Source organism: Ochotona curzoniae, unplaced genomic scaffold (assembly GCF_017591425.1).
Source record: "Ochotona curzoniae isolate NIBS_2020 unplaced genomic scaffold, NIBS_Ocur_1.0 contig_3819, whole genome shotgun sequence".
Lineage (NCBI taxonomy): Eukaryota > Metazoa > Chordata > Mammalia > Lagomorpha > Ochotonidae > Ochotona > Ochotona curzoniae.
Genome location: NW_024466004.1, coordinates 13,327,050 through 13,399,138, shown reverse-complemented (window position 1 = coordinate 13,399,138; position 72,089 = coordinate 13,327,050). Strand labels below are relative to the sequence as shown.

The 72,089-nt window shown below is 37.1% G+C and overlaps 3 protein-coding genes across 3 annotated transcripts in view; all 3 read left to right on the top strand.

Annotated features, from left to right (window-relative positions):
- DEFB113 (defensin beta 113) overlaps nucleotides 1–4,393 on the top strand; it is a 6,411-nt gene extending 2,018 nt beyond the window's left edge. Inside the window, exons 2-3 of the mRNA XM_040983122.1 lie at nucleotides 3,461–3,538; nucleotides 4,212–4,393. Of these exons, the coding sequence (XP_040839056.1) occupies nucleotides 3,461–3,538; nucleotides 4,212–4,393 (260 nt within the window). The remainder of the gene's footprint in view (nucleotides 1–3,460; nucleotides 3,539–4,211) is intronic.
- Nucleotides 4,394–19,077: 14,684 nt separating this feature from the next.
- DEFB114 (defensin beta 114) lies at nucleotides 19,078–23,394 on the top strand. The gene is made up of 2 exons (XM_040983121.1): nucleotides 19,078–19,135; nucleotides 23,249–23,394. The coding sequence occupies exons 1-2, from the start codon at nucleotides 19,078–19,080 to the stop codon at nucleotides 23,392–23,394; spliced, it is 204 nt and encodes a 67-aa protein (XP_040839055.1).
- A 19,421-nt stretch (nucleotides 23,395–42,815) lies between these two features.
- LOC121158302 (beta-defensin 110-like) lies at nucleotides 42,816–51,897 on the top strand. Its single transcript, XM_040983001.1, has 2 exons — nucleotides 42,816–42,870; nucleotides 51,764–51,897. Exons 1-2 carry the CDS (start codon nucleotides 42,816–42,818, stop codon nucleotides 51,895–51,897), a joined length of 189 nt encoding a protein of 62 aa, XP_040838935.1.
- Nucleotides 51,898–72,089: the final 20,192 nt, after the last annotated feature.

Sequence of the window (72,089 nt, the reverse complement as noted above, 5' to 3'; positions counted from 1 at the left end):
ACTTACTAGTAACACTGTAGATGGCACAAGATTTAAACTTGTTTTCATTTACAATAACCCAGCAGTTTATAGTATTCCAACAAGATTTTATAGAACTTTATACACTTTAAGGCAGAGGCAAGCAATCTACTAATTTATAGGCTAACACGCCATGTACTGGCAATTGAAGAACACAGGAATCTTAAGTAGACAAGCTGAGAAATCACAAATAACTTGGCAAATCATGAGCAAGACATGAAATCTGCCTTAGGGCAGTGAGAGTATCCTACCTCAGTGAAGTCTGGCAAAAACTGAAGAGGGAGATGGCAAGCATGCCCTATCAGGAGCCTGGTAAACTAACCTTTCCCTTGACAATCTTTTCTGAGCTTCTAGATTAGTGTGTCACATAAGTTGATTTGGGGCTCTTGAGAGACCCTGATGGTCACCCTAAGAGAGGAAAAAAGCCAAAGCTAGCTGGGACAGAGAAGACAGTGTCCAGATGGAAACTTAGTTTTCCCTTTCACAGCAAGAAGTACCAAGGGCTCTTGGGTGCTGTTCTGAGATGTCACTGAAGTCCATGGATGGCCTTGAACCTGTGCAGGTCCCCGGGCTGCTTCTGTCCCATGTGGAAGATCCAATAGGAAATGACTAATCTGAAGTACTTGGCCTTCAGGGGCAGTCATATCTCCAATGACCTCTTTGGTAGTTGGGACATGGTCCTGAGTGTTCTTTCTTATGATCCTTGGCAAAGTGTCAGTTACTTCTGCAATGAAGAGCACTTGGGAGTCCTCTGGGTGTCTCACTGGAATCAGGAGCACACACCTCTCTTATCCTGCTTTGCTATGGGATCCCCTCCTGGTCTCTGAGGTAAAACACCATGGTGACCCTTTTAAGCAAGTTTCAGGGAACTTTCAGGTCCCATTTATAAGTTTCTAAAGCTCTTTCCTAATGTCCAGGGCAGTTAAGAATCTGTTATCTAAACATCACCTATTCTTCCCTACATAGAGTCTAATGGAATATACTTAAAGTCATTCCTCAATCATTTTAAGAAGCTGGAGGATTTCTCTGTGGCCCTAATCTCAAAGATTTCTTGAAATCAAAATTAAAAAATTTAGCTTAGCTATAAGACAGTTAAAATAGACTACATAGTTTGCCACATAAACATGTAAATGCATACCAGGTAATTTATATTATAAAACCAAACAACTTTTGTAATAGCTTTTGAAAAACAAGTTTAAAGTGTTAAAAAATTTTTAAAGTTACCAGTTATTCAAATTACATCTTGTTCTTAGTAACCTGAATTAAAGATGCTTTCAGTTGAAACTTGTCCACACCTTCCACATACTTTAACCTGGAAATATCTTGTAAAACAAGCACATAGGTTTGTTTTATGCTTTGGAGTAATTTAACAGGGGGTTAGGACAACTTTATTCTAGAGTATATATATATATAACTGTTACAATACATTAAGTTACAGAACAAGTTGCATTTTTGTCCTTTTTTTCTCTTTTTCTCCTTTTTTCTTTTTTAACATTAAATCACTTATCTCTTACTCCATCCCTCTCAGCTAAGAGGTGGGAGAGAAAGCTAGAGAAATGTAGGCCCTTAGGGTGGCTGGGTGTGGTCAAATCAAAAGAAACTGGGAGAGCAAGTTAGGCCAAGGGTTAAAACAGAAAAAAACTTCAAACAGGAAATCTTTGTCTGCTACCCAGTGAGGAGGGTAAATGGAGACATTCAGAGGGGCATGTAAGGGAGAGAAAAGGCAAGATGGCAGACAGAGGAATAGGGTGGGAGCTGAGACTGCAGATGGAGCAGGATAAGATGGGGGTTTGTTAGAAAGATGACAGAAGAGATGGGGAAAGCACGTGGCACCAGAGCCTTGGAAGAGGGTGCTGGGGTTTCCTACTTCATGGCTAGAAAACTATAGAAAACACAGACAGAAAGTTGAGAGAGAAGAGGGAATGAGACCACCCCCTCTGTTTTTCCAAATGCATGAAGTAATCAGCTAGATTCCAGAGGATGTCTAGATCCATAGTGCCATTAACGGGCCACTTGGAGTGGTTAGCTAGGGAAGACTGGGGCCAAACTGTATTGCAGAGGCATATTAGTTTATATTTTAGGTAATGAGCCAATTCAAGGGTTTCTAAATTTGCTAGAAGACAGCCCAATGGGGTGTTGGGAGGAACTGGTGATGAAAAAATAGCTCCCATGGTTAAAACTCAGGACTAATTACCACAGTGGAACCGGTGGTCCGGGATAATTACCCAGTGGTCGGACCCAGTGGTCAGGAGAAAATGACTCTCGTAGAAGGTCATCACCCTCTATGTAAGGGACAAGCCAGGTCCCAAAACACCGCCTGTATCCAAAGTCATTAACAGCCCAACACCTGATTCGGAGGTACAGGGGGCCCCTGCAGCCCAGTGATCGGGGAATTTCCAGCCAAGCAACTAAGAGACACAGCACTTGGCCAGGGTTTGCAAGTTTACAGAACCAGTCTCCTAAAAAACTCCCCAAAGTGGAAAATCAGACCTAGTTGGAGGAGCGCAAATGTGCCAAGCCACACCAAAAACTCCAAGGGCTGAGCGAGGGAACCCTACCTACAACAGTGTATGCATGGAACAACTTAGCATTCAGAAAGATGGGGATTACCTGGTGTGCTCCATGTGGAGATGGAGTACTAGGAACACATGTCGGGCTATGTCATTGCTGGATGGAGGCAGATGATAGCACAGTCAGGTCAGATGAATTCAGGAATGGTCACATGGAGGTGGAGAATTCTGGATCTAGCAGGTGAAGGCGAAGTCAGGAACAGGCTGTTGGAGATGAATTCATGAACCAGAAGGAGGATGGAGAGGGATTCTGATTCTCCATGGCGCAAAATGAAGACAGTTAACACAGATCACAGTCTTTATGGTTCGGGTCCTGTTAGTGGCTCAAGACCCGAAGGCCATGCAGCCAAGTGACAGAGGAAACTAACCAGCCACAGCACCAAATGTTACTTATTTAAACCAGTTCGAATTCTAGTTCATAGGATATTACAATATTATTACGCGCAGCTATTTCCTGCAACCTGGTTCTTTACCGTGAGCTGAAAACATCAGACGCAATAAGGTATCTTAGGAGGTTTATTCCAGCGGGGCAGGAATGGGGTAGGGGTGGTGGAAGGAAAAGGGGGAAGGGGAAAAGTGGAAGGGAGGCCAGAAGGAGAAGAGAGAGAGCGATTGTGCTTTCAATTAGATAGTAACTAAGAATACTTGCAGTCCATTTGTTCCTGAAAATGAGTTCATGTATAACTCATGGAAACCACAATGTGACTAGTCCTTCTATTACACTTTTGTCTGTTTCACAATACTAAGAGGAATATGTGCTCAATCTGGAAAGGCAACATTCTGCAGAATTATAATCACCCTGAAAAGGCTATAAAAACTAGAGTTCATTTTTTATTGAAGACATTTAGAGCTTTGTTCCAACTCTGTTCCAGTATTTCCACCAACAATGAAGATACTTTACATTTTTATGATCTTCATCTTCACCTTCACTGTATCTTGTGGTCCTGCAGGTAATACTTAGTGGCATGGGAAAGGTGTTAAGGGCAAAATGTTTTTGTAGCTATTTTATTCTAAAAAAAAAATTTAGTTATTTTTAAGGAGATTTTATAGGAAAATACTCATGAGATGAATCTCTCTGTCTCATGGAAGAAGTGAAAAGAACCGACAGTTGATAAAACAGTCGGGCTAGTCCCCTCAAGATGTAGCATTTAAAATATTCATTGGTTAATTATGTTGTGAGTCAAGAGTTCCCTATCACTTTCTCTTTAAAAATACAATGTGGTGAGCTGATAGCTGTTGTCAAAAATTCAATTGAGAGTTGTTGTCAAGATCAAGCCTTTACAAAACTAGCAGTGGGAGAATTACAAGGAAACAAATTGGAGGGGAACATTTATTTAGGACACAAAGCATTTACACTGATTCTTTTATATAATATTTATTCTTGAGAAAACATGTAAATGATATATTTCAGGATGTTTTACTTCTTGAAGCAATTAAAATTTTAAAATGCTATGACAAATGAAATACTGTAAACAAATATTATCTGTATTAGATCAAATATTATCTGTATAGATACTTAAGGTATTAGCCTGGGTGCAATTGCATGAATTAGATTATGTCAGTAAAAGTTTTATCAATCATCAGCATATGGTTGGATTTATGATCACAATTTGTTTTCCTCAGGCCAACATAAAGAAACAGACGAAGCTTTATACAGAAAGCGAGAATGTTACCTTGTTCGTGGTATGTGCAAGAAAGTGTGTAACAACTGGGAATACGTATTTAATTATTGTGAATCTACGCCCTGCTGTGTGGTACGGGAATATATAAAGCCTCCACAATTCAATAAAACCAGTACAAATTAAGAAGATGCAAATTAAATTCCAGTACTTAGTAACACTTATCAGTATGCTTGTCCTATTTGGGATTGTAACATTCCTAAATCTTCTGTCATACATACAAGTTACTTTTTCACAAATAAATATATGTGCAATTTCAGAAGACAGTATTGAGAATCGTAATCACCCTGAAAAGGCTGTAAAAAACCAATGTCCATCTTTTTTTACTAAAGGCGCTTCAATAAAAATGATTTTTTACTCTGTACCAATTTGCTTGTAAATGAGTGCCTCTGTCTTATACATCTATATTACCAATAGTAAGTTCACTATTGAGTTAGAGTGAGGGAAATAAAGAAGAATGCATGGTAGTCTCATTAAGATGGCAGCAGTGTTTCTGCAGTGATGTGAGAGAGGACTACCACCCTTTATATTTGTCTTCATTTGGGATCTATTTATTCACCTTGTGGAGAGGTTGTTTTGGCTATGAATAGTCTGTCACAGCTAAGGCTATATTTCCATAGTTTTACATAATTGTTTAGGTTTTGGACATATGTGAACATAAAGTATAAAGTATACAGATATCCACATATATATGTAGAAATAGGTGTCTTAATCATAAAAAGACAATGTTCTAAAATAATTACATTAAACAATAAGCAAAACTGAAGAAGTGAAAGACATTAAAAATCTCACCTACATAAAAGTACAACAAGAAAATAGAAAGAAAACACTCTAAAACTCAGGCATGGTACTTAATTTTTAAAATGATGTATTTATTTATTTGAAAGGCAGAGTTATAGAGAGAGGAAAGAAAGAAAGAGAAAATTTTTCACACACTGGTTTGCTTCCCAAGTGGCCATAATTGCCAGAGCTGGACCAGGCTGAAATCTGAGCCAGGAAATTCATCCAGGATTCCTAAGTGGGTAATGGGAGCCCAGGTGCTGGAGTAGTCTTTGAGTGCTTTTCTCCAGGCCATCACCAGGGAGCTGGACCACAAGAGACAATGTGGGGGCAAATGGAGGGAAGGGGAAGGGGAATGGGGAGAGGAGAGGAGTGAAGAATATTTATATCTACAAGTATGAAAATAATAACAATAAAATAAGAAATAACAAAAGGATGTGGAAGCAGCTAGGTTATGAATAAATGCCCACAAGGAATGCCAATAGTGGCTTTACTCATTAAACCACAATACTGGAACTAAGAATGAGTATTTTTAAATGATGGGTTCATGATTTTTCTATTTTCTGTTTTTATAATACAATATTTTGTGCAAACAAAATAAAGATAATGTGAAAAACATGTAAGAATACATCTTTTTCTTAATGCAATATTGGAAATGCCCAAAGATACAAAAAAGTCTTTTAATTTTGCATCCAGAGCAATCGTACCTTAACACAGGCTGAGAATCCAAGGATCTATTCTCACCAATTTTACTTAAATTCTATCATTGTATAATTTAATATTCAATGTTTCTTTCCTTTTCTTTCTCTTCAGTGTACTTGTGTTTCCAAACTCACATTCTACGCCAACTTTTATCATAATCATGAATTAATCTTAACATGAACATTTCTACACATTATGAAGCCTCAGTAAAAGTTTTACTCGTAATATTTAAATGTAGCCACCAAGTATGTTTCTTCCTTACATTGTATTATACTGTTCTAAACAATATAAAATTGTAGAGTAGAATTATGGCTTATGAGAAATTAAAGAAATTCAGTGAATTGAAGGTCTATGAGGCATTTTTACTTGGATATTTAACGTGATCACTAAAAGGAAAATATATTAAATTTAGATTTACAGAGTAACATCTGTGTATGTTAAGATTTGATATTGTTGATATATATTGTGCGAAGTACAGGAAATAAAAATATGCACAATGCGGAGGCATTATCTAAAGCAATAAGACAAACATACCCAAAGAAATCACAAAGACAAAGAATAAAATGTCTAAAATCCTAAGGAGTCACAATTAATGTACATGAAGAAAAAAATGAACCCCACAAACAAGTTGAGAACATGATAATCAGTGGAATTTAACTGTAGATTAAAATTTCCTGAATTAGCTGTCACACATACTAGGAAATAGATAACCCATGCTACTGTTTTTGTTTGGTTTTTTGTTTGTTCCATACAATCCATGAACATTATAAAATATGTTTGTGCTTTGTAATTCAACACAATTCAAACTAAGTTTTTAAAAGAGAATCAAAAAATTAAAAAGCCCATGGAAAATTGAAGTTTTTTGTGTAAGTTATATTTTTCAGAATTTTGCATTTCATTAAATTTTTGAAGACCCTTTGTAATTCTAGAATAATGAAATACATACCCTAAGCAATCATCACTTTCAGAAAAACAATTGTTTGTGTTACCTTCAAGGTGGGTGCCAGGTATGCCTTTTATTGAGTCATGGGGTCCAGTATAACCTGGTTGCCTTGCCTAGTTCCCATGCCAGCCAGTGTGATGGGTGCCCCTGAGCCTCGAAGCAGGGGTACACAAGTACTGTGGGGCCTATGTCCATTGGCCCACCTGCAAGGTGGGTGCTGTGTCTGTGAGCCCCAGGTTTTGGTGCTTCAGTGGGGTCTGGGTCGCCTTGCCAAGTCATTGGTCCACCTGTAAAAAATGGTCCTCCTCAGTGGACAAGATGGAGTAGTGAGCAGAAGGCCCAGATCAACATGAAGAATCTAGCAGCCCACTTAGCCCTGCAACTTAAATCTGATATGATAGCAGAGGTAGGAGTACAGAATAAATTGGACAACTATTGTAGCCAAATGATGACAGCAAATATCAGTGAATGGAGAATCCGAGGTCGACAATATCAGCCAATGAAAATTGAAAGGATTCTTCATCATTGGATTGGTTAGATCAACATTTTAAAACTATTGAAACCAGCAGGGCAAAATCCCTGAAGCGTACATCACATTGGGACCCTAGGTTGATATCAGGTGGCTATTCCTCATCCCTGGATATTAGGGCAGTTGGGAGGTTGGGTATGACATCTCCCTTTATATCCCTACCCCACCCAAGAAACAAGAAGGAGAAACAGAAAATTTGGAAAAAAATAATCACACCCATTTTTCAGTAACCCTTGATTCATCCAACTCTTATCAACTATATTAACAATTTTTAAAAAGTCCAACAAATAGGATGAAAAGAAGATAACCAGGGGAATTTAACTGAAGATCCTTATTTCCCAGTTACTGTCACACATACCAGGAAATACATAACCCATCCTATTATTTGTGTAATGTTTTTTGTTCCACACAACCTTGAACATTATATATATACATGTATTTTTTTTTAATTCAAACTATATTGGGCCCAGAGTGATGGCCTAGGAGCTGAAATCTTCGCCTTGCACACACCAGTATTTCATATGGGTACCGGTTCTAATCATGGTGGCCCAACTTCCCATCCAGCTCCCTGCTTGTGGCCTTAGGACTCTGCACCTGTGTGGGAGACCTGGAAGAGGATCCAGGATCCTGGCTTTGGATCAGCTCAGCTCCGACCATTGCAGTACTTGGGGACTGAGTCATCGGACAGAAGATTTTTCTCTCTGTCTCTCCTTTTCTCTGTATGTCTGACGTTGCAATAAAAGCAAAAACAAACAAACAGAAGAAAAAAAAAAAAACCTCAAAGTTTTTAGTAAAAATATATAACTTTAAAAAGTTGATGGGAAACTGAGTTTTTTTCTTACAGAAATTATATTTTCAGAATGTTTGTATTTCAGGAAATTCTTGAAGACCTGTTGTAACTCAATATTGCAATAAAATTTTCCAAATCAACTGTTTAAGATCTCTGCAAGTTAATCAGACTTAGACATAAATCCAGGTGTTTTATCTTAAATAAAAGTAGAAGTTTTACATAAGATTTATGTTTATGTTTTGTCATTGAGTGTCCTCAATCGTACATGTATAGTGTAATTTCAATTTAGGGGAAACATCTATAACAAAATTTTAAAATATCTTATTGATAAAAAGATACAAACTACTTTTTGAGCTTTAAGTATATGTAAGTTACCATTTATAATTTTGAGGACAATACTGTCAAACAGAAAATAACAATTTCTTTCTCCTAACTATATCTTTAATGGTTTTGAGCTCTAGCAATGGCCATTTCAGTCTCAACATGTGTGGACTTAATGTTATTTCAAATTCTGCTTACTAATGGAAATCATACAATTAAGGTTCTTTGATTGTTATGCTTCTCTCATTTTACTTAACATGTTTTCACAAATAATGGCATCTTATTCCTTATTACTATTAGAGCTTAGCATCTACCCAGTGTATATTTATTATATTTCATTCACTTATTATCTGTTTTGTGTTATTTCTACAGTTTAGCTGTTATGAATAATGCTGCAATAAACCTGTCTTTCCAATAACAAGTGAAGCAATTTTTCTTTGTTGTAACTTTTGCTTTTCTATTTCCTTTGATTGTATAATTTTCATTGTTTCTATTTCTATAACATGAACACATTTCACATGTATCTCAATGCACATTTGGGAGCTCAGTGAGACCTCTATCACACCCTCCCTTCCTCCTGTATTCCCCAACCAATTCCCTCTTTCCTCATATCTTTGTTTTCAATAATAGCATACTTTCACTGCACTTTCCAATCACAGTTTGAACATTCTATTAAAGATATCAACAAGTAGAAAATACCAATAAAAAATAATTAAAAATCTCCTACTATTCCTCAGTACTAAAATCAAAGCTATACGGAATAATCAAATCTCAGAATGTCAGTCTCTCAATCTCTCTCCTATAGATTACATTGTTTTATACTCTGTGTGTTACCACATACAATAGAAAAACACATAATTTTTTTTTTTTCTTTTTGGAACTGGCTTAAAGTTTACTAAAAATAACGGGGCCCAGTTGGGTCCATTCAGTAGCAAAAGACAAGATTTATTATTGTTATTGTTATTATAATTACATTTTAATGGATGAGTAATACATGCTATATATATTATACTTATGTGTATATGTTTTATATATGTCATGTACATATATTATATTTCCTCATCCAGTCCTCAGGTGATGAGTACCTCAACTGATTCCGCAATGTAGCTCTAGCAAATTGAGGTGTTATAAACATTGAGATAACTAACCAATATGCTGATTTTTTTGTTTGTTTGTTTGCATGTGTGGGGGCGGGTGAGCAAATTACCAAGAGTGGAATGGTTGGGTGATTTGGTGAATCTATTATCAGATTTCTTAGTGATCTCTATATTCCATAATAATTTACTATCTCATCAACAGCAGGTTAGGGTACCTTAGTTCCTTCATCCTCACCAGCATTGATTGTATTTTATCTCTCTGTGCTAGCCATCTGAACAGGGGTGAGGTTAAAATTCAATATCATTATTATTTGAATTTTCATGATGGCTAGTGAAGATAAGTTTTTGGGTTTTTTTTTTTTTTTTGTATACCTGTAGGCCTGTTGAATTTCTTCCCTTGAAACATATCTGTTCATATCCTGTGCCCATTTCTTAAATGGATTTCTGTTTCACCATTGTTGACTCACTTGGGCTTTTTATAAATGTGATAATTACTGTCTATCAGTTGCACAGTCTGAAGTATTTTTTTCTCATTCTGTTGGCAACCTCTTCACTTTGCTGGTATTTTCCTTTGCAATTCAAAAGCTTAACATAGTCCCATTTATTTATTTTCCCTTTAATTGCTTGTGTTTGTGTGTTGTTGTTGCTCATTTTGTTTTATTTTCCCAAGAAGTCTTTGCCCACGATTATGTCTTGCAGTGCTTTTCAAATGTTTTCTTCTGATAAGGAGGAAAACATAGATTAGGACATAGATTCAGATCTTTCATTCCATTTTGACTTGATTTTATACAAGGTGTAAGGTTACATATTCATGTAGGTTTACACACTATTTTCTAAGCACCATTTCTTGAAAAGACTATCCATTTACCCTGAACTGATTTCACTCTTCTTGTCAAAAATTAGCAGACTATAGGAGTATGTGATCATTTAATGGGGTTCTTTTTTTAACAATTTTTTTCTGATTTTTATATTATTTTATGAAAAAATTCTATAGGCTCTGAAATTTCCCTTACTCCTTCTCCAAATTTCCTAACACTTCTTACTGATACTCTTAGGGTATTACAATGATGTATTCCTTCATACAGAGTGATAACTCCATCATTCTGCTATTTAAGTGTATCCTGATACGGTGGGTATTTTACTGGCAAAGACTGCAGCATCCTACCATAAAGATAAACTCAACAACTTTGCTGGAACTTCGTCTTTGACTTGGAAGAAATGTGTACTGCATCCCATCCTCACATATGGTTATGATAGACTCTAGTAAACAGTTACTATACATCCCATTAAATTGAAAGCCCTTAAACAAAATCAACCAGAAAGATGGAAGCTTACAATGCCAAGATGTTAAATAACATGCTACTGAATGACTAATAAAGAATATGGTGTTGCTGCCTGAACTGTGGGTCAGTGAAGAATTGAATATGAGAAAAAAACACACTGTCTTGAAGAAATGAAAATAAAAACAAAAACATCAAAATCAATGAGATATAGTTTCTACTGATCTTTGTTGGTGAGATGTGTTTCCTATAGGCAACAGTCAGATGGGTTTTGTTTTTTGACCCAGTCCATTAATCTAATGATGTTTGATTGATGAGTTTAAGCCATTTACCATCTGGGTTATTATGGATAGCTGGAAATATTGTTTTATCATTTTAGCTATGGGCTGTTCATTGTTTGGTTTAATTTTCTGTGCTTATTTTACTGGGATGTTCTCCTCTTTTCTCTTTGTTTTCACTGGGTGTAACTCATTTTTACCCACAGGTCTACAGTTGATTTTACTGATTGTGATTGGCATCCATTCCTTCATTTGTACTTGCTTGTGTTACTCCCTCCAGTGAGTTTCAGTTCTGGGTTCTTTCATTAGGATTCCACAATGGTCTGTGTAGCCCCAGCTCCCAGATCACCACTCTCCAGCTCCTGTGAGGCCATGCTCTAGCTGTACTCTAAAACATTTTTACACTTCAGTACAAATTGTTCCCAGGATTCGGAATACATCAGGTGTCCTAAATAACTCAGTTGTTCATGTTGTTGATATTTCCAGATCCCACTGGCCTTAGTTCCTAGGGCCACCTGGACCTATTTAGGTGGGACTTGTAGGATGCCAATGTCAGTGCAACTTTCCCTGTTGGACAAATAAAATGCAATGAGGCCCTGCTGGTCAGAACCCTGCCAGGGACCTGGCCAGAGCCCCCGCCGAAAGGCAGGGGCAGGGTCCTCGGTTTCTCTTTGCCTGGGAGCAACTATAACCCCTCATGGGTGAGTAGCAGCCATGAGAGAGGGCTGGGAGCTGGGGTAGAATCCTAGCTCCTCCCTGCCACCAGCCAAAAGTCGGTGGCAGGATAGGTCGGGTGGGTTCCAGTCTCAGGGCAAGGGGCAGGCTTAACTCCTCCCCAAGGTGGCACTTGGGGGGGATGCCACTACAGTGAGCTCTGGGGTTTTTATGATATGAAATAGCTGCTTAATGACACCCATAAATAAGGCCAGCTTTAGTATAGGTGAGACACGAATTTCTGGTGATTCCCAGGAACAGGTACATGAAACCTCAATGCAAGTGTGGGACTGAGGCCTGAAGGTCTGGACTGAGCAAACCTTAGCTCATAAGCATGATTGGAAAACAGGGTGGAGCTCAGGATGTGCTCAGCTAGGTTTTGGCACCAACTGGTCTATATGAACCACAGATTTGAGGCATGGTGTCTAAAGCAGGGGTCATGACAGATGGATGGGGCTGCGGTCGGGCCAGGATACAGTTATCATCTCCCTTGACACAAATGTGGACTGGAATAAGACGTACCGGGCCGGGCCAGACTGGAACACCTTCTGGTGCTCTGAAGGACCAGGGTAGATGTGGGACAGACTAGGCTAGGTCTCAACCCCAACTGAGCCATATACGAGCAATATGGGGGTGTGGACAAGCTGTGGCTGGGCTGAAATATCCTACAGCAAGGACCAGAATGGGATGAAGGCCAGGTAGAAAGTGCCACTGTTCCTGTTAGGACAGGAGACGAACTGGCATATGGACCCACTGGTATGCACAAAACCTGGTACTTGGAAGGATTCTGATGGAGGAGCCTGGGCAACTCCTCTGGCAGGACCCAGACCCTGCAGGTTAGCACAAGAAACATGGAAGGTAACAGCCAAGAGGTCATGGAAAGCGTCCCACTGGCATGCATTTGGCATGGTTCGGGGGCAGACTGGGCTGAATCTGTTCATGTCACCCACTGGTAAATCGAACTCCAGAACAGAGTGTGAGTCAAACTGGCTCGGTTGCAACAAAAGCAGTACATAACACGGAATGCCAAGGTGGGGTTGCCTGAACCAGATGTGACCGCAGCACCCAACCAGCACACGCGAGAACAAGGAAGGGAGAGGGCAGATTTGGTAGAGGAATAAGGAGTGGGTCCCTAGCTGAACAGCTACTTCCACTGGGGAGCGTGAGCTGGGAAGGGGGTAGACCAGACCAGGCAGGGCCACAGCACCTGTGCACCTCATGTGGACCAGATCAGGTGAAAACCAGGCTGGGTTGATTGTTCCTACTGGTGCAATCTACAGAGTGGGTGAGGGTTGTTGGGGCTTGGTCGTAGCATCAGGTGGCAGAGGCTGGTACAGGGGGCTAGTCATGTCAAGTTAAACCACAGGGTCACCTGGAGAGGGCATAAACTGGGAGTGGGAGTGACGTGGGAGGGAAATAGTGGGCTCCTCCCTCTTGGGTCACCACCTTCCATGGGAGGGCACAGGAACTAGGACAGGGACTGGGGTGGCCAGACAGACACCCAATAACATACGTGAGAGCTGGATGGATGAGATGGTTGGATGGAACTAGATCACAATACTCGTTGACATGTATGTGAGCAGAAGGGAATGTGGGACAGACTGGACTAGTCTGCCATACATACTGGCAAGCCAGGGTAGGGGGTGGGCCTGGTTGGGGTTACTGTGGGTCGCCCTGACTGGGCTGCAGCTCCTACTGGTTTGTGTGAGGGCAGAGTGTGTGCTGGGCAGAACTAGGCTGGACTGCAACACCCATTGCTTCCACTGGAGGACATGGATGGAGACAGAACCGACCCAGCAACTGCAACCACCAGCTTATTGGTGCGATGAACTGTGCTGGGACCTATGCCTGCTAGAACATGCAGGAATCTGGACTGAGAATACCTCAAAATTTCTTTGGGGATCTCCCCAGTCGAGATACCAGACTCAGAGTTCTAACCAAGAAAAGACAGACCAAGCCAATCAACAACTTCAGCTATCTGTCGGCAGCGAAACACTGGGCTAATGGAGACTCTATAAGGGACTGAGTTAATCAGTGGATTCCTCAACGACCACATCTTGCTCAGAGTGATGAGACTGGTAGCGATCCATAAATGGTGAACTATTGAAACCGCTTGAGTGATTACCTCAGAGCATGCCCCACATCCGGGACTTGGAGTGGGTGGGAAACTGGGCGGGGCTTCTCCCTCTATATCCCCCTTTACCTCAGATACATGAAGGAAGCAGTATGGAAATGATGGTCTTACTCACTTCCCTGTAGCCCTTGAACCTTTTTTTACCCCAATTAACTATGTAAAGATTGTCAAAATATAATAAAAACATATAAATATTAAAAAGTGCAATGAGGTGGCAGTGAGTTCATTACAGAATAGTGTATGTGCAACTCATTGTTGTCCCACCAGTCTCTCAGTCTTTGTCGCACTGTAAAATAATAGCACCTGATATGGTACTGGTGGAGTTCTGGAATTGCTGGCCCTTTGGTCTGCATGCCACTTGGACCTGTTTTGGGTGGAATTTGTAGAATAACTGTTTTTCCTGTGGGACTAGTGCAACGCACTAAGCCAGAAATTAATTCACTCCCTATGTATGCCCAGCTTATTATTGCCCTTCCAGTCTCATAGTTTTTTCTTCACTATGCAAAATGGTGCCTGATGCGGCACTTGTGAAGGTCTGGGTTATGAAATCCATCCTGTTTTTGTACCACCTGCTTGGGTCTGCTGCTCTGTCTCTGTTGCTGGAATCAAACAAATCTTTGCCTGGGTTCACCTCCTCTAATCTCGCTGCCAATGGAGCTTTAAAGACTAGTGGGGCTCAGTTTACCACTTGTTGACTGCCAATAGGAAATCTGGTGATGGAAACACCACTCTGTTGTCTCCATTGCTTCTCTGTGTCTGTCAGTTTCGAGGTGCCACTGTGCTGTACGCCTGTTCTTTTCGTTTTCCTGAAATCTGCCCTCTCTGCTTCACCATGACTAATGATTTTCTGTCTATTTAAGTATGTCCTTACCCTATTCTTCCATCTTAATTCTTCTGCATTTAATGGATTTCAATTACATTACATTGATCTTCAATGTCTGTTTTGGTGGCAGTACCCGAATGTTTTCATTTATAAATGGTACTGTAGTACATTACTACATCTTTAACCTTGACACTGTGATGACTCCAGCTCTTTTTTGGTTGTTGTATTTTGCTATTTAAGAATGCTTTAAATAATTAGTTTTGATATAGTGATTTTATGTCCTTATGTTATATATTCCATAATGGGAATTTGGGAATATATAATATATGTATATTTTGTTTTTTGAAAACTTTTTCATGCTGCTTTTCACAATGACTCTTCAACTTTATTTTTATATAAACGGTGCGCATTGATTTCCTTTCCTCTGCATTTTCCAACCTGAGTATTTGTATAATAACCATTCTAAAATAAACAAATGATATCAAGATTTGGATTTGCATTTTTATGGTGACTGAAGCACGCTTTTCTGTATCATTTGGCTTATTTTTGTCTTTATGGGTTATATTCTCTGGTTATATTCTCTGGTTATTTACTCCCTCTATAAGTAGAATTTGAAAATATTTTTTTTTTAAAGATTTATTTTTATTATTTTTTATTGGAAAGGCGGATATACAGAGAGGAGAGACAGAGAGGAAGATCTTCCATCCGATGATTCACTCCCCAAGTGAGCGCAACGGGCCGATACTATGCCGATCCAAAGCCAGGAGCCTCTTCCGGGTCTCCCACGTGGGTGCAGGTTCCCAAAGCTTTGGGCCGTCCTCGACTGCTTTCCCGGGCCACAGGCAGGGAGCTGGAAGGGAAGCGGGGCTGCCGGGATTAGAACCGGCGCCCATATGGGATCCCGGGCGTGCAAGGCGAGGACTTAACCACTTGCGCCACCGCGCCGGGCCCGAATTTGAAAATATTTTTTCACAACATATACCTTGTGTCTAATTTGTATATATTGGGTTTTAGTAGAATATATCTCATATGTCTATTTATTTTCTATTGTTTTATGATACAGTTTCACTATGGGCTATGGGATTTCCTTTCCCACTCCTCAACTTCTCTCCAGGCACCTACTGAAATGGCCTCTAGTATCACAATGGGTGGTCCTTCATGAACAGTCATAAGTCCATCATTCAACCATTGAAGTGTTTCCTGTCATTATAGGCATGGACAGTGTCAGAGTCCAGCATCCTACCATCAGGATATGATCAACTGTTTCACTGGGAGTCCATCTTTGTCTGGATGCAGAGAGCCATACTGTACTATATCTCCACATCTGGAAATTTCAGTCCCAGTTTTGTGTTATAGATTCCCTTATATACAGAGCCAGAAAACCCTGCCTGCAACAGAGAGAAAAAACATAAACTTTTAATGAAGTTGAAGCTAAACATCATGCTACAGAATTATTAATGTGTCAAAAAAGTGATGGAAAAAATGTTTAAAATCCTATGGAAATTGATGTTAATTATGCAACCCATGTGATGCTGACGAACTGACAATAAGTATAAGAGCATCATTGTTCATGAGATGTAACCAAAACAGTGTTGAAAGGGACATTTACAAAATCAGATGCTTCATCAAAAACACACACTATCCATATGAAAGATGAACATCATAAGAATCCAACCACTTAAAATTACAATTAAAGAGAAATGGTTCAAAAGTATTGCACCTTATGTGAGTCATAACCATTGAAATGGCAGTAGCAAGGATTGCAATTTTTTTTTTTTTGTTCTCTAGCTATACTTAGAACTTTCACTGGGGAAGTACTTTCATTCCATAGTGGAGATGCATTTTGTTGATTTTCCTTGATTCCTGATAGTCTGGTATCCCTTACATCATTTGTTTTGGGGATTACATGTGAATTTATTCTCATTTTTAATCCAAGATGTCGTATATTAAGGCAAATATATGATATCTCTCTCTCTTGGTAGGCTCATTTCACTTAGTATAATGATGTCCAGATGAGTCCATTTGAATGCAAGTAATAGAGTTTCTTTCTTTTTAGTAACTGAATAGTATTTCATAGAGTAGATATACCATGGTTTCTTTATCCAGTCCTCTGTCAATGGGCACCTAGGATGTGTCCATTAATTGGAATTCCATGATTCCAGTGAATCTAGGATGATTCATCTAGGATGAATCTAGGATGATTCAGTTCATGTTTCAGTGAATACAGTAGTGCAAGTTGCTTTCTCATGTATCATGTATACCAACTTCCAAAATTGGCTGTACCAGCTTGTAAGCCCACCAGCACTGAGTAGGGTTCCTTTTACCCACAAACTTATATCCTCACCAGCAGGTGTTGTTGGAAGTTTTCTGTACGTGGGCCATTCTCACTGGAGTTAAGTGGAGCCTCAGTGTTTTTTTGTTGTTGTTGTTGTTTTGTTTTTTAATCTGAATTACTCCTATTGCTAGGGAGCTTGAGCATTTTTTCATGTCTGTTAGCCATTTGGATGTTTTCCCATGACAAGTGTCTTTTCATTTTCTTCACCCATTTCTTGACTGATTTGTTAGTTTTGTTAGAGTTTTTCTGAATCTCTTTAGAGTCTAGTTATTACCCCCGTCAGTTGTGTAATGTGCGAAGATTTTCTTCCACTCTGTTGACTGTTTTCTTAGATTGTTGATAGTTTCTGTTGCTGTGCAGAAGCTTCTTACTTTAATGTAGTCCATCTGCTTATTTTGGTCTTGAATACCATTGTTTTTGATTATTTTTCTAGGGAGTCTGCCTGTACCTATATCTTCTAGAACATTTCCTACATATTCTTCTGAAGGCTTGATGGTTTCTGTGTCTAGGTTTAGATGCTTTTCCCATTTTTATATGATCTTTGTCTGTGGGTCTTGTTTCTTACTTCTACAGGCTGCTTTAATATTGTTTCAACAGCATTTGTTGAACAAACTTTTTTCTTACCTAGGATGATTTCTGTTTTCTACTTGAAAATTAGATAAATGTACATGTGTGAGCTCACTTGTGGTTTTTCTATTCTACTCTATTCATTTTCTTCTGTTTCTGTACCAGTAACTGGCTGTTTTGATTATTACCACCCTATAATATTTTGTATGGTCTGAGGTTTTGATCTCAACAACTAAATTCATATTCCTCAAGATAGTTTCAGCTGTTTGTGCTCTAATGTATTTCCAGATGATCTTTTGTAATATTTTTTTTCCAGCTCTGTGCTGAATGTTTTTGATATTTTGACTGGAATCAATTAAATCTGTATATTGTTTTTGATAATATCAACATTTTGATGATATTGGCTCTGCCCGTCCTGGAACATGCTATGCATTCTTTTTTTCCAAATTTGAAAGTCTTCTATTTCCTTTTCAATGTTTGGTAATTTTCCTCGTAAATATCTTCCATGTCTTAGGTTAGAGTTTTTCCAAAGTACTTCCAATATATTTTCTGTTATTTTGAAAGTTACCATACTAATTATTCTTTTTCAGCCTTTGAGTTGTTTGCATACTCTAGAGCTTTTGATTTCTGTTGATTTATTTTATGCTCTGCCACATTTTTACACTCTGATATAAGCTCTAGTTGTTTATTTATCTTTTATTTCTTCTTTGTATAGAATCTTGTCATCTGCAAACAGATAGCTTGACTTTCTCTACTCCAATGTGAATTCCTTTCATTTCCTTTTCTTGTATAATAGCTTTTTTTTTGTAGGTATCATGCATTCTCATACATTTTTATTCTTCAGGAAAAAGGAAAAAAAAAAGGATAGCAGTCAGGACCCACTAAATTGATTGCAATACACATTACACTGAAGTCCCATCATTTGGAAACCATGCTATAGACCTTGTTACCAGTAGTTGCACCTTATAAACTTTTAAAATGTTTTTATTATTATTATTATACTTTTATTCTGACAATTTTTACATAGTTGATTAGGGCACAAAGTGTCAAGGGCTACAGGAAAGTGGGTAAGACATTATTCCCGCAATCAATCTCTCTCTCTTTCTCTCTCTCTCTTTCTTTTCCCCCTGTGTCTGGAGTAAGGGGGTAGATAAAGAAGCCACACTCAACCTCCCACCCATCCCAGGGTCCCCCCAATATTTGGCATGCTCCAAAGGCACTGCTCAAGTCATGTTGGTACTTGAACAGTTCTGAATTGCTGCCAATCTTGCCATTCCAAGCATGATGAAATCTCTCTAGAATCCACTAAACCTCAATTACTTTGAGATGTTTTAAATTTCAATAATTCTACCCACAGCTGTAGTTAGTGAAGCAGAGCCAGGTACACAAGGGCAAAACAATTTCCAGGTAATAGTGAGTCATTTTCACTAGAAAAACTATAAATAGCAAAAGCTTCCTGGGTTAATTTAAAAGTTCCAGATTCTCCTTTATATTTTTCAGTTAATCTTGTCTACAGAATGAAGATGTTGTACTATCTGCTTCATTTTTTGAGTTTTATGGCCTTTATTCTACCAGGTAAGATATACTTAGTATTTTTCCAAACATACACTCTATAACTACAAATAGAAATATTGGATTATTTGGAAAATCAGAGTTTTCAACAAAGTCATATCAATTAAAGTGCCTAAGTATATGTATCCTAATGAGGATTAAACTATTTTGGTTTCCAAATTTGTGATAATATTGAAGTTTTTTACAAATACAATTTTCAAAAAAAATTTTAAAGATTTATTTTTATTATTTTTTTTATTGGAAAGGCAGATATACACAGAGGAGAGACAGAGAGGAAGATCTTCTGTCAGATGATTCACTCCCCAAGTGAGCACAACGGCCAATGCTATGCCAATCCGAAGCTGGGAGCCTCTTCCATGTCTCCCACGCGGGTGCAGGGTCCCAAAGCTTTGGGACGTCCTGGACTGCTTTCCTGGGCCACAGGCAGGGAGCTGGAAGGGAAGCGGGGCTGCCAGGATTAGAACCGGCGCCCCTATGGGATCCCGAGCGTGCAAGGCGAGGACCTTAATCACTTGTGCCACCGCACTGGGCCCAATTTTCAAATTTAATCTGTAGATATTTTTGAGAAATAAACATGATCCTTTGACTTCTTTGGATCCTGGTTTTGGTGTTTAGGTATTTAAATAGGAAAACTGTAATTCATTAAATTCATTTTGAAAACTCAGAATTTTGGCGTTATAGTAAGAAAGACCCATGGAAAATGAATGAAGAGCAACAGGATATGAACTTTGGGATTTAAATAATACAACCTATAAAATGATTCTGGATATGCCTTAGACAATTTTAAGACATGAGGAACTCATTGGAAATTAAAGAGAAATATAAGATGTAGTACCTGAAACATATTTTCTAAATTAGTGAATGCATCAAGGAAGAATACAGCAATGACCCATGAGTTAATTTAAAAGAAATAATAAAGTATTTCCAGTATTTTTAACTATGAAGCTCCTGATAGTCATTATAATCTTTCTTGATACAAGGCACTTACATAATCTGAACTTTAGTAATGGAGTTATAATTTTAAGTTCACACACAGTCCACTCAGCTCTAGAAAAATTTGGAGCTTAAGGAGTATATCATGTATCAAATGAGAAGCTGGAATCAACTGGGAGGATCTAGATATAATGTTTAGCTCTTCATCTAACAATACTTTGAAGAACCTTGTTACTTGAAAGTTTTCATAGATTTGACAGCATATGTGACAGCAAGTGAAGAAAGTACAATAATAATTAGAAATAAAGTTAGAATTTAAATTTGATATATAATTGATTCTACTGCCACAAGCTTTACATTGCCTTATTACTATCCAACAAATTAACTGAGGAATTCAAACAAAAATGCTATTTTTGTCACTATCATCAGTCCAATGAAATGAAGAGGAAAATACAAGGTATCAGAGTGGATTGCTTTAATGCCATCCACCAAATATTACGTATGAGTTGTACAATAGTGTCTTTGGTTATTATTAAAACCTGAAAGTTAAAATAAAGCTATAACTAAGTTCATTCTAAGTGGTAGTTGATGAGTATGAAGTGGAACAGTAAACGAAAGACCTGCTCCCTCTCTTTTCTTTGGATAAAATATATATATATATAAATATAAATATAAATATATATATATATTTAAAAAAAGAACAGATGATGAATTTAAAAAAGATAACAGAATCCATGATGTCTTTGGTAGCTTGACAATATATTTCAGAGTACATGGGAGTCTGAATTAAGAATATTGAAGAGGAGTCATTATTGTGGCATAACCAGCTAAACTATTACCTGCAATGCCAGATTCTCATGTAGTGCTGTGGCATAGTAGGTGCTTGCTAATGTTGTGTTAGCATACTACATGGTCAACTGTTCATGTCCTGGCTACTCTATTTCTAAATCCTAAATCTAAATCTGAAATCCTGAGAAAGCAGTGGAGGATGGTCTAAATAGTTCGGTTCAAGCATTTATGTAGGAGATCCAGAAAAACCTTCTGGCTTTAAATCAGTTCAGCTCTGACTGTTGTGACTACTTGGGGGAAAGAACCAGCAGATGGAAGATATTTTTTCTCTGTAATTTTCTCTCTTTCTGTCTCTTTGTAACTTTATATTTCAATTAAAAATAAAGCAACTTCATTTCAGTAAGCTTTGGTATTTAAGTGATTTTTCAAATTCAGATTTCACTTAGAAATGAAGTGCCTGCAACTACAAAACTGATCAGTTTAAAAATAATTCTGCAATAAATATAGTAAATGAAAATTCACTTGAAATTTTTCCTTTGAGATCAGTACCAAAATGCCTTGTATAATTCATTACAGCTAACATTTTGATGGAGTCCTATCTGTAAATTGAGAAAATAATATAAAATTATATATTTAAAAAAAAGCAGAAGAAGGAGAAGAAATAGGAAGGGAACAAAAAATGACCACAATGAAAAAAAAAGTGCTTATCATCAGTAATCATTAGAGAAATGCAGATCAAAATCCAAGCAATATAATCACTCTGTACGTGTGCAAAGATTTGTTATAAAAACATTGTAAAGTAATGAATGTAGGATACAAAAAAGGGGAACCATTATGCACTGTGAGGATTTAAACTAGTGAAGCCATCTCTGGAAAACAATATGGAGATTTCTTCAAATGCTGGAAATGGCACCTCCATATGATCCAGGAACCCCACTTCTGGGTATCTAACCAAAGGACAGAAGCACAACAATGTATCTGCCCCATGATTTCATGTTATGCCTATGTGTACTAAAAATTAAGTTTTCCTTTAGATTATATTGATTTCCAAAGAGCTAAAAATAATTAACTTAGAAGTGCTTTATAAGAAAATATCCACAATGTTATAAGTTGATTTTCATGATGATTCTTGGAAATTAGAACTTCATTATAGCAATGGTGAAGCATCAAAGCCATGCTGGCCATGTTCTATTTCTTGTTCAAACTAGAGTGTTTTATTTTTTATTTCACAGTTAGCTCAACATTTACATGCAGACAATTTTCACCCATTTGTTGTGTTTATTAAGTATAGCAATAATAGAAGTTGAAGCAATAAGTCACTTATTTTTTATTATGCATTTGAATAATCTAAGCTGATTTTATTTTTAAAATCTAAATGTATTTTCAAAACACAATATAGAGACCTCAAGAAGATCTAGAATGTGTACAAACAAGATGTAGCAGCATTATTCGATAGTATAAAGTCATTTCCAAGGATCAGAGCAATTTTTCAATAGTGTGGGACAATTATTAACTTGTTCTGGGTAAATGAAGCTTGAAGTCATCTATGTTCTGAACCTAACAATTAATTTCCAGAGAAAAATTTTAGTCAGTAAACGTTACGACAAAAGAGTTTGTGATAGAATATCATACTGTGAATGTGGAATAATTTGAACAACTTGCAAACTATTTTGTGTATTTATGTCTGAACTAGAAGAACTTTAACATTTTGGAACATAAATATGTATTTGTCTTAAACTAAAATTACTATTGCCTAAAAACTATGACTAGCAAAAACATAAATTAATAAAAATTATTTGTATTAAATATAATAGATGGAATAATATATAAATATCTTACAATTACTAACAATCAAAAAGCATTGCCAAAATAATCAACAGATTCATGAACAATAGAAGAAAGAGCTATCGAAGATAAATAACTGAAAACATAAAAATCAAAATAACAATGAAACAATGAAATAATTTTATTTGAGTGAAAATTATATGGATTGTCAGTGGCAGAATAAGTTACATTCCTAGAATTCAACATGTTTAAGCCATCATTAAGATGTATTAATATAATTCATATTAGTCATATCTAAACTAATATAATATTGAATAGGAACTGATTATCCAAAAGTATCTAAAAGAATAAACAAATTATGTAATTCCAAGGAAATTAAAAGTAATCTTGAATCTTCTTGGAAAGAAAAATGTCTTGCCAACTTTTTATCAAATATTATTTAAAATGTTTCAATCTTACAAATACCTCTGATTCTAGAATGTTTATGGTGTGTTCATATCTTACAGTAGCTTTTAAATTTAGTATGATGTTTATATATATTATTATTGTCAAAAGTTATATATGCTCAAATAAAAGATAAGTAATTTCAGTTATTCTTTTTTACTATAGCCTCATGTTCTTTTGTGGAAGCTGATCGTTGCACAAGATGGAAAGGTTTGTGTAGGAGAAAATGTCTCTTGCGTGAAAAGCAGGTTGACATATGTCCCACACAAAGCAAGATTTGCTGTGTTGGAAGGTTATCATTTGAAGATTAATATTGAAAAGAAGATATCCTTTTGAATAAAGAATTTGTGCACCTATACAGAAATTTTGAGATTATTTTTAAAGTCTATGAAATAAACAAACATGTAAACCAATGGGTCTATCTTTCTTTAAAGATATTAATTTAGCCACATATAAAGTGAAAAAAGTAGGGATTAAAGCTAAAGCGTTATTTTTTTCAGATATATGTCTGCACTAAATATTCCCAACATGATTAAGGTTCAACTTAAGCTTACAAAATTGTATATTTCTCAAATTAATGATTATTTTTTAAAATTGTATTTCATTTTGTATTATTAAGTCAGATATGCATAGAGGAGGAGAGATGGAATGGAAGATCTTCCATCCATTGGTTCACTCCGCCAGTGACCACAATGGCTGGAGCTGAGCCAAACCGAAGCCAGGAGCCTGGAGCTTTCTTGGGGTCTCCCACACAAAGCAGGGTCCCAAAGATTTGGGCCATCATCTACTTCTTTTCTGCTCTGCAAGCAGGGAGCTGGATGGGAAATAGGGCTAACGGGACACAAACCAGTGTCCATATAGGATCCTGGTGCATGCAAGTCAAAGACTTTAGGCACTAGTCTACAACGTGCGAGGCTACTTCCCATTCATAATTTCATTAGAACATTTTCTATAGCTTTATATTTGAAATGCAGATTTTACACAGACAAGAGGAGGCAGAAGGATCACCCATCCACTGGCTCACTCCCCAAATAGCCCCAACAGCTGCAGTTTGAGCTGATACAACGTCAGGCAGAAGTTAGGAATCTCTTCTAAGTCTTCTATGTGGGCACAAGCTTCTAAGACATTGCACAAAACTCCACTGCTTTAACGCTGCATAAGCAAGCATCAGAAGTGGGCAATGGCGACTTGAACCCTTGCATTTATAGGTTACCCTGACTTGAAGATGGTGGTTGATTAGCCTATTGAGCCATGGTGCAGGCCACACCATTAGAAATTTCATTGATGAAAATATTCATGAATGTATTAATTTTTTAAAGATTATCATTAGTTTATTGCAAGTGGAGATTGGATATAGTCTTTGCTCCTTCCTATGGATACACTCATTAAGAAAGGAATAGTAACAAAACGCTATCTTACAGGAACTGAATTATATAAATGCTTTACTTATGCTAAAGGACAGACTTACAATAACTCTCCCTACATTTTCTTATTTATTTCTGAATGGAATGGGGAAGTCTATTATTTCAACTTCATTCAGCGCATTAATAACATCTGCTAAATGAAACCTGGAGATACAGAATGTACTTCTAGGGAATCGTTAACTTAATGTTGTTGAAAACTAACCAACCTTGTATAATAGCATGCAATATGTCTTTATTATTTAAAGTAGCATAATAAAGAAGTCATCAATTATAGTTCTTTTCAATAACATGTAGTTTCAATGGAGTTCTAAGATCTGGAAAACCAGGCTGTAGGCAATGCATGAATATATACTGAATTCTGCAGAGCTTCATGCTTACAATCTCATTGTTTTTCATTTTATGGAAGTCCACCTACCATGAAAATCCATATTTCTGACATTTATCTTATTTCTTCAAGTAATTTTAACACATGAATTGGAATTTTTCTTATATGTTATGTAAGGAGACCCAGGTAGTTCTTTTTCGGTTACCACACATGATGCAAATAAATAAAGAGCTAATGAATTAGAATCATGAAAAACATGACTAAGTCAGTGGAATATTGCCTTAGTTGGAACTAGGAACATTAAGATTAAGAAATATTGCAAGCAGTAATAGGTGGGTTTAAGATTAAGAGAAAATTCTTGACAATATCTTGACAACATGATGTTGGACTCTCTGCCATTGTCCATGCTGGCAATGATGGACATATGACTGTTTATGAAGAACTATACCATAGTAAATATATAGTGGAACCCAGTGAGAGGGGAGAGCATTTGGGTGGGATAAGGGAAATTGCAGGACCTGTGGAACTGTATCAAAACATGTTAATAATAATATCAACAAAAAACCATTCAAAAGGAAATTATTAAGAGGAAATGCTAATCCTTGAATCTTTACCTTTTATCAATAACATCAACTACAATGTTTACTGAAAGCCACTCAGGTTGATTTATACCAGCAGCTCTGTTTCTATATTGCATTCTCTTATTCAGCATTTTGTTCCCATTTTGCTGGGAACATACCTGAAGAGAACTCTTTCTCCTCCTAAGTCTGTCTCCTCTGTAAAATGCCCTTCATGTGTCTCTACATTTTTTCCCAAGTTCAACCACAGCAAACGCAGATAGGGAAGACTGATGAAACAACAGTAGTCACTGCCACAACGCCCTTTGACGTTGTCAGCACAGCCTACTTAGACAATGAACGCTGGCTCTGCATGCTGTGTGCTTCACAAACGAGGAACGTTTACACGCTCAGGTGCATCATCAGGGAACTTGAAGGAGGCGGATCACCTCAAATGCATTCCATATATATTATATTAAAACCTGAACATTTTAACATTCACATTCCAAAAAAGACTGATTCACAACAAACTTCAGGAAGTTTTTTTTTTTTTTTTTAAATGAGACATCAGAGCTCCCTCTCCAAAGCAATCTACCTCTTGTCTCACTCTCCTTTTTTCTATGTCTTCTTTCTTATTGCTTCTTCATGCAAATTTTCTTCTCAACATCTGTCTCCAGCTGTTTAATTCGCTGGGCACCTTCATTTTGTGTGTCTTCTGTTTCAGAGATCCTTTCCTCTGCCGCATTTATTCTGTTGATGAGGCTTTCAATCTTATTATCTTGGATAATTATGATAGATTCCTTTTTGTTGCAAGAACTGTCCCATGTTTTTCTTGTGTGATCCTAATGTTTTACAGTGAAGGCTCTGCAATGGTCTAATTTAGTTCGCATCTCACCATATACCAGTAAAATGACTGGCTTATAAACATTAAATTTTCTTGATTCAGATCCCAAGATTTATCAAATTTTATTTTCTCTATCAAAAATAATTTATCTTTACATACGCTGCTTTTCTGCCAGGAATGATCGAATCTCATGGTTGATAATATGGCATGTAAAGAATGGAAGCTAATTAGTCCCTTAAAATCAGTTCTTTTATTAATTTGAAAAACAGACATAGAAGTAAGAAGAGACAGAAGTAGAAGTAAGAAGAGACAGAAGTAGAAGAAAGAACTCTCCCTACGTTTTGTTCATTTCCCAAATCTGCAGCACTGGAGGTGACCAGTCCTGAATCAAAAATTATCGGATCCTTCTAGGTCTCTGATGTGATTCGCAGGGACACAGGTGCTTGAGTTCCATGCTACTGCCTTCCCAGGCACAATAGCAGGGAGTTGGGTTATAAGCATAACAGGATTCAAGCAGGAACTCTGGTACAGAAACTAAGTGTCCAAAGCCTTACCACCACATCTCCCAGAATGTAATTTCTATTATAGGGTGACAATAAATAACTCTTGAAAATATTTAATGTGTTTTTATTGGAAAGGCATACCTACAGAGTGGGTAAGAGATATAAAGTAAAATCTTTCATCCAGTGGTTCACACCCAAGCAATGGCAATGACTGGACTGAGCTGATGCCAAGGCAGGAGCCAGGAGCTGCCTCCAGGTCTCCCACAGAGGTGCTGAGTCCCATGATGTTTGGCCATTCTCTGTTATCTGTCTTTGAAACAGGCAAAGAGCTGGATGAAAAGTGTATCAGCAGGGGCATGAACCAACAAGTTTATGGAATTGCAGTATGTGCAAGTAAAAGAATTGCAAAGGGCCCAATAATCATAACATTTAATGCAACAGAATAAGTAACTTGTTATAGAGTTGTTTCCATTTGCAGCAAACTAATCAACCAGAAGCAACATCCGACTTATTTCATATATACAGATTATTGCTTCATACAATAGAAACCAATTAGGCAGATTTGGGTGTGGTGAGAATGGTGATTGCGATGATGAACTTTGTTACCATATGATCAAAGATTAACTCTCAGCTTTTGTTTTTATCTTTTATGTTTATTTTTATTGTAAAAGTGGATTTACAGAGAGGAGAGAAAGATTTTGTATCTGTTGGTTCACTTCCCAAGTTGCTGCAACGGCCAGAGCTGAGTTGATCAAAAGCCAGGAGACAGGGAGCATTCTCTAGGTCTACCATGCTGATGAAGTATCCCCAGAATCACACCTTGTTCTGCTGCTTTCTGGCCACAAACAGAAAGCTGGATGGAAAGTAAAACAGCATGGTAAAGAACACATATCCATACAGGATGCTGGTGCCATAAAATTGAGCCAACATGCTACCTAGCATTCAGAGTCAGCAATAACTACATGATCCTTCAATGTTACAGAATTTGTCACAAGAATATACTGGTTAAACGACTGGAAGTGATCAGAACAGAGCCTGGCACACAATAAATGCTCAAGAAAACATTTTTGAATATATCACTGATATTAATTGTGCTTTCAGTTAGATAGTAACTGAGAATAGTTTTGGTCCATTTTGTCCTGGAAATGAAAAAGATTTCATATATAGCTCATGGAAACTGCAATGTGACTAGTCCTTCTATTATACTTTTGTCTGTTTCACAATACTAAGAGGAATATGTGCTCAATCTGGAAAGGCAGCATTCTGCAGAATTATAATCACCCTGAAAAGGCTATAAAAACTAGAGTTCATTTTTTATTGAAGACATTAGAGTTTTGCTCCAACTCTGTTCCAGTATTTCCACCAATAATGAAGATACTTTGCATTTTTATGATCTTTGTCTTCACCTTCACTGTATCTTGTGGTCCTGCAGGTAATACTTAGTGGCATGGGAAAGGTATTAAGGGCAAAATGTTTTTGTAGCTATTTTATTCTAAAAAAAAATTTAGTTATTTTTAAAGAGATTTGATAGGAAAATGCTCATGAGATGAATCTCTCTGTCTCATGGAAGAAATGAAAAGAACCGACAGTTGATGAAACAGTGGGATTAGTCCCCTCAAGAAGTAGCATTTAATACACTTTATTTGATTAAGCTATGAGCCATGAGTTCCCTATTACATTCTCTTTCAAACTGCAATGTGTTGAATTGACAGCTGTTGTCAAAATTGAGTTGAGAATCATTGCCAAAATCAAGCTTTCACAAAACTAACAAAACAGTAGGAGAATTAGAGGGGAATCAACTGGAGGTGAACATTTATCTAGAACAAAAAGCATTGATATTGTGTCTTCTATATCTTTTTTATTCTTGAGAAAACATATACGAATGATACGTTTGAGGATGTTTTACTTCTTTAAAACAATAAGCCAAAACTATAAAATATGTGACACATGAAATAGTACAGAGCAAATATCTGTATTTTCAAGTCATAGGTTAAAAGATACTTGATATATTAGTCTGTGTACAATTGCAGGAACACAATTTTAGGTTATATCGGTGAAGGTTTATCAATCATCAGTATAAAATATGATTGATGATCACATTTAATTTTTGTTTTCTCAACTCAACACGAAGAATCAAAAAAATTTGAAAACACTAGACAAGAATGTTACAGTCTTCGTGGTGTATGCAGGATGTCATGCGGCCCCGAAGAATTTGTACATGGTTATTGTGAAGAAACACCCTGCTGTGTGGCACAGTTCGATTATTAGACTCTAAATCACTTGAAGCAGAACACTACACATAGGTGTAAATTAGATCCCAGCACTTAGTAGTAGTTAAAAATATGACTGACCTATTTGGGATTGTAACATTCCTAAGTCTTCTGTCATACTTACCCGTTACTTTATCACAAGTAGATATATGTTCAATTTCACAAGGCCATATTATTCAGAATGAAAATCACCCTGAGAAATTTTTAAAAACCAATGGCTATCTTTCTTTTACTAAGGGCACTTCAGTAAAAATGTTTTTTATTTTTTCTCTCTCTCTCTACCAGTTTGCTGGCAACTGAGTGAGTTTGTCTTATACACTTATTTTACCAATAGTAAGTTCACTATTGATTTAGGGTGAAGGAAATAAAGAAGAAAGCATGGTAGTCTTATTAAGATGGCAGCAGTGTTTCTGCAGTGATGTGAGAGAGGACTACCACCCTTTATATTTGTCTTCTTTTAGGATCTATTTATTCACTTTGCGGAGAAGCTGTTTTGGTTATGAATAGTCCATCACAACTATTGCTATATTTCCATAGTTTACCATAATTGTTTAGCTTGAAATGAAGACAATGTTTTGACAATGTTTTGTCTTGATTCTCTTCCATTTAAAGGATATCAATTTTGTTCCATAGATCTTCATGTCAGTTTTGGTATCAGCACTACGATTTTTTCATTTATAAAGGTCCTGTAATACATCATGAAGTTGGATATTTTGATATCTCTAGCTTTTTTTTCTATTTAAGAATGTTTTAAATCATTTATATTTATAGATTGATTTTATGTCCTTATGTTATATATTCGATAATGGGAATTTGGCAATACAATATTTTCTATTTTCAGTTATTAGGTTGATTTACTTTTATTTACTTTTTGGAGAATTTATTTACTTTTATTGTTGGAGAGTCAGACATACAGAGAGCAGGAGAGACAGAGAGGAAGATTTTCCATCTGTTGATTCACTCCCCAAGTGACTGCAATTCACGGAGCTGCGTCAATATAAAGCCAGGAGACAGGAGTTTTATCCAGGACTCCCATATGGGTGCAGGGTCCCAGTCTTTGGCCATCCATGCATGACTGCTTTCCCAGGCCACAAGTTGGGAGCTGGATGGGAAGCAGGGCTGCCAGGATTGGAACCAAAATATATATGGGATCCCAGTACGTGGAAGGCAAGGACATTAGAAACTAGCCTACCAAGCCAAGCCCATCTTTATTTTAAAAATAGTTATTGCCTTTTGTATAATTCAACATTTGTTCTTGGGATATCTTATGTTTTCTGGTTATTAACTTCCTCTAGAAGTAGAATTTGAAAACATTTTTTTTTTTTACAACATGGAGCTTGTGTCTAATTTTTGTGTAGTAGGTTTTAGTTGAATCACTCTCATATATCTATTTTTTTTAATGATAGAGTTACACAGGCTCTGGGATTTCCCACCCTCCTTCCTTCCCCCTCCCCTCCATGCACCTATTGAATTTCCCTCTAGTATCACAATCAGTGGTCCTTCATGAGCAGTCATAATTTCATCATTACACTATTGACCTGCTTCCCATCATTGTAGGAATGGAAACTGTCAGAGAGTCCAGCATCCTATTGTCAGGATATGTTCAGTTGTTTCACTGGGAATCCACCTTTGGTCTGGATATAGAGAGACAAAAGCACAACGTCTCCACATCTGGACATGCCAGTCCCCACTATATATCTGTTATACATGTCCTTAAATACAGAGTCTGAAAACATGGTCTACAACAGGGAGAAAAAATATAAACTTTTTATTGAAGTTGGAGCTAAACATCATGCTACAGAATTTAAAATGTGTCAACAAAGCAATGGAAAATTTTTTTTAAATCTTCTTGTAGAAATTGATGTAATTGTATGACTGATGTGGTGCAGAAGAACTGACAATAAATACAAGGACTTCATCATACATGATACGTAGTTTAAACAGTGTTGACAGGGACATTTACAACATCAGGTGTTTGAGCAAAACAACCCCTCAGCCAAATTAACAATGCGCATCATGACAGGAGAATTGTGGTGAATTGCTCCCCAGTCTCTGCCTGCTATCTGAAGGGTGTGGCTTAGACCTTACCTGCCATGGCATGAGACACAGCTTTCAGGCCTACACATGAAGTGCTACCTCCCACATTGCTACAAGTTCAATGGAAATACACATGGAAATGACCTCTAACATGAACAGGAGGTCAAGGGAAATAGACATGTTGTATAGCCAATTACAGTGTCTTTGGAGGGCAGAGCATGTGCCAGAAGATTCCTTCCTGCCCTCTCCTTTCCTATCCTTTAAAAGCTACACAATTAAGGGACATTTTTCACCAGCTTGTCTCTGCTAGTTCTTATGGACAAAGGACACTGTTGCTTCTCCCTTGGTGAACTCAGGACCTGCTGGCAGGCTTAAACCCCTAAAGACAACCACTCAAAATTACAGATAAAAGATAAATAGCTGCAACTTGTTGTTCTCTATGTGGATCATTGCAGCGTTGCATGGTCAGTAGTAAGGATTGTGATTTTTTTTTCCTTGTCTATCTATACTTAGAAGTTTTACTGGGAAGCTACCCTCATTCTTTAGTAGAGATGCATTCTGTTGATTTTCCCTGATTCTGAGTAGTCTGATATCCATTGCATCATTTACTTTGGGGTCACATGTGTGTGTTTATTCTTATGTATGTGTGTATGTATTGCATTTTTATGGAAGTCGTCTTATATAAGAACAAATATATGATATTTCTCTTTCTGGGATTAGCTAATTTCACTGAGTATAATGATCTCCAGTTGAGCTCATTTGAATGCAAATGATAGAATTTCATTCTTTTCAGTAAGCTGAGTAGTATTTCATAGGGCAGATGTACTATGGTTTCTTTATCCAGTGCTCTGTCAATGGGCATATATGATGTTTCCATGTTTTTATAAGTTGCACTGCAATGAATAAAAGAGATCAAGTTGCTGGTTCAGGAATTATATATGACAATATATAAAACACATGCATAAATATATATGTATTTAGCATACATCATATATATCTGTATCTATCTATTTATCAATGTATATACAAATGAGTGGAGTTGGTGGGTCACATGGTAGGTGAATTTTCAGTTGCCTGAGTATTCTCCATTCCAACTTCCAAAGTGGCTGCACCAGCTTACAATCCCACCAGCAGTGGGGTAGTCTTCCTTTTCCCCCACATCCTCACCAGCAGGTGTTGTTGGAAGTTTTCTGTATGTGGGCCATACTCACTGGAGTTAAGTGGAACCTCAGTGTTGTTTTTTTGTTGTTGCTGCTGTTGTTGTTTTAATCTGAATTCCCCTTATTGCTAGGGAGCGTGAACATTTTTTCATGTCTGTTAGCCATTTCGATGTGTTCCCATGAAAAGTGTCTTCTCATTTCCTTCACCCATTTCTTGACTAATTTATTTGTTTTGTTGTTACGGTTTTTCTGGAGCTCTTTTTAGATTCTAGATATTATCCTCTGTCAGTTGTGTAGTGTGCAAAGATTTTCTTCCACTTTGTTGGCTGTTTTATTTTTTTTAAGATTTATTTATTTATGTATTAGAAAGTCAGATATACAGAGAGGAAGAGAGACAGAGAGGAAGATCTTCCATCCAATGATTCACTCCGCAAATGAACACAACAGCTGATGCTATGCCAATCCGAAGCCAGGAGCCAGGAACTTCTTCCAGGTCTGCCACACAGGTGCAGGGTCCCAAAGCTTTGGACCGTCCTTGACTGCTTTCCCAGGCCACAACGAGGGAGCTGGATGAGAAGTGGAGTTGCCGGGTTTAGAACCGGCGCCTATATGGGATCCCGATGCGTTCAAAGCGAGGACTTTAGCTGCTAGGCCATGCCACGGGGCCCTGTTGGCTGTTTTCTTACAGGGTTGATAGTTTCTTCTACTGTGCAGAAGCTTCTTATTTTAATGTAGTCCCATCTGTTTATTTTGGTCTTGAATACCATTATTTTTGATGAAGTATGTAGGAAGTCTTTGCCTGTACCTATATCCTCTAGAATATTTCCTACATATTCTTCTGAAGGCTTGATGGTTTCTCTGTGTAGGTTTAGATGCTTTATCCATTTTTACATGATCTTCATGAATTATCACTTTCTCTCAAAGGACTGAACTGAGTGAGTTAAGTGAGCATAGGACCTCCCCGCAGTGTGCTTTACCTCTGAGCTCATGCACATGTCAGTTGCTTCCCTGCATGCATTTCACCATGTGATGCCATCCTCAGGGGAGTTCTCTATAAGCTAGTGGATCCCATTAAAATTATCTTGGAAATTCAAAACTGTGAAATGAATACATATTTTTTCTTTATAAATCATCCAGTTCATATATTTCATTATAGCAATAAAAAAATTAAGACCTAAAGAATGCATTCATATTAGACTTCCTTCTCGAATTCCAAATGATATCATAGATTGGCTAACACTGCATTTTGACTGACTCACTGGTGGACAGCTACTATGCTACAGGATGAATTAAATATTCTCCACTACAGTAGAATCAAGAGAAGTTTGTACTCAGAGAATCTTAGTGCTATTCTATCAAAGTTTTATATTCTGGAAAAAAAAAAGCTACAAAGAAATGAAGACATGATTTTGTCTCTTTTGTTTGTTAATTTTCAATATTACATATTTATGGCACTGGATCTATTTATAGAAACACCTGCTTATTATTTTTACCTACTATATAAAACTCTATTGACTCAGAGATTATCAAAGCTGAAATCAATCCAAAGGCCCAACAATGACAAATGGCAATTGCATTGTCACAAAACTATGGCAGAACCACTTGGAGCAGTGAGATGGAAGCTTCTGAGAGTTCCTGAAATCAGAAAAACGAGGCTTACACAATCTCCTTTCAAAAGCCACAATAACTCCCACCTAGAAGAACATACTGTTCACTGATCAAGGCAGTTTCCTGTAAGCATATTTCCTTCCTTGTTAAAATTATTCTACTCCCACACAAGTTTGTACAATGTTTTCAAAGGAGCCTGCTGCAGGCAATCAAGAATTGTGGTTGGGCCCGGCGCGGTGGCGCAGTGGTTAAGGTCCTCACCTTGCACGCCCAGGATCCCATATGGGCGCCGGTTCTAATCCCGGCAGCCCCGCTTCCCTTCCAGCTCCCTGCCTGTGGCCCGGGAAAGCAGTTGAGGACACCCCAAAGCTTTGGGACCCTGCACCCGCGTGGGAGACCCGGAAGAGGCTCCTGACTTCGGATCGGCATAGTATCGGCCCGTTGCGCTCACTTGGGGAGTGAATCATCGGAAGGAAGATCTTCCTCTCTGTCTCTCCTCTCTGTATATCCGCCTTTCCAATAAAAAAATAATAAAAATAAAAATAAAAAAGAATTGTGGTTAAACTTAACAGTTTTGTAAAATCACATTAAAGCTTCCTGTATTTCCAGCTCTTCAATTCTTGAAATCCATTGCACCATTTCCAGTATTTTCCAGTTTTCATAAGAATTAATTTGAAACTTAAATACTCAGCAATCATTGACTGATAGCACAATATCGGCAACTTCTGATATCTGAACAGTGTAATTATGCACTCCTCAGTATCTAAACATAGACTATCAGTTTATCCTATTCTTTTTTAATTTATGTCTCTGTCTTCAGTAAAATTAAGGATCGAAAAAATAAGAAAAAAATTGCCTAATGATTCTTCTATATAGGATTGTTGTCTTATAAATATATTATTAATAGCTCTCTAATAATTTAGGGATGCTTAGTCACTTCAACCACATCAATTGCTTTCCCAAATTTACACAAATTAATGTTGGTATAAGAAAATTCCAATTCATGCAGTTGTGCATGGAATGGAAGGCAAAGTTTGGGAAATACATCTAACATTCTGACTGCTCAAGAATTTGCCCAAAGGATTGGCTTATGAAGTGGTTCACCTTGAACATGGATGAAACTGGCATATGGTGTACATCTAGAATTTTAGAGAAAAAAAACAAAGCTAAATGGCCTGCTGTTTTCAAAGAAACTGTAGTGCCACTGATTGACATAATGTGACCAAGAGCTCCTAAAAAGAAAACAGCAACACTTTCTAATTGTCAAGTTATGCCCACGGAAATACAGCCAGGTAAAAGATTCTTTGATGATTGGTTCATTTTAAACTCAGTTTACAGGGAGACAGAGAAAAACCATCCATCCATCCATCCACTGATTCACTCCCTCATCCCCATGTGGACGTAAAGGCCAGCAGTAGGCCACATTGTAGTAATGAGCCAGTAGTTTCATCTGGGTCAACCACTTAGGTATCAGAGGGCCAAACACTTTCACCATTTTCTGTTACCAGTGAGCTAAACCAGGAATGAAATAGCCAATTCATGACCCTTTATGAAATTCTGGCATTTATTGCTGGAGGTAATCTTACTATGCCATAATGCTAGCTCCATAATTACATATGTAAAAGACACCTAAAATTTAGCAGGTCGGACATACAAGGATCACATACCAATCAAATTTGTAAAGCAAATTTGGAGAGTTAGCAGCAGTTTTAAGTACATACATCAGATTACAACCACAAAATATCCAGGTGCCCAAAAACAGAGTAAAGAAGACAATCAGGAGAATCAAGATTGCAGAATAAGATACCACATTTAAACAGATGCAGAATCATTAGCCAAAATGAAGCAGGGAGAGCACATTTCAGGAAATAGGAGAGGACAAGCTGATAGCAGAAGGGCATCTGGAAACTAACAAACACAGGAAAACAGCCTACACAGCAGTGTGATATTGCAGTGAACAGATCCATCAGTGGCATTCAGTGACTGGAAATCTAAAATCCACTGGTGGCTAAAGCTCCCCAAGAAACCAGGTGGGAAAGGAAGTACATTGAGAGCTCAGCAGGTGAACCCAGGCAAAGAACTGCATGTGCTGCTGATTTGTTTGATTTAACCAGGAGCATAGAGGGAACAGCAGATCCCAAACAGCCAGTACAGAAACAGGGTAGATTTCCGAGCTCAGACCCCAACCAGAGCACATTGGGCTTCATTTTGTACAGGAATTTAAAGGTTATGGGACAGGACTGTTCAAGCACTACACTGGGAACAAAATAGCTATTGTCTCACTGCATTGTAATGATGTGTCCTCCTACAGTTCTACCCAAAAGAGGTCCATGTAGCCCCTAGACATAATGGCCAGCAGATCCAGAACTCCAGAAGTGGCACATAAGGCACCATTTTGAATAGGATGGCAAAGGCTATGAGATTGAAGGGATAAAAATGAGCTGTGCATGCACTTGTGCTGGAAATGAGCTCACAATTAAGTGCATTGCACTGGTCCCACAGGAAAAATAATACTAACTATGACATCTTTAGTGTCGAAATAGGTCCAGGTTGGAGGAAGACCTAAGTGCCAGCAGGTTCTGGCAAGAGCAACACCACCACAACCTAGTTATTTAGGAAAGCTGGTGTCTCCCTAATCCTGGGAAGTGCTCAAACCAAGCGGGAGAAAACATCTACAGACCATGGTACAGCCTCAACACAGATCACAGGAGGTGGAGAATCGTGATCCAAGAGCCAAGGCTACAGAGACTGTGGTGGAAATCCAACATAAGAGCACAGACCAGAAGCTTGCTGGAGGGAGTAGCACAAGTGACTGCCAACAAAGAACTGCTACCAACTCCAAAAAGTAAAATCAAACTGCAGACCTGTGGGTGATAAAACTTAGAAACCTGTCCCAAGTGAAAGAATCTGCTAATCAGAAGTAGAATGACCAAGAGCAAAAGAAGAGGCAGAGGAATAAGCAATATTACTGAAGATTCCTCAACAAATGAGCAAAACCCTTTGCCAACCTCAGAGTTAACTGAGGAATAGATTGAGAAAATGAGGGATATAAAATTCAGAAAACTCATAATAAAGCTTCTTATCAACAATTTCAAGCATATAGAGTAGTTCAAGAAATTTAAAGATTATGTGAAACAAGTGATGCAACACTGACACATCTAGAAGAATTATGGGAAGCAAAAGATACAATAAAGTCAGTCAAAAATTCAGTGGAAAATCTCAACAGAATGAATAAGACAAAGAAAGAATTTCAGAGTTGGAAGATATTTCTTGCTGCAAGGGGAAACAATCAAAAAGTTGGTAACAGAGCCCCCTCAAGCAAAAGAAAAAAAATGTATGAAAAATTAAGAGACCAAAGGCCAAGGCCATGCTCTCTTCGGCAGCACATATACCAAAATTGGAATGATAAAAATGTTAGCATGGCCCCTGTGCAAGGATGATTCAAAGGCCAAGGCCAAATATAAAAGACACAAGAGTTCCAGAAAAGGCATAAAGAGAAGTCAGGCTTAACAATATATTTAATGAAATAATAAAGGAAAACTTCCCTAATCTGCAGAAAGAATTTGGAAACAGAATACAGGAGCGGCACAGAATTCCCAATAATGTTGATCAAAAGTGATCTTCACCAGGATACATGATAACCAAGCTCTCTTCAGTTAAATATAAGGAAAATATCTTTATATGTCCATATGAAAAAAATCAATTGACCTATAGAGTAATCCTGAAACAGACTCACAGCTGACCTCTCAGAGGACACTCTACGGGCCAAAAGATAATGCAGTGACATATTGCAGATTCTAAAAGGAAAAACAAAATGTCAACCCAGAATAACATATCCAGCAAAGCTTTTCTTTGTCTTTATAAATGAAATACATTTTTCTAAGGTAAAGAAAAATATTTCTATAGTAAAGAACATGCCTCTTCCCAACTTGACCTATAAATTATGCTTAAAGAGGTTTTCTTGACAGAAAAATATAATAGCACCCACCAAAACCAAAGGCAAATGTGAAGAACATCCCAGTAAAATAACAACAGAAGATTAAATCACACAATGAATAACCATTGTAAAAATGGTTGGACCAAATTACCACCTATACATATTAACCTTGAATGCAAATGACTTAAACTCAATAATGAAATGTTTGCTAGTGGAATGGATGAAAAAGCAAAACCAATCTATCTGTTGCTTACCAGAGACACATCTCACCAACTAAGAGTAGTAGAAACTATCTGATGAATTTCAATGATTTTATATTTATTTTCATTTCTTGAAAACTTTTTTCAAAATGTTTACTTACTGATAAATCATACAGTAGCATCATTTTCTTCAAGAAGGTTCTTGATTTTCTTTTTTACTTCTGCAGAGAAACCTTAGTAATTCAGTATAGCGTTATTTAACTTGATGGCATTATAAATTTCTGTCTTTTTCTGCATTGTTGATTTTGTTCCATGACTTTTCATTGAACAGGATGTATAGTAACTGTGTAATGGAGGTGATCATATCCAAATGTGAGGACACAATGCAATGTGCATCTTTACTTCCAGATAAAAGATGGACGCCCAATAAAAATGCAAATATGTGTTGACAATAGGATGCTGAACTCTCTACCGCTGTATATTCCTTCAGTGATGGACTTATGACAGTTTGTTAAAATTCAAAATAATCCATATAACATAAAACTAACCATTTGAAGATACATAATTTGGTGGGTTTAAGCATATTCATAATTTTGAAAGGTAGCTTTGGTGTATTTGCATAATAGAAATGTTCTAGCTTTAGTTTGGTAATGATATTAGGCCTCAGTAGCATAGAGGGTTGCAGCTGTAGGATAGATTTATAGAATTTGTTAAAACAATCAAGCTTGCTTTGTAAGCCTTTCACTACTTGTTATCCTGTAAACTTTGCCAGGTGATTGTAACCACCGGCTGCTCTGGAGCCTCCATTGCTGGAATTGTGTTACTCTTGCTGATACCACTCTCCCCTGTCCCATTTCGACCTGGTAACATCCACTCTTGTTGCCCTTCTCTCACTCTGTCTTTGGCACACTCTTAGCTTTAAATTGTATCTCCAAAGTTTCTCAACCAATGGGAAATTAGAGGAAGGAATCTGTACAAGATAAGGAAGAAAAGGAGATGAGGGTGCATACATCTACATCTTGGTCACCACTTTCTTTTTTTAAGATTTATTAATTTTTAAAACAAACTCAGATATACAGAGAGGAGGAGAGAAAGAGAGGAAGATCTTCCATCCGATGATTCACTCCCCAAGTGAGTGCAACGGCCAATGCTGCGCCAATCCAAAGCCAGGAGCCAGGAAACTCCTCCAGGTCTCCCACATGATTGCAGGGTCCCAAGGCTTTGGGCCATCCTCGACTGCTTTTCCAGGCCACAAGCAGAGAGCTGGTTGGGAAGCGGGGCTGCCGTGATTAGAACCGGAGCCATATGGGATTCTAGCGCTTTCAAGGCAAGAACTTGTATAACATTTCCAGGATTCTAAAAATGTAACCTTATTTTAGCAGTCATTCTCAACTCCCCTATACACTCTCTTGGGAAATTATGAATGCATCTGATGAATAAGTATCCTACAGAATGTTCTATTTGTTTCAGGAGAGTATGCATTTTCCTTTTAGAAGACAAAAAAAAAATTCACAATTTGCAAGTCTGTATAGCTATAACGTTGTTCCTTTTTTCTGTTTTCTTTCAATACTTGTTGCATCCATTATCAAAAATGTGTCCTTTATCCATTGCTGATTTTTTTCTGTTTTTTTTTTTTCTGCCTTCATTTTTGTCATTGTTTGCTTCATTCATCTTGGTGTTCTTACTACAGTTAAATAAAAACTTAAGTTGGCATACTTGTCAGATTATTTCCTCATTATGTATTTTGTTGTTTATATTAACATTTTTGCCTTAAATGTCTTGCATAATAATAGAGTCTGTTCCCATTTTTTATGGGTTAATGATTGTGTGGGAAATCTTCCATTCAGTTTCTATGCATCCCTTTAATATAACCAGTTAGTAAGGAGTGAAGCTCTCCATTCAACTTTTCCATTTAGATTTCGCATTTGTCAGGAAACAGTATTCTCTTAGTAGTAGAGAATTCTTGTATTGTTCTTCATTTTTTTCTACTATTACAAAAGGAATTATAATGAATTCCTGATGTATGATTGTAGTGATCAATTATATTTGTTGAATAAATCTTACATTTGGAGAGCTGAAGTAGTCTGTCTCATAATGAGCTGATTTTTTTTTTTTAACTTTATACTACAGGGCCCGGCACCATGGCCTAGCGGCCAAAAGTCAGCAACTTCAATACGCCAGGATCCCATATGGACGCTGGTTCTAATCCTGGCCACTCCACTTCCCATCCTGCTCCCTGCTTGTGGCCTGGAAAAGCAGTCCAGGAAGACCCAAGGCTTTGGGACCCTGTACCCACGTGGGAGATCCGGAAGAAGTTCCTGGCTCCTGGCTTCGGATTGGCATAGCATTGGCCGTTGCGCTCACTTGGGGAGTGAATCATCGGCTGGAAGATCTTCCTCTCTGTCTCTCCCGTTCTCTGTATATCTGACCTTCTAATAAATAAATAAATCTTTAAAAAATTATAGTACAATTCCATAAGGCCTGAGATTTCCCACCCGCATATTCCCACCGTCCAACTGATTTTCCACATTTTATTACAATAGTGTAGACCTTTATAAGGAGTCATGATTCCATCAGCCCATTATTTAAGTGTGCCCTGACATTGCTGGTTAAGATAATGTCAGAGAGTGCAGCACCCCATTGTCTAGATATGTCCAACAGTTTCTTTGGGAGTCCAATTTGGAATTAGGGATGCATTTTGCATTGAATCTTTACATCTGGATATTGTAGTTTCTGTCAAGCCATCACTATACACTCCTTTAAATGAGAAGCCGTTTAAAAAGTAAAAAACAGCAAGAACAACAAAAAAAAGAGTAGAGCACCATGGAGTCAAAAAAGCATGCCATCGAATAATCAACGCATGGGTGATGAAAAGAAAGCACAAAAGTCTCTTTGCTGAAATGATGCTACTATGTGATGCATGAGCCAGTGTGAATTCAAAATTTGCATGATTTCTTCCTAATATTCCAGAGAGCATATTTTATCTGTCCTATTGGAATTGATTTATTTCATTGAACATAATGATCTCTAGTTGGGACCATTGAGTTGAAACCGGTATAAATTCATTCTTTTTAATGGCTGAGTAATGTTCCAAGAAGTAGATGTACCAATTTCTTTAACCACTCCTCTTTGGATGGACATCTGGATTGTTTCCTTGTCTTTGCTATTGTATATTGTGCTGCTATAAATTCGGGATTACAGAACCACTTCAAATATGCAGTTTTCATTTCTTTGGGTATATTCTTAGGAGCATGAAAGCTAGATCATATGGCATGTTTATTTTCAATTTTTTTAAGCACTCTCCAAACTGATTTACATAGTGGTTGTACTAGCCCAGAGTCTCGCCAGCAGTGAATGAGGGTAACTTTTTCCCCACGTGCACGCCAGCAGGCTTTGTTAGTAGAGTTCCATTAAAAGGCAAAATCACTGGAGTTAAATGGGGTTTTAATTTGTATCTTCCTGATGGCTAAGGATCCTGTTAATCATTTGAGTCTGTTCTTTTTTAAGTTTTTTTTTTTAATTGGAAAGTCAGATATGCAGAAAAGAAGAGAGACAGAGAAAAAATCGTACAACTTGTAATTCAATCCCCAATGGCCACAATGCTGGAGCTGAGCTGATCCAATGCCAGGAGCCCAGAGTCTCCTCTGGATCTCCCACATGCACTCAAGATCCCATGGCTATGGGCCATCCTCAATTGCTTTCCCAGGACATAGAGAGCTATGCTGTTATGCTGGGACCACCAACCTACATATTTAAGCTGTAAGTTCAATAACTATTAGTTGGTTTTCTTTTATTTTATAGAACATATGGTTTAGATTTTTTCTGCAGTAATATGTGTCCCCTTTTTGTTATCTTGGCATACCAAGGTATTGTTAGTACTGTAAAAGGATGCTCCTCATCCCAGACCCATTAAATCAAAAGCACTTGATGTTGGGCCTTGTAACCTTTGTTCTATGCACTTTCAAGTGGATTCTGATGCAGATAAAAAGTAGAGATTCTCTTGATTCTACTGTTGAAGAGAGAATTGATCATTTTTCTTTACAGCATTAACTTTCAGATATTGGGAAAAATGTCTAGCTTTTCCACATTTATCTGAAATAGTTGAATTAGTAAACCTATAACGCTGGGTAGGATATTGCATTGAATTTCACAAATAAAAGCATCAAACCTGGAATTTTGAAAGCAGATAACTTATTATAACCAATGTGTCAATAATACTTATACTTGATCTTAGTCAAAAGGCTGAGAAATGATCATCAGTAATACTTATAGCATATTGCGTAAAGTTATTAGTGAATCCAGAATTTTCTGATCATGTTACTTTTACATAATTAAACATTACACTAACTGAAATAAGTCACTTCATCTCTCGCTGTCATTACCTACAGAAAAGTGATGTCAACAAAAGTTTCCAAATGCAAAATTCTGTGACTCACTCATTCATCAGTTTAATATTAGAGGCATTAGTATTTTAGCCTTACAAAGATTAAATTTTTTAAATTGTTTTTAAAATGATAGATCAGATTGCTATAACATGTTCACCTTGATGTTTAGCACTCCATGCACATATCACTTATAAATAATTCCTTTCATGATTCCATCTTAATTTAAATCTCTTTAAGGAACACAAACAGGTTTTACTTTCACAGATAAACGTAATATTTTTGTGGTCACCTTCTTTGATGTTCGTATTCAACCAAGCATACAAATTTTCTGGCTCATGATAAGTCCCAACTGTTAAAAAAAACCCTGCCCAGGAGATTGTATAAATAAAGCCAATCGCTGTTTCCTTACTTCAAAACATCTGACTTTGCCAAAGAAGTTCTATTTCCATATTGTCAGCACTTAAAAAAAAAACCCTTCTACCATGAAGATTTATCTTTTTTTCTTTATTCTACTCTTATCACTCACAATTTTGCCAGGTAACATACAAATATTTATGGGATTATTTTATTAGTCATTATAAGAAACAACTGCTTTTATTGATTGTAATATGATAATGGCATAGAAATGATAAAGCTGTGGCATTAAATATGTAATACCTTGGACCCTGAAATAGAAAAAATAATCTTGTGTAACTGGTATGTAATAAATAAAATGTAGTATTTACATCAGTAGAATTTCTCAGTTTAGATTAGCATCACATGGTTATTCAAAGTGCCAGGTATGGGGGATATTGTGTATTATCATTGCATCTTCTGTTAATCTAAAATTGGAATTAAAAAATGAGATAATAATGAAGTGTTAAAGTGTAAATTGATCAATATTATAGATATTTCTGAGTATTTTCTATATTGCATGGAAATTACATCCATCATTGCCCTTTCTTCAAATTTATCTTATCATTAACTGTCTTTGAATGCTACAGATTGCATGAATGTTGAATTTTACCCTCTACACAAGCTGTGCTTTTGATGTAATTTCCCCCTTTTCAAGAACTATCCCTATATGGAAGGCATACAACAAGATTCTCTTTGCTGAGTTAATGTGTAAGCATCGATTTCACAGAAATTTAGAAACCAACAGGTCTACCACCTTCCTCTGCAATACCTAGTAATGAACTAATGAGCTCAAATCTGGACGTTTCTGATGGCACCAAAGAAATCCAAGTCTTGTTCAGTGATTATCAAGCAATAACTCTTTTCAGTATTTGGATTATTTTTCTAGGCTTCCCAGAAATAAAAATAGAGGGTCAGGAGAATTAATTATTTTGTCTTTTTCCTGTGAGTATTACAGAGTTCATCATAATTATCTAATTATCCACACATAATACATTTTAAAAATAACCATTTAAAACTTATGAATGGATAAATTCCATATTGTGGCCAAGCATTCAGCAATAAAATAAATAAAGTATTAACAGCTCAGGGTGACCAACATAAGAGTCATATGCTCCAAGAGAACACCAGCTTTGTGAATCCATCTCAAAATATCCTGTAAGTTTTGTGTGACTTGATGAAACAGAATTAAGCAATGTTTTGTGCAATCATTTGATAAAGATAAGGATGCATTTATTTCCTCCAAGTTAGAAGAAATCAACAGTCAGAATAGAGATCTCAATGGATAGTTCATCCATATTTAACAATTGAGGTAAGTCAATAAAATAAGATAGATTTAAATATTATTTTTAATACATTTTATTTTCAGTGTTCTGGCTGTTGAAGTTTCCAACCTAAAATTGAGAGAAAATTTTAATTGTTCCTACTAAAAAAAATTCAATTGAAATATGTCTAGATAAAATTCCTATATATCTGTATCAAGAAAGGTCCATTCAAGTGACAACTTTGTTCATTGTCTAGAGTACAGAAAGTCTAGAAGAGAGTTTTGTATCATAAATCTGTTCCTTTCTTTTTCCCTGAAAAGTTGGAAAAAATTATTTTTCCAATGTCACATTTTTTAAATCTTACATTTATTTTGAATCTAGAATAGTATAGTTTCTTAATGAGAAGTAAAGCTGATTTTACCCATGACTCCAGGGAGATCGATGGAGCCCAAAAAACAAAGAAGCAAGTTGTGAAAATAAAAAGGAATTGTATGTTGACGATTTGTTTGGAGGAAGTTTTGCCCAGTGTATACCAACAGCTGATGCAGATAGCATGCCAGTAAGTGGTGGGTGATTGTAGTAATAAAATCTTACAAAAGTTGATGGAAGACTGAAATTGGTATGCTGTCTACAGGTTTTTGATTCTCAATGAAGATTATTAAGATACAACTATTGATTGTAAGAAATTATCTTTTAATCACTACCATTTCAGAAACTGTGGTGGAAATGGAAAAAAAAATGTAGCTCTAGAAATTTTAAAAAACATTTATTTGTTCATTAGTGTCTGAGACACTCTGCTTTTTAACAGCTCCTTTTTTAATTTCTTTATGTCATTTTTTATTGCAATCAATGCTATCATCAGGCTTGTATCTAAATTTGATCATCTCTTGGGGGGTGGAATTTAAAAACATTGAGAGTAGTTGGGAAAATTTTGAAAAATTGCAAACACACAACATTTTAGTTATGTAGTATCAAGATGTAGGAAAATCGATGACAAATTGATAAAGCATAATGCTTATTGGATATAAAACAGAATAGGAACAGCCGGATGGAACCTAATAGCTGTAAAGATAACTTGTGTTTACTCTTTTACTGTAGACATTGGAAACATTTCCGTAAATAAGTGTTCAATCACTTGTAAGACTACAGTTTGAAAATGCACTTTAGGTCAAAAACAATTTATGATCTTAGGATTGGTTTTGTACGAAATGGTAGGAAATTCACCTAAACTCTATGTTGTAGGCAAATATTTTCACTCTTTTCCTTCTTGGAATTTCTCCTTTTGTGACATGGGCATGGTACTGTCAGGATGTTAACTCTAGTCATTTTGTCCTCCTTACAGCCAAAAGGAAATACCCCCACTATGGTAGCTTGGATTTGACAAGAGAGTGCATAGATGGTAACGGTCGATGTAGAACCTTTTGCCCTGAATTTGAAGTTAGAATTGCTTACTGCATCAGGCCTGGAACTCATTGCTGCCTTCAGACATAAGGACGAGAGAAGAAAAGACACACACGCTCCAAGAGAAGATAAGTGTTACTGTCTTTTCAGCATATCCGTCAAGGCCTGTGTGTCTCCCCAAAGTTCAGAAGTCCACATAAAATATGATTTTGAATCATTTAGAAAAGATTCTGTCTCTGTAAATCAATTATAAAAATAATTTGCTTCCTTGAGGAAATCTTTCAAATGCGTTTGATATGTGATATCAAGACTAAAATTACTCCAGGAGCACCTTTGGTGAAGTTCTGCAAATTGTTCCCTTAAAGAGATTATTTGTTACAAACTATACTGTCTCAGCAATCTAACATGCATCCAATCTTATAGTTTATTAACAAAACAAAAGGAAATACCAAAAAATGAGCATTTGCCTGTCTTATTAATATACTGTTTTTATTTATAGATACATACATGCACATTTATAATATGTATAAATATAATAGCAAAGTAAATGTCAATAAAATTTTTTAAATAAACGACTTTATTAAAGAGATATATAGAGAGAAAGAAAATGAGAGATTCTTCCATCTGCTGGTTCATTGCCCAGTTGGGCCAAAACTAAGCTAGGAACAAAAATATCCTTCAGGTCTCCCATGAGGGCAGCAGGAGCCCACGTATTTAGACCATCTCCCCTGCCTTTCTCAGGCCATTAGCTGGAAGCTGGATTAGAAACGGACAGCTCTTGAGCACACAGAAATATAGAAGGCCTGCACTGCACTGCACCACAATGATCCTCTGCATCACAAAGCTGGCTGGAGTGTAGTGTCTTTAAAAAATTATATTATTGTTCTTATTTGGCAGTAGGCAGGGAGATAGGGAAACAGAGACACGAAGACAGCTCCTCTCTGATAATGGACTTCTCAAATGCCCACAATTAGGGCTGGGGAAAACCAGGTTGGGAATCAGCAACTCCGTGTTTATCTCCCATGTTGTGACTCCCATGTCTCTGCTTTGGTTTCAGTACTTGAGAATAAACTGCCCCTGCTAATTTGTGCAATAACAGGAAGATTCAAACTAGCTGAACAGCATTCTGACCATGGTATTTTAGTAGTGATTGTGGCTGTCTTAACCACTACACCAAACAGCCTCTCCATGCTAGAAAATTTTTAATTTTAAATTAAACTGGTCACTTTTTAAATGTTAAGGTTTTATACTTTGTATGCTTTGACCACAAATACCCACATAAAGTTGTATGTGACTCTATTTTCATTTTTGTTCTAGTTTCTGAGAATATTTTGATGTTGCTGTTGTTAAGATATGTTGTATTAATTTGAATCATAGAGTGACAAAGAGAAAGAAACCTTTTAATCACTGATTCACTCTATGTGTTCAAATGTTCTAGGCTCAGTAAGACCAAAGCCAGGAGCCAGGAACTCCATCTACATCTCCAGGGGAGGTGGATATGGTATACACACCTGGGTCCTTATCCACTGCTCCCTATGCACATTAGAGTAGGAGCTCAATTGGAACCAGAACAGCAAACTCAAACTAGCATTCTGATTGGATGCAGGCATCACAGGTGGCAGGTTCACCCACTAATGTCACAATGCCAACTCCTTCCATGGGTCTCCACTAGCAGAAACTCTGATGCAATAATGAACATCTTGTCTGATACTTGGTAGTTTATGTAGATGTGAATTGGTCAATAAGAATTATGTTAAAATGAGAGTTTTATCACCACCAAATTTTAGCACTGAGTAGGAGAAGGATTAGAATCCTACCTGACATCACCCTTTCTAAGCCAATCTATTTCAAGATTTGCTTCACCTCAACGTCCTTGCATAATCACAAAATCTAATTGTAATTAGAACTTGATTCTGCCAACATCATTAAAGACTCACTTCTTCCTAGTAATGTCATAGTGTTGAATGCAGAGAGCAAGTATTATAGCACCTCTGTTAAGAAACTGATATTGATGGATCACAAACTGAACTTAATGTAACATACACTGCAACTGAGCTCAAAAATGAGCAAGATAGGGACTCTTCTACCAGGGCAATCAATTGCAGTTTCTAATATGGATAACACAAATGTTAAACACTGTATTCCTTCACTTGTTTAACAATTCAATAAAAGTCACTGACCATCAACTTATGTATCAGTGTTAGAGGAGTTATTATTGTAAGACATCAACAAATAAGATGGATATGATTCATATGTCTGTGATGTCTACAGATGCCTGCATAGTTGCTAGAGAGCAAATATAAGCAACTTTTATATGCATTATTGAAGAAAATGTTAAGTATTACAGAAACAATATAAAAACAGGATGGGAGAGTCAAAAATGCTGTGAGCCATAGAAAATCTAAATATGATTTTCTACGAGTGTCTGCTGAGAAGTAACATTTAAGCAGAATGGAAAGGAAAGGTTGTGGCAGCATTCTTGAATTCCTTCCAGTGAGCAATGCTTGAGGGGCAAGAGCTGCTAGAAAAATATGGTCCAGAAGCGAGATCCAGTGAGGAGGCAGAGAGGAAATGTGCAGAGTGTCTATGAGTTTTTAAGAACTTGAGGATATCTTGACTTACTCTAGGAAGAAGTTAAGTAGGATTAACCAAAAGAGATTCATTATTTGAATGGTCTTTATAAAATCCCGTGCACAATGTTCCAACAAGTTATGAAGCAAACACTTGGGGGCTTAAGGACTTGTGCTATCCTCTGCAGCTTTCCCAGACCATAGGTAGAGAGCTGGATTAGGGACAGAACATCTGGAACACAAGTCAGCACCATTATGCAGGGGGAGAACTAGCCTGTTGAATCACACCAGTCTAAATCACATAGTTTTTTGGGACAAAATCACTTGGTTTCCACCATACTTTATTTCTCAGTAGGCTAACCTCCTCACTGCTCCCCAATTCCTGAAATTTCCAAACTTGGATGCTTTGCATTCAGAAGCATTTCCTAGATTCACTTTCTGACTTGGTTTTCAAGTTCTACTAGATTATAATTCAATTCTGCAAAGAGTTCCTGCTACAAAAATGCTCTGTTCTATCCCCGTTAAAGAGAAATATTTGAAACGTCCTCAGTTCTAGCATTGCTTTCCTGTAACATTCAGCTCCTCAAGTTTTTGGGGCCATTTACAACTGCTTCAAGATTGGTTTATCAGTGTTTTAAGAATGCATGTTCAAATTACTTCAATAATGTTAAAATGCCACACCATTCTAAATAGGTCACAGATTCCTTGAAAATATTGTGGATAGATAGAGATCGAGCGATAGATATTTTTCTTACAAACCTTTCCCTGAAACTCCTTATAAATATGCTATTGACTCATCAAGATAAAACTCAAGTTCCCTTCAGTAAATCTATTTCAGTTCAATGTACCCGACTGCCTTTTCTATATCCTCCGAAGTTGGTGTCCTAATAGATTAAATGGAAAAATCATGCCTATTTCACAAGATTGCTAATTAATTACTATACGTTTTCTATTAAAAAATCTGAAATCAAGGGAATACTTCATTACCCCATTTGAAGTACTAGTTATAACAGCAGTAGTTACTGTAATGAAATGTAAAAATTAAAAGTAAACTTTTTCTAGGAAGATCTTTCGCCTCTGTTCTGTGTTGCAAGTACTTATTTTTGTGTTTGAATACTTATTTATATTCCAGAATTGCATTTACAAGTGATATGATTTTATTTTCCGAATCAATGTCATAATTTTCTAATCTTTTCTGAGGGCAAGTATACTTATATTTCTATTCGTTTTTCCCTATCTCCCAAACATAATACTGAATACATTGGTACAAAATCCATGAAATGGATAAGAAGGCAGGATATTCTTTCCTTTTTACAGCGAATGTGAGGAAAAGATAGTATGTTGAGAAAGGGTCATTTTAAACAGCTACAAATATATAATCACTCATACTAATGAAATACTTCATGAATTATAGTATGAAATATTCCTACGTTGAATACCTCATTTGAATGGCACACAAGCCTATGAAATGGGAGATCCTTATTCAATATGTTTCATGGTCGAGGAAACTATCAAAAGGCTTAAAGTTGGCAAAGGGAATAACTAAAGGAAAGCTTATCATGGAACTGAAATAATTTTGCATTATTTATCATATATATGGGTCCTGGATAACATACTCACCCATCCAATCACATTGCTCAGTCATATGTCATGCTTATTGAGAATGTAAATGTAACTATTTTCTTATATGTTGAAATATATCAGTGATTAAGGCAAACATTTAGCCTGATATATTGTAACTTTAAATATTGTATATAGAGAGATCAAAGCCATTGGTTTTAGCAATGCCTAACTTTGGGATAGGTTTTTGTGTGACTCTGAAAGGGAAATGAAGACAAAACAAATTAGAATTGGCTGTATTTGAACACTTGGTAGTTTTTTTTTAACACTAGAAGGACCATTATATATTTTATCTCATTATGCCATTTTCAAATTTCACTGAACCCTCAATTAAATGTGGAAGCTGAATCATCATCAGTTCAATCATTTATGTAGCTTGGGATGGATGATAAATAGAATAACCACTATTGAAAGTACCCACTGTTTGATTTGGAGAGATCACATCCTCTAGAACTTCCAGCTGTATGGAAGTTGACGCTAACTTGACGCTCACCTGGCTTTCAAATTCAAAGCGGGGGAGGCAGATATCCTTCCAGTCATTTTAGCAACGGGTTGTTATTCATTGTTGTATTTGGATTTCTGTTGCTATTTTACTGAGATTTTCTACATTTCTTGTTCCTACCTTATTTTAAACTCTGCTTGTGTCTATCTGGCAGTATTATGAATCTAATTCTGGAGGTTTAAGAAACAAATGGTTTGTTACAAAGGTTGGAGATACATGCCAGACTTTTCTCACAAGAGAAGGGCCACTCACAGCAGAGATGTCATTTGCTATTAGAGGGAATTGCTGCATGCAGCTTACATGACCAAAACCTCCTGGCAATCTTTTTACATTAGTTTACTTATCTTTTCTATCCACTTCATTAAAAACAACAAATTTGGTACACTACAAGATTTCTCTACTTCCTATGCAATTTTGAACCTATTTCTCAGAGAATACTCTATGCACAAAGAAACGCGTGCCACTTTAAGCTAAAGACAATTAACTTTATAAATGTCAGTTGATTATATTCTGTGTAATTCAAAGAATAGACCTGTTATGATTTGAAGCCATATTTGTTATAATTTATCATAAAAACTTCAATGAAGTTTTTTTTGTATACCCAATCACAGCATTAAATATTTGAAATATTTTGATAGCTGTTTTTATTGTGTTATGTCAGACAGATAGGAAAAATGATGGCCCCAGATAAACTACATGCACTGATCAAATTTGGAAGATAGGAATGTCTATCCCAAAGGTTTTTTTTTTCCTGTTCTAAGGACATGCTTAATCACATTTGAATCATTGGAAAATAAAATCCTATAATAACAACTTTTGTTATCAGTTACTTTTGTTTTATTAATGAATACAAAAACCCTGTTTTGGAACCTCAGAACAACTTTTCAATGTGTTTGATTGTTCACAAAAATCTAGAAGATTTATAATGGGCTTCACTTAACTGGCAAAGTAATATACAACAAAACTCTGTGTGTGTGCGTGTGTGTGTGTGTGTATACAGCTAAAGCATGTTAGCTTTCTGAATAAATGACTCAATTAGTAAGGATTTGCATGGCCATCATGTTTTAATCATCAGGATACACTAAGAGAGAATTATAGGAAATAATAGCAAACATACAGAGATTTATATTTTGAATGCGAACATGTAACTCAAATAACAAATTATCAAACTTACCTATTGGTTGAAAGATATCTTTATATGTTTTATCAGACTGAAAGAAAGGATTAAGAGTAAGATCTAGTATGGAGAACAAATCATTTAGTAAAGGATACATTTAACATGCCACAAGATTAAGTCTAAAATCAAAAACTAACAAAAATTAAATTGAAGGTTATTAGGGAAATATAGTAATTATCTTAATAAGATATGGGAAAATAAGACTGACCTTCATAGATTGATAAAGGAGAGCATGGTAAGAGCCCCCACCCAGGAGCGTGCTGAGGCGCACTTTTAGTGTGAACTACAGGAAAAACTCACACACATTTTGTGCTTGTAAAAGACTTTTTAGCTTTGTTGCTTTCTTAGCCAGTAAACGGTGCTTTAATGTAACCAGATGTTCTACACTCTCCAGCTTGCACACGTCTTATCTCGCATTCAGAATAGATTTTGTCTCTTCTTAGGAAAATGGCATTCTGATGGATAATGGACTGATAACTTAAGGTATCACTCTTGATTACAGCAGGAAGTAATTTGTCACCAAAGTACAGATTTGAAAGATGTCAAAAAGTGAAAGGAATATGCAAACCATTTTGTGACGATGTTGAGTATGATTATGGATACTGCATTAAATGGAGAAACCAGTGCTGCATATAAACCCTGGAATGCGGAAGTCACATTGAGCATCAAACCTGGAGCAGAGATGCATCTTACTCAAGAGTAGATAAAAACAAAGTGCTTATAAGCTTTAACGGTAATATGATGTGAAATCATAAATATGTCTACTTATGTACCAAGACATTTAGTCTATTATGTTCACTGGGCATTTTTGAATTTTAGAAGAATGAATAATTAATGTAGCAATAGACATATTTCTGTAATTGATACTTTTCAACCCGGTCCTTCCTATGCCACTCTAGGATAGTCTGTGCCCTATCGAAATATTTTTATGCAAGTCTATTCCCAGCTTACTCTGAGGAGCACAGCTACCTTCGCTAAATAACTCCCTTCCCCATCATTCTCTCTTGCGCGCGTTTTTTTTTTTTTAACAGAAAACGCTCATGGTGTTCTTTCCAAAACTTTACTATTGAATTTTGGGAGAGACTAAAATGGTTATATTTTTGAGATGACATACTTTTAATATTTAAATTTTTTCATGATCATTTCCATAGGCACAGAAACTTTTTTGTTTTTCCTTCTACCTCCATGGTTTTCCTTGGTATTACTATGATGCTATAGACCTTCAGCAGCAGTTACAATTCCAACATTCTGATATAGACATTTATCATGGCATTGATGATGATATAGATAAAAGCATAAAATCCTTGATTCTATTGAACTGATTTAATTTTAATGATGTTCTCCCAGCAAATTAATTATATATTATTAATAGTTACAACACAAAAAAGTTTAAATGAAGTTTGACATATGGAATATGTGGTTTAAAGGAAATCACAGAGGAAACTCACTAGTAGGTACCTTATGCTACTAGCATAAAAGAAGTGACTACTGAACAGATCAGTGTTTGGCCCTTAGAGAATAAGAAAGAGGGGAGAGAATGGGACAGAATGGGACAGAATGGGACAGAAAGAGAGAGAGAGAGAAGAGAGAGAACTTTGCCCCCTCGTCATGGTTCACTCCTCAAAAGCTCCCAACAGCTGGGGCTGAGCTAAGCTGAGGTCATGAATCAAGAAACTCACTGTAGGCTTCCACAGAGATGGTAGTGACCCTAATAAGTAACGTATCACCTGCTGCCCCTCAGTGTGGGCATAGAGGAAGTTGAATTAGGAGCAGATGAGGGATTCAAACCCAGGCACTATGATATGGGAAACACAAAGTAGCACCTCACCCACAGTACCACAATGCGCTTCACATCCTGTCTTACTTAAATATCTACAGAATATCCGTGGCTTTTCATCTTGGACAGCAAAGCCTGAGAAACTGTCCTTAACAGAGAACATTTATAAAACTCAACTTAGAAAAAGAAAAATACTCAAAGCTTTAAGAATACAGAAAAAAAATCCTTAAAGCAACAATCTTAGCATTACTTGAGAATTTGCTAAACTTGCAATTTTATATGGCTCAGAAACATTGAATCAGAATTTTGTGTGTTAGGGCCCTGTACTCTTTACTTAACCTGCCTTCTCTTTGGTTATATTGGACAAAAATCTTAGATATTCAATATTTAGAAACGCTCTTAACAGTTTGAATGCCTGAACTATAGTTATATTGCCGTATTTTTTTTTTAACTTAAGATCACATTTTGAAGACACCTTGGCAATATTAACAAAATGTACTCAGAAAGGAGAAGAAAGAGGGGCAGTCAAATGATTCTTTAAAATGCCTATGGCCTGGGCCCATCACTGTAGTCTAGTGGCTAAAGCCCTTGTCTTACATGCATCAGGTTCCTCTATGGGCTCCAGTTTGTGTCCAGGATGCTCCACTTCCTTTCATGGCTCCACTTGCCCCCTCCCCCCGCCCCATTGCGGAGTGTACCAGCAGACAGGAAACGTTGCTTTCTGTCTCTCTTTCTCTTTGTCCAGCTGACTCTCCAACAAAAATTAATTAATTTTAAAAAAAAGGATATGGACCCCCCAAACTGTAAAATGACTAAATAAATTCAAATCCATTTTCCTTATAATTATTAGTAATATTTCATTATATAAATTAAGTAGAACTAATTTTGATCACTGTGAGTTTTTCTATTCATTTTAGATATCATCCCAATGATTCTGAAAAACGCAAGTTCTAGTTCCAAATTCAAAAGCCAAGAAATAATATTATTTAATCCCAATTGGGAGTTATAGGTATCCAAATGGATGTATAACTGCAAATTTTTAATTTGTACATTACAGAGATAACTTTTTATCTCAAAACTGTTAGTGTAGCTTTAAAGAAAAATTCTCCCATTTTACAATCATGTTTCAGACTTCATATCATTGACCAAAATCACAGTTCAAATAAGCAAAAAAAAAAAAAAAAAAAACTTTACAGGTACCTGGTTGCAGGAGTGTGGCAAAGATTTTCTGTCATGAACATCCTGAAATTATATATATTTCCCTATTTATTATGTTGCTACATTCAGTGGAATGAGATAGTAACACATGGTACACAAGGGAAGAAGCCAAAATCTATAAGGCAGATGTTAACCTATTGTAGGAGGCGATGAGGAAAGTATAACCACATAGAGCAATAAGCACAACATTTATCACATCTATGTAGTTAACACCATCATTGTTGCATTATTGCCTGGGACATTAAAAACAAACATTGCTTGGGATAGTGACAAGAAATTTTGCACTTGCCACAATAAAAATATGGAGGAAGATAAGAGTATGGATACCTCTTTTGAAAATCTTGAAAAATGTGTTACGAAAATAGGTCAGGAGAGGGGAAATATTTTTGCAACGATAATGGCAGAAACAGAAGAATGGAACAGGAGGGATCCCTCCTCTGTCTAGAGAGAAAGTTCAGAATCACTGAAAGAGCAGTGAAACCCAAAGTCATGAGCACACAGAAGAGTCCTAAGGTAAAGACAGAGGGTAATGAAGGTCGACCAGCAGCTTCAATGGAAAACATAAGATGATCAAAGAAAATGCAGCAGATACTGCCAGACTGTGCAGGAGACAGGGGAGACGCATAGATCGACTGTCCAAAATGTAGGGATCAGGGAAAATGATCAGGGATTATGATTGGGGAAAGTCTATTCAATCACTCACCCACATTGTGTTTGCTATATTGTCACAGGCAGATGTGCAACTTGAGAATACACCTTTAAACCACATTACAAATATTTGAAAAAGGAAACCTGGAGATTCAGAAAGCACTTCTAGAGAATTATTAACAATCTTAGTGTTGTTAAAATTAACCATCCTTGTACAATAGCATGCGACATGTCTTTACTGTTTAAAGTAGCATAATAAGGGTTTCTTTAGTTATAATCCTTTTAAATGGCATGTAGTTTCAATGGGGTTCTAAAATTTGGAAAATACAGCTGTGGATGATGTATGAATGTATCCTGAATGCTCTCTGAATGTGTGCAATGTATGAACACATCCTGAATTCTGCAGAGCTTCATACTTACAATCTCATTGATTTTCACTCCATGAAGCTCCACCTGCCATGGAAATTCATATTTCTGACATTTTTTTCTTCAAGTAATTTTACAAAAGGATTGGAATTTTTCTTTTAAGTATACGGGAGATCTTTGCAGTTATTTCTTGGTTAGCATGCATGTTGCAAGTAAATAAAGAGCTAGTAAACTAGCATCACACACACAATTGAAACTGTGAACATTAATCAGTAATCAGTGGTTTTAAGGTTAAGGGAAAATGCTAATCCTTGAACCTTTATCTTTTATCTATAAAGTGAAGTGCAATGTTGAATGAAAGTCACTCAGCTTTATCAATACAAGCAGTAATATTTCTATATTACATTCTCTTATTCAGCGTTTTGTTCCCATTTTGAAGAGAACTCTTTCTCCTCCTAAGTCTGTCTCCTCTGTAAAATGCCCTTCATGTGTCCCTGCATTTTTTCCCAAGTTCAACCACAGCAAACGCAGATAGGGAAGACTGATGAAACAACAGTAGTCACTGCCACAATGCCCTTTGACGTTGTCAGCACAGCCTACTTAGATAATGAACGCTGGCTCTGCATGCTGTGTGCTTCACAAACAAGGAACGTTTACACGCTCAGGTGCATCATCAGGGAACTTGAAGGAGGCGGATCACCTCAAATGCATTCCATATATATTATATTAAAACCTGAACATTTTAACATTCACATTCCAAAAAAGACTGATTCACATTCACAACAGACTTCAGGAAGCCTTTGTTTTTTTTGTTTTGGTTTTTTAAAAAAAGGCATCAGAGCTGCCTCTACTAACCAATCTACTTCTTTTCACTCTCCTTTTCTCTGTCTTCTCTCTTATTGCTTCCTCCAGTAACTTTTCTTGTGAAGCCGTTCTCAAACATTTATTCTCACTACTTTTGTTTGTCAACTCTGTTCATTTCTAATCCACCTAAAACATTCCTAATGAGGGTTTCTATTTTCATTCTTTGGTTAGGTGCCAATATGTTTTCACAATGAAAACATTCCAGGTCCATTTATTGCAGGCATTTAGAAAATGAATAAGTATTAGTAGTCTCTCTCTCTCTCTCTCTCTCCTTCTATTACTCTCATTAAGAAAATAACAAAAAACTAAATTGACACACAGAGGTTGATCATATACAAAATACATGAACTAGGTGCTTAATGCACAATTATAATTCTAGCTTTAAAATTGAACCAGAGTTAAGGAGGACATATATATCATGGTGAATAATATCTTATTTTTCAAATATACTCTGTTTTCAAAATTAAAATTCTAAACTATGATCATCATATTAATCACATTGAGATGGCTCATTCAGTATGTAGTATCACAAGATACCATTTCCCTTCAAATCACAAAGTTAAGACAGCACAAATACTAGGAAATATTAAAAACAATGTGTAAAATAAGCATTTTAAACGACTATAAATTGAAACAGGTGTATCTTTTTTTTTGAAAGATTTATGTTTATTATTTTTTTATTGGAAAGGCAGATATACAGAGAGGAAAGACAGAGAGGAAGATCTTCCGTCCAATGATTCACTCCCCAAGTGAGCGCAATGGCCGATGCTATGCCAAGCCGAAGCCAGGAGCCTCTTCCGGGTCTCCCACGCGGGTGTAGGGTCCCAAAGCTTTGGGCTGACCTCAACTGCTTTCCCGGGCCACAGGCAGGGAGCTGGAAGGGAAGCAGGGCTGCTGGGATAGAACGGGCGCCCATATGGGATCCCGGGCATGCAAGGCAATGCAGCAAATCAAAAGAGAGAAAGAGATACACAAAAGAAAACTCTTTCATCCAGTGGTTCACACCCAAGAAGCAGCAATGAATGGAGTAGTCCAGTCTGAAGCCAAGAGCCAGGAACCTCCTCTGCATCTCCCACACATGTGTGGGGTCCCATGACTTAGAGCCATTCTATGCTGGCTTCCCTGGCCACAAGCATGGAGCTCTATGCAAAGTGTATGTGCTGGGATATGAACCAGCAAACCTATGGGATCCCAGCATGTCCAAGGCAAGGAAATAGCTAATGAGTGATTGCACAGGGCCACACAAACATAACATTCAATCGAACAACACAAGTACTCTATTATAGAATACTTTTGATTTACAGAAAAGTAATCCACCAGAAGCAGTATCTGACTTATTTCATATGTGTAGAGAATGACTTCAGACAATGGAAACCCATTAGCAGCTCTGGGTGAGGAGAGAATGGTGATTGAGATGATTAACCCTGCCACATATTATCAAAGATTCATTCTCAGTTTTTGTTTTTAGATTTATTTTTTATGGTAAAGTCAGATTTAAAGAGAAGAGAGACAGAGAAAAAAAATTATATCTGTTGGTTCACTTCCCAAGAGGCTGCAGTGGGTAGAGCCAAGTTGAGCTGAAGCCAGGAGGCAGGGTGAGTTCTCTAGGTCTCCCAAGCAAATGAAGAGTCCCCAGAATCAAGTCTTACTGTGCTGCTTTCTCAGGCCACAAGCAGAAAGCTGGATGGAAAGTGAAACAGCATGGTAAAGAGCACATATCCATACAGGATGCTGGTGCTTATAGGTAGAATACAGAAAACTGAGCCATCATACCATCTCCCACTCAGCTTTATCAGTAACTATATAATCTTTTTATGTTACAGAATTTGAAAACAAAATTAAACCAGTTAAACTACTTGAAGTAATTGGAACAGAGCCTGACTTATAATAAATGCTCAAGAAAGCATTACGGAATGTATCAATGATATTGATTGTGCTTTCAATTAGATAGTAACTAAGAATAGTTTTGGTCCATTTCTTCCTGGAAATGAGAATGAGTTCATCTTTGACTCATTAAGATCAATATGAACCCAGTCGTTTTGTTACACTTTTGTCTGTTTCACAATACTAAGAGGAATATGTGCTCAATCTGGAAAGGCAGCATTCTGCAGAATTATAATCACCCTGAAAAGGCTATAAAAACTAGAGTTCATTTTTTATTGAAGACAGGTAGAGCTTTGCTCCAACTCTGTTCCAGTAATTCCAGCAACAATGAAGATACTTTGCATTTTTATGATCTTCGTCTTCACTTTCACTGTATCTTGTGGTCCTGCAGGTAATACTTAATGATATGGGAAAGGTGTTAAAGGCAAGATGTTTTATTCTTAGAAAAAAAATAATCATTTTTAAGGAGATTTTATAGGAAAATACTCATGAGATAAATCTCTCTGTCTCATGGAAGAATTGACAGTTGATAAAACAGTGGGATTATCCCCCACAAGCTGTAGTATTAAAAATGTTTTATTGGTTTGATTAAGCTGTAAGTCAAGAGTTCCCTATTGCTTTCTCTTTCAAAATATAATGTGATGACTTGGTAGTTGTCAAAACAGAATTGGTAGTTGTCAAAATGAAGCCTTGACAAAGCTAACCAAAGAGTAGAATTGGAAAGCAACCAATTGGAGGGGAACATTTATTTAGGACACAAAGCATTTACACTGTCTCTTTTATATGATTTTTTATTCTTGAGAGAGAAAACATATACAAATGGGATTATTGATGATGTTTTACTTCTTAAAACAAAAATCAAAACTCCAAATGCTTTGAGACATAGAATACTGCTGAGCAAATATTATCTGTATACAGATAAAAAGATATTTGATATATTTGCCTGAGCACAACTGCAGGAATAAAATTTTAGATTCTATCAATCAAAGATTTTTGAAATCATCACCATAAAATTGGATTTATAATCACATATTTTTTTTTCCTTAGCTCAACATGGAGAATCAAAAGAAATTAAAAGAACCAAAGAAGAATGTCACCGTATTCGTGGTGTGTGCAGGAATTCATGCAGACCCCAAGAGTTTGTACATATTTATTGTGGAGAAATACCCTGCTGTGTGGCACGGGTACATTATTTGCCTGTAAATCGCTAGAACCAATAAAATTCACATAGATGTAAATTTCATTCCAGCACTTAATACTACTTAATATTATGTTTGATTCATTTGAGATTGCAACATTTATGTCTTCTGTCATACTTTGCAGTTACTTTATCATAAATAAATATATGTACAATCTCAGAAAGTAGTATTATTCAGAATCGAAACAACTCTGAGAAGGTTATGAAAACCAATGTCTATATTTGTTTTACTAAAAACACTTCAATAAAAATAGTTTATACTCTTTACCAATTTGCTTGCAAATGAGTGCCTCTGTCTTATACACATGATTTACCAATAGTAAGTTCACTATTGATTTAGGATGATGGAAATAAAGAAGAAAGCATGGTAGTGTTTACAAGATGGCAGCTGTTTTTGCACTGATGTGAGAAAGGGCCACCACCGTTTATATTCCCCTTTCATTTAGGATCTCTGTATCCACCTGGTGGAGAAGCTTTTTGTTTATGAATAGTCAGTCACAGCTAATGCTTCATTTTCATAGTATAACATAATTGTTTAGCTTGAACTATATATATATATATATATATTTCAACTTAAGGTATAAAATATATTGAAATACACATGTATATTTTCATATATATGTATGTATATATGTATATTTACACATACATATAGCACCCAAGAAGACAATATTATAAAAATAGTTACATTAAATGGTAAACAAATTTGAAAAAATTAAGTGTATTAAACCTCACCTATGTTAATATATACCCAAAAAAAACAGAAACTTCAGACAGAATGTTAAAGCTCAAGAAATATTATTAATTTTTTAAAATATTAAAGTTATTTGAAAGGCAGAGTTAAAGAGAGAAGAAAAACAGGGACAGAGAGACAGATATTTTTGACACGTACTGGTATGCTTCTCAAGTGACCACAATTGCCAGAGCTGGATCAGGCTGAAATCTGAACCAGGAAAGTCATCCAGGATTCCTAAGTGGGTGATGGGAGCCCAGGTGCTGGAGCCATCTTTGACTTCTTTTCTCCAGGCCATCACCAGGGAGCTGGATCACAAGAGACAATGTGGGGGCAAATGGAGGGAAGGAAGTGGGGAGGGGAGAGGCGACATGGTGTGAGGAATTTTTCTACCTACAAAATGGTATCATGAAAGCAATAACAATAAAATAAGAAAGATCAAAAGAGTGGGGGCCAATAGTACATGAATAAATGCCTAAGAATGCCAGCAGTGGTTTTATTCATTACACCACAATACTGGAGACAAGAATGAGTATTTTAAAGTGATGAGTTCATGATTATCATATTTTCTATTTTTGTAATAAGCGATTTTAGTGCAAACCAAATAAAGGCAGTGTAAAAACATTTGAAGAGATGGGCCGGGTGGCATGTCCTAGTGCCTAAAAGTGCTGGCTTTGAACGACCCCAGGCTCCTATATGGGTGCCGTTCTAATCCTAGCAGCTCCACTTCCTATCCAGCTCCCTGCTTTGTGGCCTGGGAAACCAGTTAAGGACGACCCAAAGGTTTGGGACCCTGCACTGGTATGGGAGACCTGGAAGAGGTTCCTGGTTCCCCCTTTCGGATTGGCGCAGAACCTGCCATTGCGCTCACTTGGGGAGTGAATCATCGGAAGGAAGATCTTCCTTTCTGTCTCTCCTCCTCTCTGTATATTCCACTTTGTAATAAAAATAATTAAATAGATAAATCTTTAAAAAAAAGGTTGAAGAGTACATCTTTTCTTATTCTAAAATAATACAAAATTGGAAATACCCAGTGATACAAAGAAAGATTCTTTAAATTTTGCATCTAGAGTCATTGTAGTAAATCATGAACAAGGCCTGAGATTCCAAGAATCTACTCCCAAGGTCCTCAAAAATTTTATTTAACATCTATCATTATATAATGCAATGTTTAATGTTTCTTTCTTTTTCTTCTCTTCAGGGAATTTGTGTTTCCAAGCTTCCACATTCTACTCCAACTTTCATAATACTCATGAATTAATTTTAACATAAATGTTTCCGCACATTATGAGGTCTCAGTAAAAGTTTAACTCTTAGCGTTTAAATGTAGCCACCAACTATGTTTCTCTCTTACATTATATTATACTGTTCTGAAAAACAAACAAAAAAAATTAGAGCAGAATTCTTCCTAATGAGAAAAATAAAGAAATTCATTGAATTGGAGGTTGAGAAATTTTTACTTGGATATGTTACTTAACAATGTGTTCACAAAATGAAAATATAATAAATTTAGATTTACGAAGTAACATCTGTGCATGTTAAGATTTGATGTTTCTGATAAATATTGTGTAAAGTTCAGGTAATGAAAATATGATTCAACTAGAGATTTGTAGAGACATTATCTAAAATAATGAGACAAACATACCAAGGAAATTATAAAGATAAAGAATAAAATATCTGAAATTCCACGGAGTCACATTTGATTTACATGAAGAAACATTGTAACTCACAAACAAGTTGAAAAAATGATAACCAGGGCAATTTAACTGAAGATTAATTTTTCTCAAAATAACTGTCACACATCCCAGGAAGTGGATAACCTATCCCACCATTTATATGTGATTGTTTTTGTTCCGCACAGTTCTTAAACATAGTAAAATATTTTTTATGTTTTTTGATGAAACATATCTCAAAGTTAGCAATTGAAGAGAAACAATATATTTAAAAGTTCATGTAAAACTGGATTTTTTATGTAAACGTTATTTTTTCTCATTTTTCGTATTGCATGGAATTCTTGAATCACAAAATTCAAAATTTAAAATAAAATTTAAAAAAATAAGGCAATTTTAAAAAAGAAAAAAAAAACCCTAAATTTTATTTCTAGAATAATAGAGTAATAACCTTGAATTGGGCCCGGCGCGGTGGCGCAAGTGGTTAAAGGTCCTCGCCTTGCACGCCCGGGATCCCATATGGGCGCCCGTTCTAATCCCAGCAGCCCCGCTTCCCTTCCAGCTCCCTGCCTGTGGCCCGGGAAAGCAGTCGAGGATGGCCCAAGGCTTTGGGAACCTGCACCCGCGTGGGAGACCCGGAAGAGGCTCCTGGCTTCGGATCGGCATGGTATCGGCCCGTTTCGCTCACTTGGGGAGTGAATCATCGGACGGAAGATCTTCCTCTCTGTCTCTCCTCTCTCTGTATATCCGCCTTTCCAATAAAGAAAATAATAAAAATAAATCTTTAAAAAAAAAAATAACCTTGAATTATCTTTGCTTTCAGAAAGCAGTTCCTTGAACCACCTGCAAGGTGGGCGCTGGATACATGAGTCCCAGGGTCATGCGTTCCAGCGGCTGCAGGTCACTTGGCCTGGGCCCTTGTGCACCTGCATAATGGGTTCTGTGTCCCTAAGCCTTGAAGAAGGAAGGTAAGGGTTCTGGCGGGGGCCGATGTTGGCCCAGGTCCTTGGGCACACCTGCAAGGTGGGTGTCAAATCCATGAGCCCAAAAGGTGGGGTTCCGATCAGGTCTGGGTCACCTGATCAGGTCCTTGGCTCACCTGCAAGAAATGGACCTTATCAGTGGAAAAAATGGAATAGCGAACAGACAGCCCAAATCCACATGCAGGATACATCACTCCATTTAGCTCTGCAGGGAACATCTGTACCATCCCAGAAGGACAAAGCAACTTGGACAACTACCCGAGCAAAATGATGACAGCAAATATATGTATAAAAGGAGCCTAAGGTCACTATGTCAGCCAGTGGACATTGAATCCTGGAATTGGTGATATAAACAATATTTCAGAGTTGTCAAAAACACCTGGGCAGAACCCACAGATTGTGCACCACATTGGGACCCTAGGTTAATATCAGGTGGCCATTCCCCATCCCTGGATACTGGGGTGATTCAGGGGCCTGGTATGACTTCCTCCCACTCTCCTCCCCGGCAACCACCCTAGAAGCAGGAAGGAAAAATAGAAAATTTGGAAACAAAAATCACACTCACTTTTCCCTATCTGTTGATCCATCCCATTCTGTACAACTATATTAATATCAGGTATTAAGAAAATTGACCTCAAACCTCAAAAACAGGATGAGAAAAGAATAATTAGGGGAATTTAACTGAATGTTAATATTTCCCAAAAAAACTGTCAGATATACCAGGATAGAGATAACCTATCCCATCATCTTGTGTGATATGTTATGTTCCCCTGAACATAATAAAATGTTTGTGTGTTTTTTTTTAATTCAACACATTTCAAGGTAAATTTATTACACAGAGGTGCAAAACTTTAAAATGTTGATGGGAAACAGATTTTTTTTTTTGCAAAGAAGTTATGTTTTCAGAATTTTTGTATTTCATGAACTCTTGAAGACCCTTTGTAGATCAACTTTCAAATAAAATTTTCCAAATTAATTATTACCCTGCAAGTTAATCAGTTAGAAACAAAACCAAGGAGTCTTTTCTTAAATAAAAGTAGAATTTAAAAATAGAAGTGATGTTTATCTTGTGTCATTCAATGCCTTCCATCATAAATATATATATATGTATAAAGAGAGAGAGAGAGAGCGTAATTTTCAATTTAGGGTAAATTTAGCTATAACATCAAAATTTTAATATTTCTTCTTGATAAAATATATAAAATAATTTTTGATCTGCCAAAAGTGCCTTGCATAATTCATTACAGCTAACATTTTGATAGAGTTCTACCTGTAAGTTGAGAAAAGAATATAGAATTGTATATTAAAAAAAAAAACAGAAGAAGGAAAAGAAACCGGAAGGGAACAACAATAGACCAAGAAGAAAAAATAACTCGTTGTCAGCAGCTTTCAGGGAAATATATATCAAAATCCCAGCAATAGAAGCACCCTGTATCTGTTTTAAAAGTTCTTATAAAAATGTTGAAACGTAATAAATGCTAGGTAGAATGTGAAGAAAGGGGAACCCTTTAAATTAGTGAAGCCAAATGCGGAATATAATATTGAGATTTCTTTAAATTCTGCAAATGGCACTTCCGTATAATCCAGCAACCCCACTACTGGGTATCTCCTTAAAGGACAGAAGCACAACAATATATCTACCCCACAATTTCAATTTATGCTCTCATGTGCTAAAATCCAATTTTCTTTTCAATTATATTGCTTTGCAAAAAGCCAAAAAAAATGCATTTAGAAATGCTTTATGGATTAAAGTAGAAGAAAACAGCAACCATATTATAAATCAATATAGTGATGATTCTTGCAAATGAGCTGTTAGTGTTTCATTATGATCATAATAAATCACAAATGTCATGCTGGCCATGTTCTATTTTTTGATCTAGCTAGTTAATACAAGTGCTTTATTTCTTATCTATTTTTTTATTGCAAAGTCAGATATACAGAGAGGAGGAGAGACAAAGAGAAAGATCTTACATCCAATGATTCACTCCCCATGTGACTGAAATGGCTGGAGCTAAGCCAATTCTAAACCAGGGACCAGGAGTATCTTCTGGGTCCCCCACGTGGAGACAGGGTCCCAGGGCTTTGGGCTGTCCTTGACTACTTTCCCAGGCCATAAGCAGGGAGCTGGAAGGAAACAAGGCCACTGTGATTAGAACTGTTGCCCATATGGGATCCCGGTGTGTGCAAGGTGAGGATTTTAATGCTCACCACGTTTAATGCTTTATTTTTTTTTACACGCTTAGCTCAACATTTACATGTTTGTGCTTGTAAACATTTACGTGTTTGAGCTCTTCAATTTGTTGTTTCCTTATGAAGTGTATACATAAAAGAAGTTGAAGCAAAGATGCTTTTTCTGCTGTACAGTTGTATTATCTAAGCTGATTTTATTTCAAAAATCTAAATGTATTTTCAAGATGCAATATAGAGCTTTAAAGAGGATTTAGAATTTGTATAAACTTGACATATAAAAGCATTATTCGATAGTATAATGAATGTCATCTCAAAGGATGAGATGAATTTTTCATTAAGTACTGTGGGACAATTGTTAACTTGTCCAGAAGAAATAAAGCTCGGAGTCAGCTGTGTTCTGACACTAACAATTAATTTCCAGAGAACAATTTAGTATGTAAACATTATGACAAGAGAGCTTTTGCTAGAATATCATACTGTGAACGAGGAAAAATCCATACAATTTGGAATCTATTTTGTGTATTTCTCTATATTTTAACTAAAACACATTTTTGGAAAGTAAATATATATTTATCTAAAAATAAAACGACCGTTGCCTAAAAACTATCACTAACAAAACATCAATTTTGAAAAATTATTTGTGTTAAATATAAGTGGTAAAATATATAAAATATTATATTTACTAAACACTCAAAAATCATCTCCAAAATAATAAACAAATTATTGATCAATTGAGAAAAGAAATATCAAAGATGACTAAAAACATAAAACTTACAATAACAATGAATCAATCAGATTTTTTATTTGGGGTAAAAATTATTTGGATTGTCAGTGGCAGAATGAGTTACATTCCTAGATTCTGATGTGTTTAAACAATTTTTGGGATGTATAAATATAATGCACATTAATCATAATCTAAACTACTACAACCTTATACAGAAAGTTATTATCCAAAAGTATCTGAAAGATTGAATAAATTATATAGTTCCAAGGAAATACTTGAATCTTCTTGGAAAGAAAAATATTTTGCCCACTATTAATCATATATTAATTTAAGATGTTTTAATTTTACAAATGTCTAGAATTCTAAAATATTTATGGTATGTTCATGTCTTATAATATTTTTTGAACTTATTACAATGTGTACATACTGTTTTTATCAGAACTTATGCATGCTCAAATAAAAGATAAGTAATTTCAGTTTCTCTTTTTTACTGTAGCCTCATGTTCTTTTGTGGAAGCTGATCGTTGCTCAAGATGGAAAGGTTTGTGTAGGAGAAAGTGTTTCTCAAATGAAAAGCAGGTTGACATATGTCCCACACAAAGTAAGATTTGCTGTGTTGAAGGGCTATTTCTTGAGGATTAATACTGAAAAGAACACATCGTTTTGAACAAAGAAGTTGTGGACCTATACAGAAACCTTAAATATTATTCTTAAAGCCTATGAAATAAACAAGTAAATATGTAAACAGTGTTACCTTCCTTTATAGATATTAATTTAGTCACATATATAGTGAAAGAAGATAAAGTGAAAGCGCCTCTAGGAAGTGAAAAACTAAATTTGTTTAATATTCCTGCCATTTAACTTGACAGAATTTGCCCCCAATTCTAGCTTCTGCCACCTAATGCTGTGGCAAAGCCCAACCAACCCTCATCCACACTATTTTATGCTTGCACCAGGAGGAACAATCAGCCCAGCCTGGCTTTTCCCTGATCTAATGCACATGAGGTCCACAGGTGTTGTAACTGCCTAGTCTGGTCTGCCCCCATTCCAGCTCACACTCTCCAGTGGGAGTAGCTGTCCAGCAGCAGAACCCCCGCATATAGCCCCTGCCAGCTTCACCCCCTCCTTCCCGGCATTCACATGTGCTATTGGGCACTGTGGCCATATCCAGTACAAATAACCTCACCTTGGCGCTCCGTAATATGCACTGGTTTTTGTCGCCACCGAACCTGGCTCGACCCACACTCTGCTCTGGTGCTCGGATTCACCAGCGGCTGATGTGAACTGATTCAGACTGGTCTGCCCCCGACCCATGCCAAATGTATGCCAGTGGGATACTTTCCATGGCCTGTTCTGGGCTGTTTCCGATCATGCTTCTTGTGCTTACTTGCAGGGACTCTGTCCTGCCATGGGTTTTGCCCAGGCTCCTCCATCAGAACTTTTCCCAATGTCAGAATTTGCGTAAACCAAAGGGTCTATGAGCCAACCCTACTCAGTTCACCTCCTGTCCTAATAGGAATAGTGGCCTTTGCTGACTAGCCTTCAACCCAATCCGGTTATTGCCGTTGGATGTATCAGCCAGGCCATGGCTCATCCATACACACAAACAGCCCACACTAGGCCCAATAGGGGCTGAGACCTAGCCTAGTCCATCCCGCATCTACCGGGGTCCTCCAGAGTACCAGAGGGTGTTGGAGTCTAGCCTGGCTATGTACATCCAGTTCCAGTCCACACTTGTGCCAAGGGAGACTACAACAGTATCTTGATCAGGATGCAACCCCCATTCCAGCCCACTTGCTCCTCGGTGGGAACCTCAACCCAACTAGGGTGTCCCCTTAGCTCCCCAACTGGGCCTTTTCCTAGGGATAGCTCGCATGCATGCCAGTGGTTACTCTGACTCAGCTTGGCACAGCCCCTCACCTGTCCCGGCCCCTGCTTTAGATGCTGTGACTTAGCATCCCTGGCTCACATAGACCGGTAGTTGCAAGAGCCTAGCATGACCTGCACTCCATCCTCATTTCTAATTTTGCTTGTGAGCTAAGATTTGCTCAGTCCTGCCCAGTCCACCCTATTCCATTACCAACCCACACATTACCCAGCTGTTGGAGCTACTTTGTCCAGCTTGTCCAACCCCCAGGTCTGGACCATGTGTTCACTAGCAGAAGCTACGGCCCACCAGGGGAGTTTCCCAAGTTCCTCCACTTGACCCACTCTCTGACCCAGTTCTCATACATGCCAGTGGTTTTGAGCCAGTGCCTGGCATAGTCTGGCACTCCATTTGGCCTTGTATGAGCTAGTGAACGTTGCAGCCAGGTCCACCCCCCACCCTATTTGGGATGCACATTCAAGGCTGCAGCCTTGACCAGTCCAGACTGTTGTCGGTTCCTTCACTAGTGAGTGATGGCAGGACCCTTGGTCACACCTAGCTTAGTCCATCAACACCCCAACTCTTGTGCTAACCAGTGGGGCTAGTATTTCCACAGGTTTTGGCCCACATCACCCCCACAGAATCTACCCCAGATATGGTTCTCTCATGTGCTAGTTAATGTCATGGCCCTACCTAATGTGACCCGTCTCCTGATCCATCATCATCTCAGGCAATAGAGTATGATCCTGCTAGATAAGCCCAGAGCATTAGCTTTTGCATGGACTGGTGTTCGGTGGTCAGCATTGCTCAGTGATTACAAGTTCTACACAGGATTTGAAGGACTTTGGTATGACAGTCTCATCCATAAGTATCATCTGGTCCCTCCCCTCCAATCTACTAGGTGTCATTACCCTCACTTACCTTCAAAGGAAAATTACTCTGTTGTTGGGAATCTTTAGGATTGACTGACATCCCAGAAGCACAGTGGGATCAACATGGAGCTATCTAAGCAGCAATTCAAAGAACCAAAACTCCAGAGCTTGCCGCTGGGAAGCCAGCAGGCAGAGCCAGGCACCAAATGGCACTCTGGCTGCCCCAGAGACAGCTCACCAGGTGTATGCAGTGGCTGGAATCAGGGCTCTGAGCATGGAGACGTCCCCGACTTGACACCCACCAGCAGCCAGTAGGCTGTGGAAAGTTTTAACCCCCAGAATCCAAGGTCACAATCTTCCATCTTCTGGTTCATTTCCCAAATAGCTGCAATGGCCTGAGCTTAGCTGATCCAAAGCCAAAATCAGGAGCGACTTCCAGGTCCCAAACCTGGCGTTATCCTCCCCTTATTTCCCAGACTGTAATCAGAGAATTGGATTGTAATTGGAGCAACTGGAATTAGAATCATGCTCATAAGACATGTTAATGATGAATGGAACAGGTAGACAGGAGGATGCTTGTATCTCAACCATGGAGACTCCCAGATCCTCACTTAAGACTATCAGTACAGGCACCAACAGCTATATCCCAACTGCCAAGGAGACCACAGGAAATTGGACTGCCCTTGTAGGTCAAGTACTCTGAGGTCATCCACTCCCTTTCGGATCTCCCACATTGGATGAAAGATGCCCAGATCCTTCCTCACAGGATCTAATCTCATTAGAACAATAGCCAGGAGCCCTGAGCAGTCCTCAGAAACAGAAGAACAGTAAACTTCCATCAGGACTTAGGAGGGGAGCTTTCTCTGGTCCTCACTTAGCTCCAAGTTTGGATCCCCACCCTCTCTTGCAATGACCATCAGGGTAGCTCCAGAGCCCCTCCCCCCCCTAAAAAAAATTATTAGATTAGCTACACAGAGACCAATAAAGAAAGCTTAGAACCAGACAGGAAGTGGTCAGCTTGGACTCACATATACCTTACTAGGCAGGACACAAAGATTAGTTATTTCTCACTAAGGTAGGGAGGATTTCTCTGCACACCTTTCCTAAAACTGTCCTGCACCTCAACTGTTCACATATGCCATGTTAGAATTATAAGCCAGTTTGGACTATCCTGACATCAGCCAGGTTCAGTAAAAAATATGCTTCAATACTATAAACTGCTAAATACAAAAATGAAAATAGACACGAGACAGCTGAATAGTACCCTATAGCCATTTTAAGGTGTATAGCAGCCTGTTGTGTATAAGCTAAATTTGAAATGTCAATGCAGTAGTCACAGGATGTGGTTAAGAACTTGCATTTTCTAAGATATTGGTCACTCAATACCATGTCAATTAACTCCATAATGTTGTAAATTGTTCTTGATGTTATGTGGTGGCTTTTCATTGGATGGGATGATATTCTGCCAGCTCTGCTTTCAGACTAGAGATGGTCTCCCAAGAAACTGTGGAATTTATCTGGACAATAAGATGCTGGACTCTATCCATTTTACATGCTTGTAATGAGTGATTCATGATTGGATTGAACTGTAATACTGCAACAAGGTAGAGGAATCCACCATGGAAGAAGCGGGGCAGGGGTTGGGGAATCCCGGAGCCTATGAAACTATGTCATAAAATGAAATAAAATTTTAAAAAAGAGAGAGATGTTGATGATTCAGAGCAGAGGATCTGTAAGCCACCACACTGTCCCCTGCTGTAATTATTTTTTAAAACTCATTCTTAAATGCTGACACTCTACTATTTTCATCTTCTTTTCTTAAATCTTCAAATCTTATCCAGATTTCTCACTTCTGATCCTATACTAATAGTGATGTTAATTATCTTTGTTTTCCTACCATGTTCATTGTATTACTTAAACTTGCTTTTTGAGGTACACCTCTTTCAAATCCCCAACACGTTTTGGTCCCTGTTTTGGTATAGGATCCCTTCCAAGTAACAAATTGCAATTAGTATTTTAGATATTCTCACTGGTTCAGATCTCTAATGAAAAATAAAACAAAATAATAGTGATAGACCAGCAAATGTTTTAAAGGAACATTTTTACTCAGGATACTCCATTTAATTTAACCCTATTCTTTATTACCTGGCATATAAATTGATCAGATATTGCCTGGCATAGAAGGCTTTGGGTCTACTCTAAATCATAATGAAAAGTCAAAACAGATCCAATTACATTTTGGCAAGCCTTTTCATAGATTTCCTCCAGAAATTCAAATATTTCCCACATCAAAGCTACTGAATAATTTTGCAATGTACCAGGCTGCCTTGTTTAGCAATTAAGCACAATAATATTTATCCTATTTTTAATCATTAATGGAAGTTCTTCCCTATTCTCAAAGAGCAGAAAACTTTAATACTTGTAAATTGAGATGTTTATCTGTAATAGGCCATGATAACTGCCATTTTTAGCAATTCTTATCATGTCTTTAATGAATATAAAAATCAAAGCAAAGAAAAATATTAATTGAATTTTATGAACTATTCCTTTGTGTAAATATAGCTAAAATAACTACACATAAAAACATTTAATAATTCGGGCCCGGTGCGATGGCGCAGTGGTTAAGGTCCTCGCCTTGCACGCCCGGGATCCCATATGGGCGCCGGTTCTGATCCCGGTGACTCCGCTTCCCTTCCAGCTCCCTGCCTGTGGCCTGGGAAAGCAGTCGAGGACGGCCCAAAGCTTTGGGACCCTGTACCCATGTGGGAGACCCAGAAGAGTCTCCTGGCTTCAGATCGGCATAGCATCGACCGTTGCGTTCACTTGGGGAATGAATCATCAGACGGGAGATCTTCCTCTCTGTCTCTCCTCTCTGTATATCCGCCTTTCCAATAAAAAATAAAATAAATCTTATAAAAAACATTTAATAATTCACACTCATATTATTATAGATTAGTACTTATTGCTATTGTTACCATTTGGCAACTTGCACATGTAACATTTCATAAATTTTATATGGTTGTATACCTGTTTGATTGTGTGTATGTATGGAAAAATCAATGCCACTAATAATCTACATTGTGTACAAAATCAGTGAAGACTCATAGGAGGGCCAGCACTGTGGCATAGCAGTAAAGCTAGGGACTACAATGTCTGCATCCCATATGTATGCTAGCTTCTCCACTTCCCACTTTCAATCCAACTCTTTAATAACACACCTGAGAAAACAGCATTCAGAAGACCCAAGTCCTTAGACTCCTGCACCTACTTGGGAGACCCAGAAGAAGTTTCTGGTTCCTATTTTCAATCTGGTCCAGTTCTGCCATTGTGCCCATATGAGGATTGAAACAGAGAATGGAAGCTCAATTGTCTCTCTGCTTCTCACCATCTCTATCTGTAACATTGCCTTTCAAATAAATACATAAATATTTTGAAACGTAATAATTTGGGGCACAACAGGATGGGTGCTGTTTTTGCCCCAGCTGCTCCACTTCCCATCCAGCTTTCTGCTTTTGCCTGGGAAATCAGAGGACAGTCCAAAATTTTGGAAGCCCACACCTGAAAGAAGCTCCTGGATCCTGGTTTTGGCTCAGCTCCCCCCTTTGGGGCCACTTGGGGAGCGAACCAGCAGATGAAAGATATTTCTGTCTCTTCTATTTGCAAGCCTGCTTTTTCAATAAAAATAAATAAACATGAAGAAAGAATAATTTGTCTTTGAAGTTTGATGCTTTATTAATAATTGTGGATAATAAAAATATTATTAGTAATTAAAATAATACATTTGGAAATAAGAAGTTCTACTAGTTTGAAATTTAGCAGCACTTCTTTTTCATT

What these genes read in the sequence shown, in the direction of transcription:
- DEFB114 (XM_040983121.1), top strand. Translation starts at nt 19,078, where the DNA reads ATGAAGATGTTGTACTATCTGCTTCATTTTTTGAGTTTTATGGCCTTT. An exon ending in TATGGCCTTTATTCTACCAG is followed by an intron (nt 19,136 to 23,248) that starts GTAAGATATACT and finishes TTTTTACTATAG; the next exon opens with CCTCATGTTCTTTTGTGGAA.
- LOC121158302 (XM_040983001.1), top strand. Translation starts at nt 42,816, where the DNA reads ATGAAGATTTATCTTTTTTTCTTTATTCTACTCTTATCACTCACAATT. An exon ending in ATCACTCACAATTTTGCCAG is followed by an intron (nt 42,871 to 51,763) that starts GTAACATACAAA and finishes TCTTGATTACAG; the next exon opens with CAGGAAGTAATTTGTCACCA.